The 72,089-nt window shown below is 40.4% G+C and overlaps 1 protein-coding gene across 1 annotated transcript; it reads right to left on the reverse strand.

The window, feature by feature from the left end:
* Positions 1-19,755: 19,755 nt before the first annotated feature.
* Positions 19,756-49,836, reverse strand: chp1 (calcineurin-like EF-hand protein 1). The gene is made up of 7 exons (XM_028821295.2): positions 49,479-49,836; positions 43,603-43,675; positions 33,650-33,730; positions 33,256-33,383; positions 24,264-24,325; positions 21,954-22,076; positions 19,756-21,604 (listed from the first exon to the last, which is right to left on the reverse strand). Exons 1-7 carry the CDS (start codon positions 49,543-49,545, stop codon positions 21,551-21,553), a joined length of 588 nt encoding a protein of 195 aa, XP_028677128.1. The 5' UTR covers positions 49,546-49,836; the 3' UTR covers positions 19,756-21,550.
* Positions 49,837-72,089: the final 22,253 nt, after the last annotated feature.

Genomic DNA, 72,089 nt, shown 5'->3' on the forward strand with positions numbered 1-72,089 from the left:
TCATTTGGACCTTGTCCTTACTTTCCTTTATTTGCCCAACCTTAAATGGAATCCTGGCTGGTCCCCAACACTTTATTTACAGCAGCAGCTTTGTCTCACTGGATGATCTTTGATCTCCAACTTAAAATATTTGTTCAGTGCTGTCATAACGTATAAAAAGATGCATCTGAATGTACACAGGAAGGATAAGTAATTCTGTTTTCCAGAATGCATGTCTATGCAGTTCCCAACATGCTTTATTTCGCTGTGTTTTAACTCTATGCTTTCCTATGCTACTGTATATAATTTGAGTTTGCTACTAATAAACTTTCAATTCTTGTAAGGTGTGACTAATTATTTGCCTACTATCACTGTAATCAATGCTGGAAAGATATAGTCCTTTTCTGTGAACACACACTGGAACACAGCCTCTGAGGTTCACCATTGGAGTATTCATATTTGGTGAGTATTTTTAATAGCTAGGCTTTTAATTAAATGTAACACACAAGAAGTTAAGTTCCCTAGTCTTTCAGGTTTCATTCTAAAATAAGGAAATGGGGCTTAGCCTCTGAGGTTGCATATGAACTATTTTTGTAACACACACTAAGTTTGCTATTTAGCCCCTGAGGTTTCATTATAATGCTAGTTAAACAGCGCTTAACCTCTAAGGTTACATTTAAAAACCACAACTACTGATCATAGTTGGTTTGTGTTTTTGGAGTTTATAACTTTACACAATATTTATAATATTAAGTCACATTAACTCAAATATACAGTAATCCATAACAGTTATAATCCACTTTCATAGAAAGGCACTCAATTTCTGTTTAACTAACAAACAGGAGGTGAAACGCAAGTGAAAAACTGTGCCAAGTTCATAACCAAAAAGTCAGTTCTATCTTTTGCCAAAGCTCAATTAAGAAACCAAAAAGCGTAGTGGAAAAAGAAGAGAAAAAAAACAAGTAACCAGGTGAAAACATCAAAAGCAAAGCACAGCGCATGATGGGCATTGTTACCCAAATCTTCCAGAGAACTTGGCGGTGACCTTTTATACCGTTGCACTTCTGACATCACAAACTGCGAGCTGCACTCTATTTACCATAGCGACGTCGTAACAATTGCACCATATGATTGCGCAAACCATAAAAAAATACAAAATGGTGTTGAAAAACCTACTATGTTTTCAATTTACTTTTTAAGTGCAAAATCACAGTTAGCCTATGTTAAAACTGACTAGGCAAAAATACATTTCCAAAACAGAATAAAATCAGGTAAATTTTAATACAAAACAAAATCATAACAATAATGAACTTATTTCATAAAGACAAAAGTAGACCAAGAGATCCAACTTCAAGTCAAGTTGGTGGACCATACTCCTATTCCATCGATACTTAGGAGAAACAGATGTAGTTAAATGAAAATAGTTAAATGTTTTCTTTTCTGCCTTCAGTTGATCTTTTGCAGATTATTGCAAATACAAGCAAACATACAAAACCATCTGTGATGTACGGTAATAATAATCTAGAGAGATAGATAGACCGATAGATACATAAATATAAAAGGCACTATATGATAGATAGATAGATAGATAGATAGATAGATAGATAGATAGATAGATAGATAGATAGATAGATAGATAGATAGATAGATAGATATGTAAGGCACTATATAACACATGTTGTGCACACATGGACACCCACAAGGCTCTGCATGGTTAATTGGGGAAGGGAGATTCCATAAGGCTGTAATTATTTGAGGTAAAGCTGTGGTTGGGAACAACCAATATATTCAGAAAAGCTATACATACAATAAATGATAAAGATAAACATCTAGCAATTCTTAATGAAGCAAAAGGCTTCAGTGAAAGCACCACTGTATACAAAAATAAATTACTTTAATTATGAAGGAAGGACGACTGATTGCTATGCCTCTTTTGCAAATGGTAGCTTGGGTTTTGACAAAACAGAAGGACACATCACTGTGGTCTCACTTGTACGTCACCCTCCTGGAAATATTATGGAAAAAGTTTCTGTTGGAGCACTTAGCCTAGTGTTATGAACACCTGGGAGGGAGAAGGTGTTTAGAGATTACTGTTAATGAATGGAAATTAAGTAGGAGAGGACAGGCACTATTTACAAATTAAAGGCAATTTTGTAGGGTGATGACTGGCAAAGAATTCAAATAATCAAGCAGAAAAATAAACGGACAAACCAAAAACAAGAATGCCAAAAAGAAAAGTCAAAAACAAAGATTTCAAGTCCTAGGGTCTAGTAACCCATGTCCTGCTTACAGAGGAATGAAAGAATTACGCACATCTGAATCTGTTCCACATAGAGCCGCAGTCAGGGCAGCTGATGGAACGGTCCTTATGGATGACACTGTAGTGGTGACCTGCTGGCCTGGCTACTTTGAGCAGTTGTTTAAAGCTGATCCTCTGGCTAAGACGTTGATATCTCTAGGTCTATGGTTCTACAGGCTGATCCTCCAATTAGCTGTGAACCACACAGTCTCACTGAGATTGCACAGGTGTGAAACAGCTGAGGGTAGGGAAGGCTGCAGGGATCTGTGGTATCTGTGGTGAACTTCTCCAGGCTGGTGGTAAGGCTGTCCTCCTGGGATTGCAAAAAATCTCTGCTTCCATTTGGGAGACGGGCGTCATCCCAACTGACTGGAAAACGGGACGTGTCATCCCTATCTGGAAAGGGAAGGGTGATCACATGGATTGTGGCAACTATGGTCCTTGCTAGAGTCATCCTCAATGGGATCCATGATCAACTGCTCACTTACCAGCAACCGGAGCAGTCTGGTTTTATGCCTAAGAAGTCTAACATTGACTGCATCCTGGCACTGAGGGTTCTCAAGGAAAGCAAAAGCAAATATCGGCAGAGTTTCTTTGCAGCCTTTGTTGATTTTCGCAAAGCATTTGACTCAGTTGATCGAGATGCCCTATGGGACATCCTGAGACTTTGCAGGATCCGCTCAAGGTTGCTGGATATCATGGCTGGCTTGTACACTGGTACTCTGAGTGTTGTGCAGAGTGGAGGCAGAACCTCTGTGTTTTTCCCATTTGATTCTGGGGTTCACCAGGGGTGTGTTCTTGCTCCTACTGTGTTCAGTGCTTGCATGGACTGGGTGTTGGGCAAGGATGTGGGGTCCAGCAGCTGTGGGGCATCTGTTATAGAAGAGAGATTCACTGATCTTGATTTTGCTGATGATGTTGTGATCTTCGTGGAGTCAATGGAAGTTCTGATCGGGGCTCTTGAGAGACTGAGCGAGGAGTCTGAGTGTCTGGGCTTGTGAGTGTCCTGATAAAAGCCAAGATCCTCACCTTTAATGACCTCTTGGGTACAGCCAACAGCAGTGTGTCTGTCTGTGGAGAGAGTGTAGACCTTGTCTTTACTTACCTCAGCAATGACATTCATGTCTCTGGTGACTCATCCTCAATATGGCTGGTAAGAAATAACAAAGCCCAGTATTTGAGATTTTTGAATGCAATTTTGAAGGCATTCATTATAAGCACATTGTCATTGGAGCAGGATATGTTATGTGATGTAGACGTTTAGAGTTAAAAACCTTCAAACCTTAAAATTCACCCAAATTTCATTACAAATTGGCCCATTCTGGGCAATAAAAGGAAAAGTAAAGTGCCAACAGTCAGCGCAGATTTGTTCAGCACAAATGCTCTTAACTGGTCCAGGTCATATCTTACTTGTAGACATTTTTCAGTAACTTTCAATTCCTCTTTTTCGTCTACTACTCCTGTTATATATGTGATGCACCTCAGGGATCCATTCTGAGTCCTATTTAATTTTATATACCTCCATCCAATAGGTGCTATTTTTAGGAAGTTTGCTTCTTTTCATTGTTCTGCTGATGTCACATAAGTCTATATTCCACTGTATACACTAAGATCTTGGATGGCTGACAATTTTCTCGGTCCTATAGCCAAAGCTCAAATTGGTTTTGAACTCCTTGACTCCTACGCTGACTTTTGCAAACCTCATGTTATTATGTATATCTTGGGGTTATTTTTGATAGTAACCTCTGCTTTGAAAAACAAATACATTCTGTGGTGAAGAGTTGCTTTTTTCAGCTTCGTCTTTTAGCCAAGGTTAAACCTTAGTTTATCTCCTAAGCATCTTGAGAAAGTTACTCATGTCTTTATCTTTTCTCGGCTTGATCACTGCAGCTCGTTGTATTCTATAATCAACAAATCCCTGATATGCAGGTTGCAGTTGGTTCAGAATGCTGCTGCCCATTTTAAGGTTGGGGTAAGAATGTTTGCCTTTGTATCTCCAATTTTAGCCTCTTTATACGGGCTACCTATTAATTTCAGAATTGATTTTAAAATTTTGCTGTTGGTTTTTTAGTACATGAGTACGCTCCCACTTATTTATCTGAATTGTATGTTATACACCAGCCATCCAGAGAGCTTAGATCTGCCAGTCAGTTGTCTCTTGTTGTCCCTTGGACTAAAGTGCAAAACTATGGGGGATAGGGCTTTGCAGCTGCAGAGCCTCGTCTGTGGAATTCTTTACCCAATTACATTAAGGAGTCCCCTTCAACTGAATTGTTTAAAATTAGATTGAAGACTCATTTCTATTCCAGCTTTCTGTGACCTTCAGTGATACTAATGGTTCCTTCCTCTTAGTCATTTGTTTTCAATTTACTGCTGGTTTGTATGGTGTTTTACTGTATTTTATTGTATTTATTTTATTTATGTTTTTTGTATATTTTATTGTAAAGCACTTTGGCTACAAGGTGGCACAGTGGGTAGTGCTGCTGACTCACAGTAAGGAGACCTGGGTTTGCTTCCCGGGTCATCCCTGTGTGGCGTTTGCATGTTCTCCCCGTGTCTGCGTCCAAAGACATGCAGGTTAGGTGCATTGGTGATCTGAAATTGTCCCTAGTGTGTGCTTGGTGTGTGTGTGTGTGTGTCCTGCGGTGGGCTGGTGCCCTGCCCGGGGTTTGTTTCCTGCCTTGCACCCTGTGTTGGCTGGGATTGGCTCCAGCAGACCCCCGTGACCCAGTAGTTAGGATATAGTGGGTTGGATAATGGATGGATGGATAAAATTGTTCATATTCAGTATCTGGTTTTGATTATGCTTGTTTTTATCAGACAAAGACAAAACCAAATAGTAAACTGTGTCATGTAGTGTAATAAGCTTCCACTAACATTAAACTCATATCCAAACTCGTTAAGTGTACAGTTCTGTATCATTGTGACACAAAAACTAAACTCCATAGTAGGTCTTTAACCATACCATAATTACTAAAACTAAAACTGAAGCTAATATACATATAAATAAAATAGAAACGACTTTGTAAAATAAAAACTAAAATAAAACTAAAATTGCATGATGAAGGAAAACTAAAACTAAACTGAATTTCCAAGTAAGGTCAGAAAAAATATAGAAATAAAAACTAATATAAAAAGGCAAAACTATAATAACCTTGGGCCAGGGATTGTGGCTGCCCCCATTACAGGTGTCTTAATTTTCATTTTATTATTTCAATCATTCTGGATATAAAGACAAAAGTATGGTAACGTTAAAAGCAACTTGGTATTTATTAAAGAACAATAATACAAGTAGAGGAAAATATAAAAGGGGATATAAATAGCAAAGTCTGGATATATGTAGTCTTTAGAAAAAGCTTACGAAAATGTCAAAGATGAATGTCCTAGGGCAGCATTTGACTTAGCAATAGATGTTATTCATGAGATGCTTTAGCTGACGATTAGATGAAAATGGCCGCAGGTCTCTCACCCTCTCCTGAAGTCGCTGCCTCTTCTTGTCTTAGAAAAGCCATACTTATTTTAAAATTCCATATGGGATTCAGGAATGTGCGATGTTACACAGATTTGATTGGCTGCCTGTCAATATGATGGATGTCCTCACTCAAACTCTTTGATTGGTGGGCGAGTTCAAAAAGCGCAGCTGCAAAAACACTTCCATTGCTGCACACTAGAGGGAGAAATCACCTTCAAAATACCCTGACTAGAATCCCAAAGGGCCGAGACAAATCTTGATAAAAATAAAAGGTTTATTTTAACAAAAGCCTGTGCAGGCATAAAGCTCTGAAGAGCACAAAGAGCTGCCTGAAAACAGAGAAAACAGATTCCCAATACAGTATCCAAAAAATCAAAGTAAAGACGGAGCAGAGGTTAAAAAAAAAGTCAGTTACACAGTCCCGACAAACAAATCCAAAGGAGAAGTCGAGAAACAGAGCACAGATTCGATATCTAGAAAATCAAAAGGTAATAGCAGAGACAAATATTCACAAGAACTATCTACTGCAGCACGTGCAATGAACCACCAGAAACCATGGGAGGCCCTCTCTTAAATAGGGTGGAGGGCCATTCCTGGCGGTGATGGGCAGTATTATGTCTGAAAGAGAGAGACACTCACAGCTGGTAAGTGCAAGTCCAAGACTACTTTTATTTCTTTGCTCCACACTCCTCAGACCAAAGCAATCAAAACTCAGACTGACATACAGCACATGGCCGCATGATCAAACCCTGCAAATCAATTATGACTCCGTGCACAAATACAGCAGGCCAGTGGCCCCTCCCATTGTGGGACCACCCACAAAGTACAAGGGACACAACTAAAATCTTTCCCCTTTCCAAACATAGAATTACAAAGATGAAATAAACATTAATACAAATAAACTGAATAAAATAATGTAAAACCAAGAAGAAATGGCACTTTGAACCCCAGCTAGGGGAGACATGTTGGATGAAACATGACACAATATAGCTCGAGGCATCGTTTTGGTCTTCTACTTTGTTTGAACAGATGTTTTTAAATGTGAGGTACAAAATCGGGAAGAGGATCCTTATATGTTAAGTTCATCCTATCCATCTGAGCAAAATATTTCTTTTAAGGTGATACAATTCAGAAAGAGAAGAAACTTTGACGTTAACTGTCTTTGTAAATTTAAGTTCCTTTGTTTGTTGGGCAAAAAAATAAATAGAAAATTTAAAACACATGACACTACAGGCACACTTACAGTTTTGGTCGTATCGGCTACAGAAATCCACAATAACAGTAATAAGATGTTACCTCCTTTTCATTGGCTGAGGAGTTGAATGCGTTCACTCGATTTAATCTTTTTACAACACAAATGAAGCTTCCAATTCCCTGAACCTCACATTTACTGGGACTGTATCACCGTAACTGCGAGCAAACAGAGAGCACATACAGGTGGTGGCAATGCATCATTCACTTTTTCTACAATTCTAAAATGGTAAAGTGTAATTTAGTTTTAAAAAAGTTTTCCCTTGCAACAGGATGTTTACTTTTAACACATGTAATATGTTCTCCGATTACACAACGTGTCCTAATAGGGATAATTATGGCAGACTTTTTGACCACAGACAGTTGACAAAAGCACAATTACTCTTTGCTGTTTCAGTGTCACGTATCCTCATTTCCACCCACCTTTACAACAAATGGATTCATGGATGAGTACACACACTCTACTACAGACTGGTCTGGCCATGCAAGACTAGGTGAGGAGGACACATTGTCCTCTAAGGTTTACAAATATTTATTAATATTTTAAAAGTGGTTATCATTAATTACAAAGCAAGTAAATTATTATTAATGCTTGGATGGACAGAACCATATTTTCCAAAGTAGATTGCTTCAAATCTGAATAGAGTATGGTTTGCAGCTTGGGAAAATTTGAATGCCGTTTTCTAGATGTCCAGCTTATATAATAGGACACACGTCCATGTTTCTGTCTCTGCATGTTCTTCTTGAAACAAAGGGATTTCTCTGGGTAGTCCAGTTGAATGGAGTTGGACTTGGCTCAGGTGACATGTCCCTCTCTAAGGAGACAGGAGTGGCAGCTTGGGATTACAGAACAGCCTTCCTTCCTAAATGCACTAAAGGAGAACTCCTTCAACTGAACGACCTTCTGTCTACAAAGGTGCCTCTTACACAACAGGCGCTCTTGCTCAGCTCGTCATTCAATTACATTTAACCTTCCATGAACAAATCCATGACATTGCACCAGTTGCCCCTGGTTAGGGCGAACTCTCGTCCTCCTTGTGGTGATAACAGATGAGGGAATCAAACTTGAGAATTACAGAGAGGCTCTCTCTATCACTGTACCAAAGCAGCTCTCCTTTAGTGCCGGTGGCAAAGGCAGCTCTTGTATTATTAGTCCCTGAGCATCACTGGCTTACACTCTGAGGGCGCCGGGGGTATGGGGGTTGGGGTGTGGGGGGGGGGGGTTTGGAGGGGTGATGTCACCCTGACCAGAACCAAACTGACAGGTTTACTTAAATATTACTTGACTTTTATTTGGCTTGTTTACACTTGTATTTTTATTTAGGTAATGTAATTTAATTTTATGAATGTATTGTACGTTTTATATACTAATACTCAGCAGAAAACTAACTAATCAGAAAATGTATTCTTTTTTTAAGCAGTTAAAAAATGTTTGAAGGGCATCAAAAGCGGCATAGTCCAGGCAATTCCTTGGAGCTCATCTTACGGAGAAGATAGAAGGCATCTTCCGTGGCACACGGCTTAGAAAATGCCTCCCGCTCTTTTGAAGTGGATGAAGACAATTGTCACCAAAAGCACCACTGCGTCATGCTTTTCCATGGCTTCTTCAGGTTTCATTGGGGACTGTACTCCTACATTAAAAATAAGTCAAACCTATTTGATAACAGGAACATTTCTGGATAGAGTATACCTTTAACTGGTACTTAAGGCATGATATTTGAACTGATTGGAGAAAAAAAAAAAACACAAAAAAACACACACACAACAATGTCACATTTTCATGGAGTACAATGGGACTTTGGAGCTGTGTCTTTTCCAGGTTCCCAAAAGTCAAGTAGCTACTGAATCGGCCAAGGTAGGATCCAGCATGAGCCAAACAAATTACAAAAGAAACTTCAGTCCAGTAAAGTTGGTTTTAAAAAGGTTTAGTGAAATTTTAAAAATAGGAACATAAAAATGCAGAAATGTATTACACATGTAGAATAAAAAGCAAAAAAGTTCCTCCTCGGTTTCATTACGATCTTAGCTTTCTCGTGTTAAACTTTCTAAACTTAATGGTTGTGTTATTTCTCAATGCTAAACTTACAAAGGCTTCACTTAGTACATTAAGTACGGACATTCTGTACATACGATTTGAAATTGTTTGCCCTTCGTGCCGCCTTACCAACAGCGGGGCAGATCATAAACTGAGGTACTCTATAGACAGAGGGACAAGAAATAATTAGAATATTCCATTTATAATTTAGCTTGTGGAAGTTAATAGAACCTCCCATTGACTACACGCTAATATATACAGTCATATGAAAAAGTTTGGGACCCCCTCTCAGCCTGCATAATAATTTACTTTCAACAAAAAAGATAAGAGTGGTACATCTTTAATTTCCTAGGAACATCTGAGTGCTGGGGTGTTTTCCAAACAAAAATTTTTAGTGAAGCAGTATTTAGTTGTATAAAATTAAAAAAAAAATGTGAAAAACTGGCTGTGCAAAAATGTGGGTCCCCTTGTAATTTTGCTGATTTGAATGCATGTAACTGCTCAATACTGATTACTTGCAACACCAAATTGGGTTGTATTTGCTCGTTAAACCTTGAACTTCATAGACAGGTGTGTCCAATCATGAGAAAAGGTATTTAAGGTGGTCAATTGCAAGTTGTGCTTCCCTTTGACTCTCCTCTGAAGAGTGACAGCATGGGATCCTCAAAGCAACTCTCAAAAGATCTGAAAACAAAGATTGTTCAGTACCATGGTTTAGGGTAGGGGTACTCAAACGGCGGACCGCGGTCCACAATCCGGACCGCCAAGACGTTTTTGGCGGACCGCGACTGTCTTCTGCGTAAGTCAAAAGTCCGAATATAAAAGCACCAAAATTATTGTTGTTTTATTATTTACTCTGTAGCAGGGTTGCCAACTGGCATTTTTTATGCCAAATAACTGAAATCTGGCATTTTTGAAAACTGTTTGGCATATAAAATTTGCGTTTGGTCTACTGGCATTTTTTGGTCTTTTTTACAATGCGAATTATCCACCAAAGTCAGAGCTCCGTTCGCATAAGATCGACGCCCTTAAGTCGTCGTTGGTAGCGAGTTCATCACTGATGACGAAAGCGACCACCACACAATCAAATGTTACAGAAGCTTCGCTACGCATTGTTTGGGTTCTTGGCAGACATAAGAAAGCATTTACTGATGCAGAGGTTGTTAAAGAATGCATGATGTCTGCTTCTTCGGTTCTGTTTAGCGACAAAAAGTGTGTTGAACTGATTCAGCAGATACCATTATCAGACAGTACTGCTAGTCGTCGTGCAGATGACCTTTCTGACAATAGATAGATAGATAGATAGATAGATAGATAGATAGATAGATAGATAGATACTTTATTAATCCCAATGGGAAATTCACATGTGGTCGGTGGTCAGTTAATATCAGATCTTAAACAGGCTGAATTGTTTGCTCTCGCGTGCGATGAATCCACTGATAAAACTGACATGTCTCAACTCTGTATGTTCACAAGATTTTGTGATGGCCATAATTTTGTTGAAGAGTTTCTGACATTACTACCGCTAGCAAAACAGACCCGCGGTGAGGACGTGTTTTCAGCATTATCGCAGTTTATGCACGCAGCTGGATTGGATGTAACAAAAATGGTTTCCCTTACAACAGACGGGGCACCAGCAATGACTGGTAAAGATAGAGGACTTGTCACTCATATGAAGGCACTTCAGCCCAACCTTGTTGCTTATCAATGCATCATTCATCAGTCTGCCCTCTGTTCAAAACTTTGTGACGAACTGGCGGAAGTGATGTCAACTCTTGTGAAATTAGTGAATTTTTTACGATGTAATTCGTCTCTGCAGCATCGTCTGTTTCGTTCTTTTCTTGAAGAGATGTCTGCAGAATTTGGAGATTTGCTGCTTCACAATGACGTCAGATGGTTAAGCAAGGGTCGTGTGTTGGAAAGGTTCTGGAATCTCCGTGAAGATGTAGCTGACTTCCTGCAGTCCTTGAATACAAAGAAGCTGCAGAATTTTTAACATTTATTCAAGACAGTGACAAGGTCGCACTACTGGCATTTCTTGTTGATATTATGGGACATATAAATACACTGAATTTGTCACTTCAGGGTGCAGACAAAACCGTTGTCGAATTGCAAGAAAAATGTTGTGCCTTTGAAACAAAACAGCATTTTCATCAATGACATGGAAGGTGGCAAGATGCTGCATTTCCCAAACCTGAAGAGCTACATGACAGCTGATCAACAGGCATGTTTTCAGTTGATTTCCACATTTCTACATCATTTGAAGGTCGAGTTTGATAAACGTTTTAAGGATTTCAAAAAAACTGAAGCCTGTGTTTTTGTTTGTTGCTGATCCTTTCATTGTCCAGCCTGACGGTGAATGGACTCAAACCTGTCACTGTTGCAAATGGAAGCAGTTGATTTGCAAGCTTCTCACGTTTTGAAAGCAAAATTGAACGAAGTCGGCATAACAATTTTTTTGGTCAAAGTTTGTTCCAGATTCTCAGTATCCTGCTGCAAAGAAACTGGCGATTTCCGTGCTCACTATGTTTGGTTCAACATATTCTTGTGAGTGTGCATTCTCCACTATGAACACTATCAAGACGAAACATAGAAGTGTATTTACCGACCAGAACCTCAGGAATGCAGTAAGAATTGCACTGACTGGTTACTCACCGAACTATGCTGCCATTATGAAATCGAAACAACAGTTCCACACTTCACACTGAGTGACAATCATTTATGTACTAACTGTTGTAATTGGTGTGTTAATTGCAAGTAGTCATGTGACTTTTTTGAATTGTTTTCCATGTTTTGTGCATGTCTTGGTCTTCTGTAAAAATTTTATCATTTGCGTTGAATCTATTACTAGCCTCCTACAGACCTACACCTACAGTCCTACAGACCTACACGGTAAACCTGGCTATAGCGGACCCCGATAGTTGGTGGCTAACTGAATGTGGACTGGCATTCAAAAACTTTGAGTACCCCTGGTTTAGGGGAAGGCTACAAAAAGCTCTCTCAGAGGTTTAAACTGTCAGTTTCAACTGTAAGGAATGTTATCAGGAAATGGAAGGCCACAGGCACAGTTGCTGTTAAACCCAGGTCCGGCAGGCCAAGAAAAATACAGGAGCGGCATATGCACAGGATTGTGAGAATGGTTACAGACAACCCACAGATCACCGCCAAAGACCTGCAAGAACATCTTGCTGCAGATGGTGTATCTGTACATCATTCTACAATTCAGCGCAATTTGCACAAAGAACATCTGTATGGCAGGGTGATGAGAAAGAAGCCCTTTCTGCACTCACGCCACAGAGTCGCTTATTGTATGCAAATGCTCATTTAGACAAGCCAGACTCATTTTGGAACAAAGTGCTTTGGACTGATGAGACAAAAATTGAATTATTTGGTCATAACAAAAAGCGCTTTGCAATGGCGGAAGAAGAACACTGCATTCCAAGAAAAACACCTGCTACCTACAGTCAAATTTGGTGGTGGTTCCATCATGCTGTGTGGCTAGTTGAGGGACTGGGGCCCTTGTTAAAGTCGGGGGTTGGATGAATTCAACCCAATATCAACAAATTCTTCAGGATAATGTTCAAGTGTCAGTCACAAAGTTGAAGTTATGCAGGGGCTGGATATACCAACAAGACAATGACCCAAAACACAGTTCTAAATCTACAAAAGGCATTCATGCAGAGGGAGAAGTACAATGTTCTGGAATGGCCGTCACAGTCCCCTGACTTGAATATCATCAAAAATCTATGGGATGATTTGAAGCAGGCTGTCCATGCTCGGCAGCCATCAAATTTAACTGAACTGGAGAGATTTTGTATGGAAGAATGGTCAAAAATACCTCCATCCAGAATCCAGACACTCAAAGGCTATAGGAGGTGTCTAGAGGCTGTTATATTTGCAAAACGAGGCTCAATTAAGTATTGATGTAATATCTCTGTTGGGGTGCCCAAATTTATGCACCTGTCTAATTTTGTTATGATGCATATTGCACCAAGAAAGTGTCAGAGCTAAGAAGCGAAATTACTAGAATAGATGAAGAACAAGCCAGGCGTCCAAGTGAGGCTCTTCATAGGAAAAGGCAGGCTCTGCATTCAGAACTCAACATCTTGACAACTAAAGAAACTGAACAACTCGTTTATAAATCAAGACATCATTACTATGAATACAGAGAGAAAGCTAAGAAGCTTTTAGCTCAAAAAATCCACAAGCAAGAATTTCGAAATGCAATCCCAGTAATCACCAACACGAATGGAGATGAAATCATTGACCATAAAAATATAATGCACACATTTAGAGACTACTATAAAACCTTATATTCTATTGAGTTTAAAGGAGACAACAAACAATCTAATGAATTTCTGGATACATTACAGATACCACAACAGATACTTTTAGTGCTGAGGAACTGGATAAACCTCTGACGCTATCAGAATTACTAGATGCTATAAAGTCACTTCAAGGCGGGAAATCAGCAGGCCCTGATGGCTACCCTGTAGACTTTTATAAGAAATTCTCCACTCAGCTAGCTCCCCTCTTATTGGAAACATTTACAGAAGCTAGAGATAATCAAATTCTACCTCAAACCTTTCGTCAAAGCATTAATCACCATCTTTCCTAAACAAAATAAGGACTTGTTACAATGTGCATCATACAGACCAATTTCACTTCTGAATAATGATGTTAAGATACTCTCAAAAAATAAAGATAGAAGGATGGAGAAAGTGCTGCCTTCAGTAATATCACAGGATCAAACTGGATTTATTAAAGGCCGACACTTATCTTCCAATCTTCGACGCCCGTTTAATGTAATATATTCACCAGCAAAGTCAAACACCCCAGAGATATTATTATCATTGGATGCAGAAAAAGCATTTGATACGATTGAATAGAACTACCTTTTCACTACATTAGAGAAATTTGGGTTTGGCCCGAATATTTGTGCATGGATCAAACTACTGTATACCAATCCAGAAGCTTCAGTTTGTATTAACAACATTTGTTCAGACTACTTTAAACTAGAGCGTGGTACCAGACAAGGATGTCCCTTGTCACCACTTCTGTTTGCAATCGCAATTGAACCAATGGCGGTCCACTGTTGAAATTCTTATCAGATAAAGGGGATTATCAGAGAAGGACTGGAACAGAAAATTTCTCTATATGCAGATGATATGGTTTTATATATATATATATCAGACCCAGAAAACACTTTCCCTGCAATTTTAACAGCAGTTACAGAATTTCAAAAGATCTCTGGTCTCAGAATTAATCTGAATAAAAGTATACTCTTTCCAGTGAATTCTCAAGCATATAATATTAGATTGGACACCCTACCTTTTACCATAGCAGATCAGTTTAAATACCTAGGGGTAAATATCACAAGTAAACATAAAGCTCTTTATCAACAAAATTTCGCCGTCTGTATGGAAAAACTTAAGCAAGACTTGCATAGATGATCAACCCTTCATCTCACTCTAGCTGGAAGAATTAACGTTGTTAAGATGAATATCCTTCCTAAGCTTCTTTTTTTTATTTCAAAACATTCCAATATACATCAATAAATCATCCATCCATCCATTTTCCAACCCGCTGAATCCAAACACAGGGTCACGGGGGTCTGCTGGAGCCAATCCCAGCCAACACAGGGCACAAGGCAGGGAACCAATCCTGGGCAGGGTGTCAATAAATCATTTTTTAAGCAATTAGATTCAACCATAACCTCATTTATTTGGAACTCAAAACATTCATGTATCCGAAGAGCGACCCTATAAAGACCCAAGGCAGAAGGTGGCATAGCTCTACCTAATTTTCAGTTTTATTACTGGGCAGCAAACATACAAGCTACAGTATAAAAACCTGGACACAAATAACTGAATATACACAGGCTTGGTCCGCAATAGAAGTAAAATCCTGCAGTACGTCTTTATATTCCCTGCTCTGCGCCCCAATAAATGCAAGTTATCGCAAATACAGTGGTGTGAAAAACTATTTGCCCCCTTCCTGATTTCTTATTCTTTTGCATGTTTGTCACACAAAATGTTTCTGATCATCAAACACATTTAACCATTAGTCAAATATAACACAAGTAAACACAAAATGCAGTTTGTAAATGGTGTTTTTTATTATTTAGGGAGAAAAAAAAATCCAAACCTACATGGCCCTGTGTGAAAAAGTAATTGCCCCCTGAACCTATTTCAATCAAGAAATCACTTAAATAGGAGCTGCCTGACACAGAGAAGTAGACCAAAAGCACCTCAAAAGCTAGACATCATGCCAAGATCCAAAGAAATTCAGGAACAAATGAGAACAGAAGTAATTGAGATCTATCAGTCTGGTAAAGGTTATAAAGCCATTTCTAAAGCTTTGGGACTCCAGCGAACCACAGTGAGAGCCATTATCCACAAATGGCAAAAACATGGAACAGTGGTGAACCTTCCCAGGAGTGGCCGGCCGACCAAAATTACCCCAAGAGCGCAGAGACGGCTCATCCGAGAGGTCACAAAAGACCCCAGGACAACGTCTAAAGAACTGCAGGCCTCACTTGCCTCAATTAAGGTCAGTGTTCACGACTCCACCATAAGAAAGAGACTGGGCAAAAACGGCCTACATGGCAGATTTCCAAGACGCAAACCACGGTTAAGCAAAAACGAACATTAGGGCTCGTCTCAATTTTGCTAAGAAACATCTCAATGATTGTCAAGACTTTTGGGAAAATACCTTGTGGACTGATGAGTCAAAAGTTGAACTTTTTGGAAGGCAAATGTCCCGTTACATCTGGCATAAAAGGAACACAGCATTTCAGAAAAAGAACATCATACCAACAGTAAAATATGGTGGTGGTAGTGTGATGGTCTGGGGTTGTTTTGCTGCTTCAGGACCTGGAAGGCTTGCTGTGATAGATGGAACCATGAATTCTACTGTCTACCAAAAAATCCTGAAGGAGAATGTCCGGCCATCTGTTCGTCAACTCAAGCTGAAGCGATCTTGGGTGCTGCAACAGGACAATGACCCAAAACACACCAGCAAATCCACCTCTGAATGGCTGAAGAAAAACTAAATGAAGACTTTGGAGTGGCCTAGTCAAAGTCCTGACCTGAATCCAATTGAGATGCTATGGCATGACCTTAAAAAGGCGGTTTATGCTAGAAAACCCTCAAATAAAGCTGAATTACAACAATTTTGCAAAGATGAGTGGGCCAAAATTCCTCCAGAGCGCTGTAAAAGACTCATTGCAAGTTCTTTCTTATGGTGGAGTCGTGAACACTGACCTTAATTGAGGCAAGTGAGGCCTGCAGTTCTTTAGACGTTGTCCTGGGGTCTTTTGTGACCTCTCGGATGAGTCGTCTCTGCGCTCTTGGGGTAATTTTGGTCGGCCGGCCACTCCTGGGAAGGTTCACCACTGTTCCATGTTTTTGCCATTTGTGGATAATGGCTCTCACTGTGGTTCGCTGGAGTCCCAAAGCTTTAGAAATGGCTTTATAACCTTTACCAGACTGATAGATCTCAATTACTTCTGTTCTCATTTGTTCCTGAATTTCTTTGGATCTTGGCATAATGTCTAGCTTTTGAGGTGCTTTTGGTCTACTTCTCTGTGTCAGGCAGCTCCTATTTAAGTGATTTCTTGATTGAAACAGGTGTGGCAGTAATCAGGCCTGGGGGTGGCTACGGAAATTGAACTCAGGTGTGATACACCACAGTTAGGTTATTTTTTAACAAGGGGGCAATTACTTTTTCACACAGGGCCATGTAGGTTTGGATTTTTTCTCTCCCTAAATAATAAAAACCATCATTTAAAAACTGCATTTTGTGTTTACTTGTGTTATATTTGACTAATGGTTAAATGTATTTGATGATCAGAAACATTGTGTGACAAACATGCAAAAGAATAAGAAATCAGGAAGGGGGCAAATAGTTTTTCACACCACTGTATACTAATAACCCAACTGTGCTTCATTCACTCAGAACATGGAACCAATTTAGAAAGCATTTTAAGATGGAAAATCTTTTATCTGTGGCACCTCTGCGGGAGAACCACCCCTTTCAACCCTCGCAAACAGATCTAGTTTTTAATATCTGGAAAAGATTTGGGATTAAATTGCTCCAAGATCTTTATATAGACAATATCTTTGCATCCTTTGAACAATTCCGTTCCAAATTCAACCTTCCAGCTACACACTTCTTTCACGATCTTCAAATTAGAAACTTTGTTAAACAGAACCTGGCTGATTTTCCTCATCTCGTACCCTCCACCATGCTGGAAAAAATACTGCTCAATTTCAAGGACTTAGACACCATTTCTGCAATATATAACATTTTATTAGAGTCCCTTCCTTTCAAAGATCCAAGAGGACAATGGGAAAAAAGATCTCTTAATTAATATATCAGAAAAGGAGTGGAAGGTAGCAATGCAGAGAATTCACTCGAGCTCCATATGCGCAAAACATAGAATTATTCAACTCAAAATTATATATCGAGCTCATCTGTCTCACTTAAAACTGTCCAAAATGTTTCCAGGGCAAGATGCAACCCGCGAACACTGCAACCAAGCTCCTGCCTCACTGGGTCACATGATTTGGGCCTGCACCAAATTAACATCATTTTGGACCAAAATTTTTAAGTGCCTTTTAGACACCCTTGGTGTCACAATCCCTCCTAACCCATTAACAGCTGTGTTTGGTGTTCTTTCAAATGGATTTGAAGTGGAGAAGGACAAGCAAACTGTGATTGCATTCACTACACTTTTGGCAAGCAGACTGATTTTGTTAAATTGGAAGAATCCTAACTGTCCCCTTATAAGTCAGTGGGAAACCGATGTTTTATATTATTTGAAATTGGAAAAAAATCAAATTCTCAGTTAGAGGATATGTACAGAACTTTTTCAAAACCTGGCAGGATCTAATCAATAATATTTTAGAAGAAGAAATAATTATCTTTTTCGTCTCCATTTATCTTTATTGACCTATTAAACTCAACAATTTAGGTAGGTTTACAAGCTTTAAGTATTACTCCTTTGGCCATTCTCTCCTTCTCAGGGGTGGGGTTTGATTTGTTTTCAATCCTATTTTTTGTAAAAATTTATCTATTTGTATGGAATGATTACAATAAAATTAATATAAAAAAACAAAAAAAAAAAACAAATAAAAAACCTCCATCTAGAATCCAGACACTCAAAGGCTATAGTAGGCGCCTAGAGGCTGTTATATTTGTAAAAGGAGGCTCAGCTAAGTATTGATGTAATATCTCTGTTGGGGTGCCCAAATTTATGCACCTGTCTAATTTTGTTATGATGCATATTGCATATTTTCTGTTAATCCAATAAACTTAACGTCACTACTGAAATACTACGGTTTCCATAAGGCATGTCATATTAAAAGGAAGTTGCTACTTTGAAAGCTCAGCCAATGATAAACAAAAATCCAAAGAATTAAGAGGGGTTCCCAAACTTTTTCATATGACTGTACATTTTAACTTAACTAAGAAAACACTTTCAATTTAACACAGAACTCACTGACGACAAAAAAAAAAAAAAAAAAAGTAGACTTCAGGGCCAATGCTAAACAGCAAACAACATTTACTGGGTATGTTAACGTACAAATTTTCTGAATTTGCTTGTGTTACATAATCATCATGTCAGTAGGACAGTTGTCTGCTCACAACATTCAAAACACGTGTAATTTTAACTAAAATATTGTGAAATTAATATTACTAGAAAATGGGAAGGATGCATGAAAGTGAACAGCGTTCAAAATGAGATTCAGCTTTTGATACTTTTAAAAGAACAAAAAACACAAATTGTAACCGGTTTAGGGGGAGTTACTCTAGATTTGTACTAATTTTAACTTTCCCAAAAAATTACTTTTCTGCTTAGATAACAACTGGCAAGTATTTTTTTCCTGTTGATTACATCAGCTTATCTGTTGACAGCCTTAAAACAACAATCAGATTTCCAGATCTGCACTTACATTCTCACATTACTTCATTTGAATGACTATTAATGAGTTGGAGGCAGTTGTGGCCCACTCCCATGACCGCCTGATGTGTGCTCTGACATACTCAGCGACTCCAACCAGCCTGTGACTCAACTCAACATAAACCAAACCAGTTTGATTTTCTCTCAAGTCGTGGGCGGGCTTGTGTGTGTACAAGACTTGATAACAAATGAGAGCCCATCCAGAAGTACAATGTATGTAATACAGCTATGGGGAAGAAGGAATGCAGACGTATTGAACTTTGAAAACAGAGGAGAAGCCCTGCAGTTCGCTGTTGCTCTCTACACGCACCACGACAGAATGATAAAAAGAAAGAATGGGCAGGACTGCGGCTGAACCTGCCGCACTTGTAAACCCACTGTACGGGCATAGGCTCCATCAGGCAGCATGTTATTGGCTGCCAGAAAATGGGGCAAACTCACAATACTTTAGGATCAGTTACATTTTTAGTAGCTTTAATGGTGGAGCTCTGACATCTTAAAATCTTTAAATTAGGAGTAGGATGAAGTGGCACACTAGTAAGTGTTGCTTTACACCAGGGGTCCTCAATCACAGTCCTTACACAGGCACACACAAACCAAGACTAATACATGAATTAACATGAAAAGATTGAGTTGCAAATTTACAAAATTTATTTATTTATTTTTTTAATTTACCTCATTATCCAGAATTTTATATTAGTGTCCCAGAGAAGCATAACATTTGTCAACACAAAGAAACTGAAACATGAAACTTACTTGTAAGATGGTCATTTTATTGCAAGAAATTGAATTATAATAAAATTTAAAATTCATTTTTGTCATTGGTACATTTCAAAAAATAAACTTAAAGACAGTTTCTGAGAAACATTTTGAATTTAAGTAATACATTAAAATTTTAAATTTTATCTCCACTGATTATTGAATTCAATGGTGAAACACAAACACTTAATTGCCTTTCCCAAATAAAGATTGTTACTTCTGTAATTCTATTGTTTTCATAAAGGGGTCACTAACCTCAAATGAGATACCATTTAACTTTCACGCTCCTCCTTAAATAGCTAATCCATCTGCATGTATTTTCTTAAATGCCTGGGCAGCACATATTCTTAAACAATGGACTGCTGTTCAAAGAAGCACATTTTATTAGCAGTAGGACATTTCATTTTAAATATCCCAGTAGCTCATTTCTGTGAGCAGAACACAAACTAAATGCTGAAAGGTTAAACTAAATCCATCACCAAAAGAGCCCACTCCTCTTCTAGAAAGAGTGAAAATATTTTACAGAATGAACACTCAATCTCTCCTATTGTGCAAAAAAAATCATAATCACTGTAAAAATAATGGCATGGAACTGAAGAAATACAAATAAAGGAAAAGAACACCAACAGATCAGATTTGGTAGCCAAACCTTAGTTCCCAAAAGCACAAATGAATTGATTCCTGGGTTTTGGATGAAGACAGAGTCCTAAAATCTTCTCTATTTGTCCATTTTTAATTTAACATCTGCGAAGTAGCAGATGGCTTCTTCTGTAGGAAGTCATTGCAATGGATTTCTCTCTAAAATGAACATAAATGCACAAAAAAAAGAGAAATATAAAGCTGAACATATTGGTCTCTTATCTCGGTAGATTGCCACCTTTGATTGATACAAGATAAACGAAGAGTACACAGCATTGAACATGACAAGTTCATTAGGAACAGTTAGATCTGACATAAAGACAAGTTACTTGATGGGAGTCATCCCAGCAACCTCACTTTTAATATTTGTGTTCCCTTGTTTCTCATACACACAAGGCTCCAAATTCCATAAAACTGGTTTCCAAAAAACGTCCTAAAAAGAACTGATGATCCCGGTGAATACGATGAGCAGTAAATGCATTTTTTTTTTTCCTTTCCAGTTACTGATTGTTTTATTTATTTCTATTTAACTCAAATACACATCTCATGTTCATCTTAAATTATTGAAAAGGTGTAGCCATTAAACAATTAGTGATAACATTATAAAAATCATAATGCCTCTGTGAATGGCAGAGGCTTCTTAAAAACATGAGGAAAAACAAGTGAACATTATGGCAGAATGTGGCTTTTATTTCTTTTCCAATTGTTTTCCTTAATTCATCATAAATTTGATTCTAAGATGGTTTAATGAAGTTTTGTACACTGCAGAGCAATGTTCTTCTTTTAGTACAACAAAGCAGCAATGGTAAATTTAACTTTGTCCTATATTTAAACTTCTACATAGTAGAATTATTACAAAAAAAAAAAATCAAAGACTTTAAATAATCAGTTTATACAACTCTGTGTACAGACTGACTGGCAACTATGAAAACGAAGAGCAGAAAATTGAGATTACAGGCAGCAGATGACATCCTACACAAGCTTTGTCATTTTGTTTCCATAGTGACATCCTAAGGCACATCTTACCCAATCAACAAATAACTAAATGTAGTTTAAAGATTTAAAATAAAAAATGACAAGACGCTTCTGGCTATATTGATTTGCACATCCTGTGTTGTCGTACATCAAACGCAGATTCACTTTCTTCTGCTAGTGAAGGAATCGAATGCTCATTTTCTGCTCAACATCCACCTTTTCCAAGACCTGAAACGTAAATAAATACAACAGTAAGCACACCATATTAAACACTATGAATCAATGCACCATTAGCATAGGCAGGCAGTACGGTGTAGTGGTTAAGGCTTTGGACTTCAAACCCTTGAGTTGTGGGTTCAAATCCCACTACGGACACTGTGCAACCCTGAGTAAAATCACTTCATCTGTCTGTTCCAACTGGAAATGCAACAAAATATACCCAATTGTATTTCCAATGTTGAAAGATTCCAAATAGTATTAGTCAAAAATGCAGTATCATTTGAAAAGACCTCTCTGCATGGTAGTGTTAAGGCAATAAGGAGATTTGAAAAACAATTTTATATTTACACAAACACACCTTGACAAACTCTGGAAATGAAATGGCACTGTCTCCATCTTGGTCTGCTTCCTGAATTGTCCGGTCAGCTATGCTACCCAACTGCTCATCTGAGATGTTCACTCCCACCATCATGCGGAGGACCTGCCAGCAAAAGAAAAAACAGAAAATGTACCTTTTGTTTTTACATGCGTCTGTTGGCCAAAGCAGTGCCCACCATCATATAAAGTTAGTGACTACACTGCATATGATAAAAATGTTCTGTTAGTTTTCAAAATAACTAGTTATCTAAAATGTTATACACTTCAAATTAAAGTGAATCATGTACTTAAATAATTTAATAAGTATATTTACGGCAAACCAGCAACATGTTTGAGCCAACAGACTCCTTAATGCACTGTGTATTAAATAAACTGCTGTGAATCATCCTATATTTAAACACACGTCTATGAGTCACAGAGCTTTGATGAACTGAAGAAAAATCCCAAAAGTAATCCGCAACTCCAACCACAAAAAAAGGATATAAAAAAAAGCAAGCCGCTTCACAGCAAATTTAACAAGCACATTTAAAATGTTTGCTCGTATAGAACCTGCTTATTTTGTTCCCGCTCTTGACAATAGAAATGAAATCAAAACAGTAATTTAATGCAATCCAAAAACAGACTTTTAAAGTCAAAGAAATAAGGACTAAAAAACTTTAATTATGTCTGTGGTTGTTACCCCCCCCCCCCCCCTTTTGGTGAATACAAAAGCACAAACTACAGAAAACTTTACAGGCTTTGTCCTTGATATACTCACAAGATATCTGTATATGACATGCAAAATTAAGGCAGGAGAGATGGCTTCTGGGTAAATTACACTACAGTAGGCCTCTAAAATGGAGTATCCTAGCTTTACTAACAAGGTCAAAGTGTGCCCTGTCTGCACATAACACAGGAGAGGAAGGCTAGTATCTTTGAAAGCTCTCATCTTCTTTTCAACCCTCCCTGCCCAATTCCCAATGAAATAGCTAGCCACCCAGCAGTTCTGCAGTTCTACTCAGTGCATGCATTCAAGTACAATATGGAAAAAGGCCCTTGTGTCAAAATAATCCTAGTTTGAAGTATAGCATACCCATTATAGTAATAAAGCCAGCCTAAAAGCCTTTCATTAACTCCTATAATACTGCAGAATGCCAAGGAGGTGGTGGGCAGCCACCTGGCTGAGATCTACAGGATTGTATCCATGTCTGGCTTTGTTCATTAAAACTGACCATGGACCACCCTAGTGATTTACTTTCTCCTGGGATGTTGCAGTCACTAGTTTTTGTTTTGCTCCCCTTTGTCGTCATCTGGCCAGAGCTCAAGTACCTGTATAGTATTAATGGATATACGCAGTTGGATTCCATTTATGTTCACCAATCTGAAGATGCTCGTTTTACTCTGTTCAAACTAATCTGTAATTTTACACATGTGGACCTCGTAATTTGAAAAATTTGTAATTGGTACTTTATGATGTGCACTACACAACAATAAAATGCACCAAATTAAGTACGCTCTGGAAAACTCCTACAAGAAAACTTCAATAGATTTTGCTTGGAGCCATTTTGTCTAGACTTGGCTTTTACACAAGCCTGTTAATAAAGCATTATTTAATGCATACCGACAACCCATACACAAGCAGTGAATCCCAAATAATAAATGGAGTACTATTCTTTTATTAAATAAGGTAAAAGACTTTAAAACAGTATGATCTATTAAGTGAACCATAATCAACAGGAATTCCACAGATATAATACTTTACACATTTCCAGAATAAAAAAATAATAAAAAAAAAAAAAACACCAGAGAAGCCCTGAACATTTCATGTTTTGCTTTAATAACACAGAGTAAGAAAAAGAAAACGAAAGACTCTTTAGAGAGTGTCTGCCAAAACTGCTGCTCACAGAAATATGTCAAGATCAACAGGGCTTTACTGGATTGTGGTAAGACATTCTAGCAGTCTTTTGTACTTTAAACAAATCTATTACTTTTCTCCATCCTCAATCTGAAATGTGATGTATTGCTAGTTTTGCAACTACACTCCAGCTCCCCTGCAACTCTGCCCAGGATGAAGATGGATGGATGGATGGATATTTCAACAGTGATAAATATACAGTATCTCAGACTACAGTTCTTAACTCAGACAGACAGCAATATTTGATGCTGGTATTTTGAATTTCATTCTACAGCTATTTCAGATTGGAATATATAACCAGATCAAAAATAAATAAATACACATGCTACAAAGTCCAAGTTTTTATTTAAACAAAAGCAACAAAAGAAAAAAACACTAATTTTTTTAGAATCCTACCTGTAGGAGCTCTTCGCGGGATATCTTATCATCTTTGTCCAGATCATACAGTCGGAATGCGACTAAAAAAAAAATGTACATTTTTATTATATATTCATACACACAGACAGGTATAACATTTTCAAATATTAATATGACAATATTAATGATTTTTAGAGAGACTAAAGACACTTCCAACTGTTTGTAATATATCTGCAAGTACTCTGATATGGCATGTTTGTGCCAATATTTAATAACCGCTCTGTTGCTTGTTTAAATCATGGTATTTACAAACAATGAACAATGCTTCAATGAATCTGGATTTATATTGTGAAAAAAAGAACATATTTGAGAATTACTTTTTGAATACTCTAAAAAGGTGTGTTCAATGATAACTAACATCCTACTCGGGCCTTTCTGGTGGTCAAGTGGAAGTGAACACGGGCACCAATGATGTGGTGATGTAAGGCATTGCTCAAAGTGCACATTCAAGGTTTAATTGTTCCATAATCTGCTTTTGCTGTATCAAAATAAAAAAGGCAGAGCGGTTCTTTCTTAGGAGACTGTGTTCCATAATGTCGGTAGTGACATCAGTGACATCCTTCACATCTTCAATAACTCTGATGGTCAGTGCAATTTTCTGCACTGTGGTTTGCTCGACTGGTAATATAACTAAGGTCCACCAGATCAGCAAGTTCAGTTATGGAACACACTCTGGACTCCCTGGAGGTCATAGTAAAAGGAGGGAATTAAAACAAAACTGGGTGCCATTATGTACAATGCTGCACATCCTCTCTGTGACACAAAAGCACAGAGGACTCACAGCCAACAAAATATTCCATAGAAGTGTATCAAGAAACACTACGGGGGCTTCTTTATACCAACATGGGATTAATAAAGTATCTATCTATCTATCTAACAGCAGTAGGCCTACATAATCTCTCACTCTGACTGGGACTCCCAAGTCAGAAATTTTCTTTTTGAAGTTTTCTTCCATTTATTTATTTATTTTTTTACACCACCTAATCAAAGCACCATGATGTCCCTACATTGATGGATTAAAGGCCAGAAGTCCACGTGACCGTCATCATCAAGTCCTTCCATGAGAACCCTGAATACAATAAGGAATGATCATTTATGTTAGGTAGAATGTCTAGAGGGGGCTGGGCGGTCTCGTGGCCTCGGAACCCCTGCAGATTTTATTTTCTCTCCAGCCGTCTGGAGTTTTTTTTGTTTTTTCTGTCCTCCCTGGCCATCGGATCTTACTTTTATTCTATGTTAATTAGTGTTCTCTTATTTTAATTCTTATGTGTCTTTTTGTTTTCTCTTTCTTCCTCATGTAAGGCACTTTGAGCTACATTATTTGTATGAAAATGTGCTATATAAATAAATGTTGTTGTTTAGTTATTCTGGTGTGTGTTCAGACTATAGTATGTCTGTGTGTATTGCGACGGATGGCCGATATATTAAAAGGACTTGGAGAGCAAATGTGCACAGGTCACTGCCTCCCCCGAAGTGCTAGATGGCAATCCCCCTGGGCTGCAGCGGCACCTCAGATTCCTGAAGGACTTCATGGGAATTTGCTGCAGCCCTGTTGGGTTCTGTGGATGCCGCCATTGAGAGCTGTGGAGGTTGCAGAGCCCTGCTACACTGGGCTTTCACAACACCTAGCAGTAATTCCAGATCGGGCTAACGAGCCACCCCCAGCAGCAGCATAAAAGGAGCCGCCTCACTTCACATGGAGAGCCAGAGCAGGGAGGAAGAGGACGAAGTTTGCCAGAGGAGTGAAGGTGGAAGAGAGAGAGTCAAGGAAGAAGAGAAAAGGAAAGAAAGTCCTGTGGGCTCTATATTATACTGTGCTGCTTGTGGGGACGGGTTGGGGAAGCGTTCCCACTGTAAGTAAAATGTGTGCTGTGCAACTCTTGTGCCTGGGTCTGGTGTGTTTGGGGGCAGCTGGAGTGCCCTGGTGTTCACAGTATTTATTTATCTATTTATTTAAAGACCTTCTATAAAAAAAGCTAATGTTCCCCTAGGGTACAAATGAAGTTTTGTCTAGTCTAACATTCTGAATATAGCATCCAAAAATATTAACTGCCCCAGCACCGTGTACCTTTTTACACTTACATTATTCATATCAATAACTATTGTCACACACGTGCGAGTAGGAGGCAGCTAAAGGGTCTGAGTAAGTGTAATAAAACATCCGACTAGGGGCCGTCAGAGTGCGTTGATCGTCTTTCTCAGTTCCCTACAGACCTTTCCCAGGAAATCCTGCAAGGTTCCGGCGCCTCAGAAGACGTCACTCCCGAAGCCGGCCCCTTTGCTGACGTCACTCCCGAAGCCGGCCATTTTGATGACATCAGTTCCTCTCCTCTGGGTGGGGGAGGGAGATGTGTGTTTGGGGGTCAGGAAGGACTCAGTACAGGCTCTGCTCCTTAAATACAACACCGGGCTTATAACTTACCAAATGGAGAGTGTGAAAGGGACACAGGCGTAGGCTGGTTTCTGGGGATGAAACAAAAAGAGCTTATTATGCTCTCTCGGAGGAGAGAACTGAGCCGCCCATTGGGGCCGAGGTCCCAGATAAATATGGACTATCCCCAGTCCAGCAGGCAAAACTATTAAACTGGGAACTTGATCCAGAGAGATCAATCCAGGAGCAGGCTATGAACCTCTGGGAGCAGGTGGCTGTATGGCTAAGGCCATTTGAATTAACCACCTGCCAAACATTACAGCAGGTAGCCTGCTTTATATTCTTAAAAAGCCTCCCTAAAAACTTTGCCCAGCCAGACTGGGGAGACTTTCATTCTATGGAAGAGCTTATACATCTCATGAAATCACCTGAGAGTCTCAAAATCTGGGAGAGCAGAACAATCCTCTAGTGTATTTCCCAGAGATTACGTCCTACAGAATAAGTCTCTTCCACATAAATCGGAGCCTGTTTCCGAGTTCCCGGGCCGCCAGGCGTACGACCTACCCGGGAACGAGGCGGGATGTAGGTGGAGGGGGGGGTGGGGGGGGGGGGGGGGGAGACGGTTTGTGTGCTCTTGCCAACCCCCTGACATTTTCGAATATGGGATCAGTAGTCATTAATTGCTATAAAATCAATGCCCTGTTTGATTCTGGCAGCAACATTTTCATTGTTGATTGCCGATATGTTTTACCGTGACAAAGAATTAAAAATAAGACCAGTATTAAATGTATTCACGGAGACACCCGGATGTACAACACCGCCCTATGTTTCGGGATTCAGGGAGGATCTCTAAAAAAATTTCCCATGGCGGTTCATCCTAATCCTCCCTTTCCAGCGATTCTGGGGCGGGACTGGTCAGAAAATAAATGCAGTAAACTATTGACTACTCCCGATAAAAAAAACTTAGGCCTCGTTATAGATGGGGATAACTCGTCTCAAGCTGTCTCCATGCCGTGTACACAGCCGGCGGAGAGAGATACGGCAGCCCTTGAGGAGGGCGGGGAGATTCCTGGACTGTCGCAGGCAAATACGTCATCCACCCGCGCCTTGACGAGCCGGGAGGAATCCCCTCCCCTTGAGGTCAGACCAGATCCTCTCTCCAACATTCACTTTCAATTTAAACAAATACCGGCTTCTTTTAAAAGGGAGCAGTGGAATGATGACTCCCTAAAATTTGCAAAAAATGCAGTAGTCAACGGCCAACACACACACCAGCCCATGCCACATGGACCTCACTTTAATAGAAAATGATCTATTACTGTATATCGGGTCGCGGAACATGGGGCGGTGGTTCGGAAACTGTTGTCAATCCCACGAACCTACAGTCGACAGGTTTGTGGTTAGCTCACGCCCACCTCCTTTAGGCTCCGAAAAAACTTTAGAGCAGATTAAGCTCAGATTATATTGGCCGGGAATTAAATGCAAAAACAACAAACCTCCTCGTTCTTGTCCAGAATGTCAATTACAGCAAATTCCTAGGAGGGACCGTGCTCCTCTCGTTCCCCTTCCCTTAATTGATGTCCCCTTTGAACGAATCGGGGTAGATATTGTAGGACCCTTGGAGCCCTCAGCCCGAGGAGAAATATATATTAGTCCTCGTGGATTATGCAACCCGATATCCGGAAGCTGTTCCCTTGCGCTCAGCTACATCTAAAGCAATTGCACAGGAACTAGTATTTGCGTGTGTCAGTATTCCTAAAGAAGTCCTAACGGACCAAGGAACACCTTTTACCTCGCAGACATTCATGGAAACGGCCAAGTTACTGAAAATAAAGCACTTAAAGACCGCGGCATATCACCCTCAAACCGACGGTCTAGTGGAGAGATTTAATCAGACTCTCAAACAGATGCTTCGCAAGGTGGTCAGCGGGGAATGGGAGGAATTGGGATCAACTCCTCCGCCACGTTCTCTTTGCCTATCGGGAAGTCCCATAAGCCTCTACGGGGTTCTCACTTTTTGAATTATTATATGGGCGACAACCCTGGGGTATACTGGATATTTTGAAAGAAGGTTGGGAAGGAGAGGCTCTTCCCTCTACAAATATTTTGGAATATACAGTAATCCCTCGCGATATATGGCGCTTCGCCTATCGCGGCTTCACTCTATCGTGGATTTTATATGTAAGCATATTTAAATATATATCGCAGATTTTTTGCTGGTTCGCGGATTTCTGCGGACAATGGGTCTTTTAATTTCTGGTACATGCTTCCTCAGTTGGTTTGCCCAGTTGATTTCATACAAGGGACGCTATTGGCAGATGGCTGAGAAGCTACCCAACCAGAGCGCATATTACGTATTAAATAAAACTCCTCAAATATATTGTAAGCACGGGGGCTGTTCGCACCCCTAGAGGATATGACCGCTCCTCAATAAACGCTGAAAGATTACCTTCACATTGCTCTCTTTCTTGCTGGGCTTGCAAATGGCTGATTTGTCAAGCGATATGCTTCCTGCACTGTGCTTCGCATACTTAAAAGATCAAACAGCACATGTTGATTTTTGATTGTTTGCTTTCTCGCTCTGACATTCTCTGAGGGGGTGTGAGCAGGGGGGATGTTCGCACACCTAGATGATACGGATGCTCGTCTAAAAATGCTTTCACGTTGCTCCCTTCTGTGCAGCTGCTTCGTGAAGTGACATGCTGCACGGTGCTTCACATACTTAAAAGCTCGAAGGGCACGTATTGATTTTTGATTGTTTGTTTTTATCTCTCTCTCTTTCTCTGCTCCTGACGGAGGGGGTGTGAGCTGCTGCCTTCAACTGCTTTGTGCCGCGGTGCTTCGCATACTTAAAAGGCAAACAGCCCTATTGATTTTTGACGGTTTGCTTTTTTTTTTTCTCTCTCTCTCTCTCTCTCTGACGCGCACTCCTTTGAAGAGGAAGATATGTTTGCATTCTTTTAATTGTGAGACGGAACTATCATCTCTGTCTTGTCATGGAGCACAGTTTAAACTTTTGAAAAAGAGACAAATGTTTGCTTGCAGTGTTTGAATAAAGTTCCTGTCTCTCTACAACTTCCTGTGTTTCTGTGCAAATCTGTGACCCAAGCATGACAATATAAAAATAGCCATATAAACATATGGTTTCTACTTCGCGGATTTTCACCTTTCGCGGGGGGTTCTGGAACGCAACCCCCGCGATCGAGGAGGGATTACTGTATCGCACAATTACGTGATGGACTTGGGAAAATCCGACCTATTCTAAAAAGTCATATGGAAGAGGCACAAGCAGCACAGGACCGTTATGATCGTGGCACGACACTCCGAGAATTCCATCCAGGGGAATCGGGTCATGGTATTAGTTCCCACCTCCCATTCTAAATTGCTTGCTCATTGGCAAGGCCCTTATGAAATTAAGGAGAGAAAAGGATTGGTCAACTATTTGGTGAAACAACCCAATTGTAGACCAACTGAGGGGTTTTATCATGTGAACTTGCTGAAGCCATGGAAGGAGAGGGAACCAGATCCCTCCTCTGCTCAGCCCTGCTCATTCTTTGCTCACCTAGACACCGTTAATTTCGGCGAGGAATTAACTTCTAGACAAAGATGGGAGCTGGAATCAGCTATCCTGTCCGTCTCAGAGGTGGGGAGTGAAAAACACGGAAGGACCTCTCCGATTGTGCACGACAGTGAATGAACTGGGAGTTATAGTCCGGGAGCGCCCCTATAGACTTCCTGAGGCAAAGAGAGCAGAAGTGGAGCTGGAAATCAAGTGGATGCTGGAATAGGAGTGATAGAGGAAAGTTATAGTCCCTGGTCCAGTCCAATTGTCTTGGTTAGTAAGCCTGACGGCAGTTGGAGGTACTGGCAGATTCCTTTAACGGATTTCACGAAGGTCAAGACAGCATTTAGCACTCCTAGCGGACACTGACAATATCGTGTCCTTCCATTCGGGTTACATGGGGCTCCTGCAACTTTCCAGCGTCCGGTGGACAAAGTGCTCTAACACCATAATGCGTATAGTGCTACCTATCTGGATGACATCGTCATCTATTCCAGCACATGGAAGGAACAGGTACAGCAGGTCACTGCGGTATTTACGGACACTAGGAGAAGCCGGGCTTCATATTAATCCCAAGAAATGTTTCTTTGGATTGAAAGAGGCTAAATATTTGGGCTACCTAGTGGGTCGGGGTACTATTCAAAAATAGATGCCATTGTAAAATGGTCCTATCCGCGAACCAAGAGGCGGGTCCAAGCCTTTCTCGGGTTGGCCGGGTACTACCGTCGGTTCGTACCTCGGTTTTCAGAGAGAGCGGCGCCCTTGACTGATCTAACAAAGAAGAGGGATCCTAATCATGTGGTATGGACTGACAAGGCGGACGCTGCATTCAGTGACTTAAAACAGGCTCTTATTTAGCATCAACATTAAAAGCTCCTAATTTTTCTCTCCCTTTTATTCTCCAGACGGACACCCCGTGTTGAACACCCCGTCATGTACCTGAGCCGGAAACTGTTGGATCGGGAGACCAGGTATGCAGCGGTGGAAAGGGAAGCTCTTGCGATTAAATGGGCGATTAGGCAGTTGAGGTACTACCTCTTGGGCCGGGAGTCCACTCTGGTGACGGATCATGCTCCCTTACAGTGGATGGCCCTTCACAAGGAGTCGATTCCACGGGTCACTAGGTGGTTTCTTGACCTTCAACATTACAAGTTTTTGCTAATTCATTGTAAGGGTTCTCTCCATTCCAACGCTGATGCTCTCTCTCTCGTGCCCACGACCCTCGGTGCAGGACACCCAACCAGATGGGTCTGGGCTGAGATGGGGGGGGGGGGGGGGCCTTGTCATACACGTGCGAGTAGGAGGCAGCTAAAGGGTCCGAGTAAGTGTAATAAAACATCCGACCAGGGGGCGGCGGAGTGTGCGGACTATCTTTCTCAGTTCCCTACAGACCTTTCCCGGGAAATCCTGCAAGGTTCCGGCGCCTCAGAAGACGTCACTTCCGAAGCTGGCCCCTTTGACATCCGTTTCTCTCCAGATCTTTTAAAGCCTCCATCTTGGGCTACTATAGTCCGTTCTGTTTTGGACTGATATGCACATTGTGCTTCCAATTTAAAACCCTTTTGCAGCTGGGGAAAAACAATATATGGGTGGCTGCCCCAAACCTTTATGATGTCTTCGACTCTTAATTGTCACACTATGTTGCTCAACTTTTTTCAATGGCATGTGATAGAATAAGATTACCGTTCCTCTCCGTAGGATAAAAATGCAACTTTAAGAGGCTGGGCTCAGGATAACCCTCACATTTGAAAAACCTTCTGCAGTACCACTAAAATCAGCAGCACAAAGCAAAAGAAGGAGCAATAAATAAATAAACAAGAAAACAGAAAATTCTACTGCCTCTTCAGGCTACTGCCTAATCACTTCTGGGGTAAATGATGTCCTCCTATTTGTTCCCTGTGCCAATTTTGTTCTATTCAAAATGAAGTGGACAGCCCCCTACATTTCCTTCAGAAACTAAATACTATCTGTAAGCAAAGAGGTTGCCCCACTCTGGCGTTCTTTGACACCTGCTAGACTGCCTTCACACACTGGCCACTTCTTTGCCATGCCACCCTTCTTCAAGACACCCCTTTCCACACACCTCTATGGGAAATCTTATGCACTTAAAAGTATATAATGCCTGCTTCATGCAGGACAGCATTAGTTATCCATAGTAGAATATGCCGTACTCTGTTATACAGCCTTACACCACCAAAACATCCCTGGAATTGAAGCTCTGTGTAGAGTTTGATTCGATGGGAAGAGGAACAACCGGTAATGATTAAGTGGAGTTGTTTAATAGAAAGCATTAGGATTGCAATCTGAAACAAAATCATTAACGGAAAGGATGAGTGTGCACGAAGAAGTGGTCAAGAGTCAGTGAATTTAGAATTTAGACTAGATCAAATGAGAAAGCATATGAAGATAAAGCTGGGCAAAAACATAGATGTAACAGATTTACCCAAAAATTACAGGGAGGCCTGTGGTTAGGTACTGTATGTTAATGGTCATTAAGGGTGACTGTTAGCATAGTATGCATACACAATCAATTCTTAAAAGCCAGGAATCTCCTAGGATCAGAACTTGTGTTACAGGTAGGGAGAAAAAAAAAAAAAAAAAAAAAACAATGAATAATTTTCAATTTTAAAAGTAGTTCCAATTGTGGTAATGTATGCTAAATTGTTAATTTAATTGTTATAAAGAACAATGCTAAAACTTTTAAATGTGAATAACAAATGTAAGAAAACAGCATCAGTAAACTTTGTGAGGAATATTTTGTAACCCCGCATCACTGTTAAGCTAAACACAAAAGAAAAAAACGTTGGGACTCTGAAGACCTGCTTTAAGAGGTGAGACAAAGTATTCCTCAAAAGAAGTATTCACCTCCACCAAGAAATGATCAGGTCTAAAAATCAACATTTGCAATATGTAAGACAAAATGTATTTCTAATAATTATTAATTATTCTAGTGCAACATTACTTTAACTGCAGTTGAGAGATGCACCGAGGTCAAAATGAAGAACTCAGCTATGTATTAGATTTCATTGTGTACTTACACAGCAGCTTATTATTTCTGCTATTAAGAGGCTCAGAACTACTGGGGTCTTTGCCCTTCTCATTGTCTTCAATTGGTCGAAAGTGTGCCAAGGTCCTCATGAATGCACGAAAATTGACCTGGTCCTCACTGTCAAAAATAAAGTAATCCATATTAAGACAAGACAGTGAAAAGTTAAATGCATCAGTGATCCAAATTGATACTTCATCAGTAGGACCATTAAATCACCTTTAAGAAAAGTTAACTCAGAAGGATCCATCTGTTCTACCAGATTACATGAAATAAATGCATAAGTAATTAAAAACAAAGGTCAACAAAATACTTAAGACTTCTGCAACACAACACATTTCTTGCTAAATAATCTGACAAAATAAACTGGTCCATGAACCGCTTACCCATCAGAAAAAAAAGCATTGATAATTCGGTCTCCGAGTGGATTAATAGCAAGCTCTGGTATCCTCTGGAAATCTTCACGGCTATAATCAAAAGGAAAGCAAACGCAAGTTATTTTAAATACTACATTATAATGCTACCTTATACACTGGGGGGGGGGGGGGGGGGAGGTTTTGGGGGTGTACAAAATAAAAAAAAAAAAAACGCAAAATTCAAAATTCTGTGAAATTACAATAAATTTTGTTTTTGAAGGAAGAAAAATGAATGTCTTCCAAATATGGATTATAAAAGGCAATCTAAAGAATTAATACTAAACAAACAAGTAAGACAAGTCCAATTTTAACTATTAAACAAACAGCCTAATGCCAAGATTTAAGAATATACTGCAAACAGAAAAAATAATGTTAACCAAGGATTATGACCAGAATATCAGAGTCAAGGAAAAAAGGTCCACCCCAACCTCTTGGCTCTCAGACAAATTTTAAAAAACCACTACAGTGGACATTAACATCTGCGATTGCTAACTGATGATCCTAGACATATTTAAGACAAACTGTGCTGGGGATAGCCAACTGCCAAAGCCCATATCACATTAGACGACTTCCAGCGATTTTCAGTCAGAGCCTTCATTTACATAAAAATGGATGTGTATTAACAAATGAAATGAAGATGACCAGACAAAACATGGAATATCCTGGGTATATACGGTCTGCAATGAAATAAAAGTCAAAGTAAATTTAAGAATCAGTATGTGTTTTTTTTTTTTTTTTAATTTTATTTGCATTTTCCATAGTGTCCCAACTTTTTCTGATTTGGGTTTGTACTAAAACACAAAAACAAACAAACAAACAAACAAAAGGGCCAAGATTGCAGCTGAATGTATAACAGCTATTAGCATTTATACGATTTTCAGTCATATAATTTGGCATGCTGCAGCAACAAAAGATCAGCGACTGCAATCGGCAAACCTGCATACACCACAACATCAAGTCACATATTGTGACATCAGCTTAATTTGGCCAAATTCCAGATTTTATAGGCCGACACTTTAATATATCAATATTTCGGAGTAAAAAAATCCCACAACAGAAAAACTAAAACACCCCAATCTCTACTTGACTGATTCAAATGAAATTTGGGGATGTTATAGAAAGAAAAAAAACCCCAAAAAAATAGCCAAATGGTAGGTTTGTTTTTTTTTTTTTTTTTAATTGTTAATATTTGTTAATAATACCAAGTAAACTTTGCTAAAGTGCTGTGCAGCGCTGAGACACCTGAAGACAAAGAGCAGAAGCAGTTTAGTGACCCATTTGCAGATGAAAGATTAAAAAAAAAAAAAACAGATCCAGTACCAACAGTTTTAGAATGCTAGACATGACACAAGTCACAGGAGCAAAAACAGTCTCCTGAGCACTGTGTGGTTTGCTAAGTATAATGTCTGCTGTGTGGTCACTTTTCAAATGTCAAGGACACCAAAACGGCAGCATACAACACTTGTTCTGTAACATTTTAATGTGGGATGGCCAAAAAAATTATAATGCAACAAATTTTCTTCATCAGCTAAAATGGCACAACTTGTTCAAGTACACAGATGACTCAAAACCCCAACTGATGTGAACTGTTCCACAGCCTGGAGCTCCTTTACTGGCTAAGATGATATTTCAGTCAAAATAAACTGATAGAAAAATTCATGTGATATTAATGGCTACAATACACCCCACTTTCAAATGTCCTTTCTTAGTTGTTTTAATTGATTCGGACTACTACGATTGTTAGTGGGAATACCCAGTAATTTGGAAAAAGTCAAAAAGGTCTAAAATGGACCTAATTTATATGGTTTCTGCTCATTTAAACCCTAAATTTATTCAAAAACACATTCAGAATTTCAATATAAATGAAGTGCAGGAAAAAAAAAACAAACTAAATAAAATGTTGATACTAGGGCTGCGACTAATGATTATTTTGGTAGTCGACTAATCATTCACTTTTTTTCAATTAGTTGATTAGTCACGATTATTTCATGCCTGACTATTTTGAAGCCTGCGACCTGTGGTTGCACATCCTGTTCTGGGCTCCAGTGCATGTCTTACCTCATCTGCTCACGTCTGTCCACCTGTGAATGTCACCCTGATGTCTCTGCATTAACACGATTAAATTAATAATAATCAAATTAAAATAACCAGTGAAACATATGAATTTGAAAATAATCAGATGTTTTTATATTAGTGTGACCATCACAGTGTTAAAAAAAAAAAAAAATACATTAAACAATACAAACTAAAGTGTACGTAGTCTTTAAACAAAAAAAGTGCATTTAACTTAACCAAAAAATACATTGTTAAAACAGAAACCTTTTTCATATTTTAGTAATAAATGACAAAATGTAGACAAACTATATAATGTGTAAAGCCTGAAGTGCAAAGATCAAATAAACACTTTCACAAAAGGTTCAAGGATGATACAATAGCTTCCGTGGCACAGCGGTAGGAATTGTTGACTTGTAATCAAGAGTCCCCCCGGTTCGATCCTGACTGCCTCGTGTATTTACCGTTTTGAGTAGAGAGTTGCTTTTATTGTTAACATTATACAATAAACACATATATTTGATTTGTGTCTGTAACAGCCACTGTAAATATATAATATATAAGTCCTCCTCCTCCTCCTCCCCCCCCCCCCCTTTAATTCTCTCGGTTACAATCACGATACATACTACCGCTTCTCACCACCCCCAGCGATCTGACGCCGTTACTTTTTATCTGAAACTGGAAATAACTGTAGATGTGAGTGGGGTTTTGGGACAGTGAAACTAGAAATTCTCTGATCTGGATGGATAAAAGCTGACACACAAACGCTGGTTAATCTGCCTTCTTCGTATCTCATTGTCCTTTGATTTTTTTAATTCAATTTTATTGAGTGTTCATGCTTATGCTGAATTAGTATGCGCCTTATGGCCTGTGATGTCAAAGCCACACTGACAAAAAAAAAAAACACATTAGGTATATATGATATTTGGAATTATTCATTTAATGACCATATAGTACATTTCGGAAAACAGTGTGGTACAGATGCAATATTATTCATATTCATTCGTGTACCTTCTTGCAGTTGTAATCAATGACCACTTTTTTTTTTTCCCCATTCGACTTTGCCCAGTCTGCACAGGACTCCAGGACATGCAGAGGAAAGAAAGAATGTTCCTCTGCAAGGTGAGCTATGAACACTCTTCTCAGTGGACCCTGTATATGCCTTGCACAGTACATGTGCTTTGATCGCCACCAGGCCAAGCGTGTTCTAACACAAGCAACCGGCCACCTGTGTGCTCCTGCTAGCACTGAATAAGCTCACACCTTCTGGTGTCAGCACGCAGCACCGGCGAAAAAAAAGAAAGACAAATATAGGTGACATTTTGAAGAAATCATTGTATGACCTGAATAGTACCAATCAGAAAACATCATTGCACTAATACAATATTATTTGAAAATGAATAGATCGGGTGTAAATTTGTTACTTGTAAAAGTTAGCTTTTTTCACTTTTATTTTCTCAGTCTCGTTCACACTCTCCCTCCCCTCCTGATCTGACCCTAAATAAATAACAGCGCCAACATAAATTCTCAAGAGACGGCGGCATCACAGCTCCAGGATGCTTGCGTTTCAGATGCTCATGCATCGCGGTAGTGCTGCCGTGAAAAGAAAGCTCCGCTGTACATAATCTGCATTAAACTTTTTTTTTCCTTTGTCGGTGAACTGCTCCCACACTTTAGAAAGTTTCTGTCTCAATTCCCCCCCCACCCCCCATCTCCTTCCTCCTCCTCTATCTGACTCGCCATTGCAACCACGTTTATTTTCCTCTACATTCTTCTCCTCAGACATTCTTTCTTCGTTGGTAGGACTGTGTGCAGTCTTGACAAACAATAACAAACGATACTGCCCCCAGACGTTCATGTAGTGCATTGCAGTTAAAAAACAATAGTTCTTTGTGACTGGAGCCTCTATTGAAGGTTCGGTTTATGACGCATCGACAATAAAAAATCCATGTCGACATTTTTTTTTGTAGTCGACGTCGTCGATTACTCATTGAAGCCCTAGTTGATACCAGTATCGGAATCAGCAGATATGACATTGGAAAGTTCATACTGGTGGATTTCTAGAATGTTGTTTTTGAGTGGTCTGTTTAAACAAAACTTAAAGGCAGGTCTTCTAAGTTTTGTTTACACAAGCATTATGAAAAACAAACCAAGGATGCTAAAAAATGCAAAAGTCTTGAAAAAAAAAAACCCTTTCATCTCCTGCTGGGTGGGTTGGGGGGCACTCTCATTTAGCACTTTTAGACACTGGATGTTCAACCATGGTGTATTAAAAAGGGCCTCTGGGGGTCTTTTTGCTCACTGCTATCAGGCAATTCAGTGTTCCCATCCCATGTATTTATTTACTTGATTGATGGATGGATGGGCTGTATTATTTGTCCTGTGAGTCTGTATCCTTGTTTTTTGTTTCTACTGCTTTATGCATTTCAATTTCCTCATAGGATTAATAAAACTGATCTAATCTAAAACCAAACATAAGTGGGGCTATAGGGTGAAAGTTACTTTTCATCATCAGCAAATGTATTTTGATTCAAATGCATTTGCCATCTTACATTAGCTTAACAAAGACTCTTCCAATAAGGACGTTAGACTTTAAACACTGTTCTTACATTCCAAGCTGAAATAAGGACACTTTTTTCCTGGCTACCATGCTTTACAGTTATTTACCCGACATGCATACGTGGTTGATGTATTTGATATTTCAAGATAGCGGTGGCACAACTTTAAAGGGGCCAATTAAAGGTTAGCTCTCCTTGAGCTATACAATTACTTTAAGGCCATAAACCACTCTCAAAACTACTCATTTAAATGCAAAAACCATGTAATTATGTCAAATAGAATTAAAAGCAGCAATAACTGGCATGTTAAGCATTACACCCCGGGACCAAATAGCTTAACTATTAAATAAGAAATACAATTACTATACTGTATATTTTATTTAAACACAGGACAGAGAGATGAACACTATGCATAAAACAGCATCATAACAAGGACCATACAGTAATTGTTGTTTTATTCATATGGTTAGAAAACACAATCTGTTCAAAAAAGAATTAAAACACTGCTCTCAGAAGTTGCGAAAGCATCGCTCTTGCCTGTTATGCTGCCAGAATGCATCTTGGCAGCAATAATCAGAAAAAGTTTGAAAAAAGCAAATGATCAAATATTTTTTCAGTTGTCATCTGCCGGTTCACCATTTACAAATGTATCTTTAAAAAGAAAAATAGTTTTTAAATTTTTCATGGAAGCAAAAACTGTTGGGCAAAAAAGGGTTTCTCTATCAAATTCTCTGAACTCAATTCTTCTAGTAGGTGGCTGCTAGCTGAGCTGGCTGAGTCACCCACACACACTCCAGAGTCCCTCTAGAGCAGGGGTCCTCAATCACAGTCCTAGAGGGCCGCAGTGGTTGTAGATTTTTGTTCTAACCGGTTTCTTAATTAGAAAGCAATTCTTGTCATTAATTTAATTTCTATCGCTTGTTCGCGCTTTAACTCTGCTGTGTCAGGTCATTCTCATATCCTAGATTTTCATCCCCTTTCCAAGAATATCATCCAAATGATTTGAAGGTTAAAGTGGATGAATAATTCTCAGTCCTTCACTTTTTTCTCTTCACTTTCCTTCCAAGTATTTAATTAAACCCAATAGTGCATGAGAAATACACACTGGTATAAATGGTAACAAGCGAAATGGAGAAATGCTGGTCTCTTGTCATTTGCATATTATTGCTAATTAGGAGCATTTAAAAACCAAGAATACAGCTGTTTAAGACTAAAATAAGCAACAAGAGTTCAAAATCTTAACAAGCGAGACAACTAAAGCGAAGCAGAAGGGTTACTTGAGCAATAAGTGCTTTTTATTAAGCAGTTGGGTCGGAGCAAAAACCTGCAGCCACAGCAGCCCTCCAGGACCATGATTGTGGACCCCTGTTCTAGAGTCACCCTTAAACACAACATGTAGAAATGAGAAGAAAGTGGGGAACCCTGAGAAAGTCCATGCAGACACAGGATGAATGTGTCAAACCCGCAGAGACACACACCAGGCTGGATTCTCCAGATAGTGTAAGGATGCTAATCCACTGTCACTCTGAACGCAAGATTCTCTGTAAAATTAACAGCATTTATAAAACAAAAAACTGCCAAACTCGCACACACAGCTTATGTCCTAAAAACAGACAAACCCCAAAAGTTCCAAAAGACTTTATAGTTACCAGCCATAAGAATCCGGTAATTTCTTTACAATGAACAAAAACAAGTTAGTGAACATGGCAACTGTTCTGTCCAACAGAGAGTGAGGAAGGTCATGTGCAGATTAAATGGCACGTATGCTAGCTTTAATGATACATTAGCACTGGTAATGCTCCCGTACCTCTTAATCACCTTAGCTAAATTACACCATTAGGTTTGCTGAACTAAACATAAATGGGAAAAACCAGGTTACCACAGCAGCAGCAGCCGCCAATAGGGCTTAGGGACTTGCAACAGGGAAGCACTGGACACCAAGGCTGCTTCGAATTTTTTGTTCATATATTGTCCATTTCTCAGGTCAGGGAAAACTATCCTGAAATGGCATGACATGGCTTTGACTGAATCAAAACATGATTTTATTTAAGTTGGGATGATGGTCTTGGTGGAAATATGGCTCGCAAAAATTTCAAAAGGTCTTTTCATATGGAGTTTTTTTTTTTTTTTTTAAAATTACCTAGAACCATGCGCCACCCAGTAGTCGTTTTAAAATTACATAAAGATGGCTATACAAAACATCTCTGTATATATTGTGTGTTCATGTAGCACAGCATGGGTAGATCAAATTACAAAGGGTACTGATGAGATATGGGAGAAGGACACAAGTATTTACTGACTGAAAATCTATGCAAAACAAAAAGTGTGAGAGAACAAAATGTTATCAGTCAGCTCTGTTTGCAGACTTGCAAACCTAGAACAATGCATCTTATTTATATTTGTCTACCAATCTTTGTTCTCAAATACCTTTCCTCAAAACAATTCTAAGAACAAACAAACAAAAAAAAAAAAATAAATAAAGACTCCTAGCAATTGGTCAGAAGTTTCACAATGAAATCCCTTTGAAGTGAAAACTGGGCTTTGCAAAGACGATAGCTCTATCGATAGATCAAACACTTTATTAATCCCCAAGGGGAAATTCACATACTCCAGCAGCAGCAGCAGCATACTGATAAAACAATATTAAATTAAAGAGTGATAAAAAAAAAACAGTGCAAGTTAAAAAGTGCAAGGTGGAGAGTGCGATGCATTTATAACAGTCAATAACTTTGTATAATGTTAACGTTTACCTCCCCGGGTGGAATTGAGTCGCATAGTGTGGGGGAGGAACAATCTCAGTCTGTCAGTGGAGCATGACAGTGACAGCAAATAAGCAATTGCAAATATATTTGGTATATTAATTTGTATAACTAATTTGTTCCATGCTATATACTGTATACTTTACCTGTGTAAATCTTTGTATTATGATTTGAGGAGACATAAAAGTAAGAATTTCATTGTACCGTGTACACATCACAACAAACATGCAGCAAAATGCCAAGTTGTAACCACCCCTAAAAACAAATCTTTTTCAACATCTCATATGTGTGAAATCATCACCAGACTTAAAACCAGAGTAATGACAAAATGACACATAGGGACTTTACAAATGAAGTAATGTTGAGCTAAAGACACTGAAAACTTTCAAAAACAAAACCTTCCAAAAACAGCAAAAAGAGTAAATACCAAGCAACTTATAGTCAGAAAAAGCTAAAAAATAAATAAGTTACCTGGAGAGTAAAGCTACAGAAGTAGGTCTGGAACTACTACAACCTTATTTTGCTGACTCGTACTAGATTTGGAGCAAGGACATGTCTAATCTAAAAAGAATACCAGCAATTTTTAATTAGACAGTTTGCTTAGGTGGTTTGTATGAATTTAATTAATAAATCAAGTGTTTGTTCTTCCTGGAAAATCTGTGTGTGGGAGATTGATGAAGAGTAGTGTAAATGTACTTTAACCTTCTGATGCAAAAAAAAAAAAAAAAGTGAAAGCAGTACCAGCACACTAACCACCTGGAGATAAACTTAGAACAGCTAATTTCATAAGAAACGGGGAGGGCATATCTTGGTTTTAATACTCAGAATTTGAACATGGAGCTACTGGCACATTTAAAAAAAAAAAGAAAAAAAGATTAATTTGGCTGACACTATTATTACATCTACTGCCATGATGGGGAATGTGGATAATGTGTGCTTAGCAGTATAAGGTGACAAATAGAAACGATTCCCTTTATTTTTGTATGACATTCATCACCGAGTGCAGGCTCAGAGTGCTGTAACAGTTTCTCATGAAAAATAAATTACAAACTTTACAAGTTACCAACTGAAGACAAAGGTTTGTTTAAACAAAGCAGTTTCAAACTCATCAACATAAATGGAACCTAACCGGGACTGTCCTATAACATTATCGTTGAACAGTGGCCAAAATGATGAATGACAAAACCTCCAGTTAGCAGCATCCTGAGACAAAATAAATCTATGGGGGTCTTCCATTGTTTATAAAAGAGACAAAGTCAAAGGCCATTTTCAGACTTCTATGGTTTCATTTAAAAATGAAAACTATCTTTGTCCGTACCTGCGTTTTCACATTGCCTATGAAAGTATCCCAACTGCCACTTTGTGAACAATTAATAAATAAATTCCAGGGCTTGAAATTGAAAGAGGCGGGGGAAGATTACCCCCTTAAAATGAACACAAAGGGGGGAAATTTCAGACTCCATTGAAAGTATGCTGGAAGTGGACAAATAAATTCAACTACGTGATATAGATTTGTAGACATACCAGACTACTATAGATATTTAAAATTTAGACTACTAATAAACCTATAAACTACTAATAACCTCTAAAGTCATTAAAATTATTAACATTTTAAACTATAGCTTTTAGATGGATTGATAATCGTGCATTGTGTATTTTGAATTGACGGAAGCACTCAGTGTATGCCCACCTGCTAAGAATGTAAGGTGTGCCAAGAGAGATAGGAAAAACAAATATGGTATGAGCAAGCAAAATGTAACACAAAAGACATTCATTCAAAGTGGGCATAATCACACTCAATTATAGGATTACTGAAAGAATGAAAGTGACTTGCAAAGCGAATACAGTACAACACAAACGTAAAGAGGACATTCTTAATGGTAACCCGATTCGTAAGGTTTCCTGCATTTTGTTGTTTCTCAGACCTCCTACAGTTGTACTTTCATCCAACTACCTCAAAACCCCAAACGGCATACTTAAAGTAGTTTATTGTGCCATTGTAACATTTAAAAACAAGCAGCCTGCACCAATACCTGGAAAAGTGGCCGGAAATATACGAATGAGGACAGAAATAAATAAACCAGTTTATCCACTTCTGAGCCATGGGAAGCAGGATGCCTACCTTGGCAGTCCAAGCAAGGCAGGAGCAAATGCCAGTTTTCTGGCTGGGCAAACATGTGCATATGACTACTTGATAAGCAATTACTACAAAGTTAAAAATTAAAAGACTCCCTAAAATAAACTTACATGCAAATAGAAAGAGAAAGAAAACTCTGGTGTTACACTTAAAATGGAGACAAGGCGAGGATCTAGATGTTTCTACGCAGAAACCCTACCACTACACATTTTTTTCATTCACCGGAAACAGTTTTGGTGTATTGTGCTTCACACTTTTCTCATTTCACCAAACATTTTGCCAAAATGCTTAATGAAAATAAAAATGACAATTAAAACACAAAATTCCTTATTTCACTGCACCTTTGAATAAACCTTTGTATAAAGCAAACACACTTTTAAAAGCTTCTTAAAAATAGGAATATGAAATCTCACCTACCTTAGAGTGCCATTTTCGCCTTTGTCCAAACTGGTGAACCTGCTGTAGAGCCGTGTAATTTGGCTGTGAGAAACTGAAAAAAGAAATAAAAATGTAATGCAACAATCCTATAAGAAAAGGAATCTAATCACCAGGCTGACTACACTTAAAAAATTATGTTCCAATACACAATATGGAAAAAGCTCTATTATTGTAGTATTAAATAAAAAGAAATGTAAAACAGATATTTATGAATTTGCACACATTTACACAAAATTCATGCAATCATCCAACCTGTAATGTCAGTGCATAATTGACACCCAAAAAAACTGCTTCCTCCTCATCCTAACTTCCTGTCTACAACAGAACAAGAAGCAGAGACGAGAGCAGCTCTGGTTATGTTTCACCTGAAAAAAAATAGCATCATGCATCAAAAAGTACAAATAAGATGACATGTGAATTAAAACCGGCATGGGTTCTTCTTTGCAAATGGTCTTAATTCACAAAAGCATCCACTCGCTACTCTTGGTGTATTTTAAGAGTAAACATGAATGTTTTGCTTCACTAATCTGATCAAAAGCGAGAAGCAGTAATAGGAAATGCTCACTCAATCAAACACATTTTCACAAATGGGCAATTCAGTCCAAGGGTTACTTAAGAAACCTGCCTGAGCCCCAAAGGTAGAAACACAAAGCTTGGTTGTTAAATAAATGTACAACACAAACCAGAAAAAGAATTGGCTTGTTGGGTTTTCTTGCAAGTATATCATATACACCAATAAAACACCAACTTACAATCACTACCCATACACCACAGACTCGAGTCACCAACTAATTAAACAGCTAAAGCCCCTGAATGTACAGGCATAATATCTAACTGCTGATTTGATGCCTGGGCCCAGCTGTAAATATGTGCTTCAATAACTCGAATATTCACACAACCCGATTTCTAAAATGCCAAGTTAACCCATTCTGAAGAGGGAAATCAGGTTATTGGCCTCTGAGAAACCCGATTACCTGAGGCAGATTTCTCTGTGAAAACCCCGATTATGTGGCCATGTAAACCCTTAACCAGATTACTGTTGAGCATTTTGTAATCTGCACATGTCTGTTGCACTCTGTCAGCCTGTGTATGTACAGGGATTTGCTTCATGGACACTTTCAGTAGCCATGAGTAGAAGCTTCCACAAAACATATGTACAATCCATCTCAAAATTATGTTGATAAGCTGAACGTACAGTGCTAACCTCAGCTTAACAGCAGCAGGGTAACATTTAAAAAGTAGCATGCATTATATAGTCCAATTATTTTTTCCAATTAACCAGTAACCTAACTTAATATTTATCTTGTTTAAGTAAAAACACTTGCGTTATAATTATTCTACAAGCACTACGTGTAAGGCAAGAAGCACACATACCGGTATTCCCATCCTATGCAGCAATAACATCATCACAGGCATCATGATTATTTTTAATTCACAGTGGCTGATGATGAGGTTTTACTTCCGTGCAGTTTAATTACGTTGGAGTGTTTTGACATATGAAGACTCCAGAAGATCACTTGTGCATGAAATTGTGGGTTTCTAAGAAAACATGTTTCTGCCTTAACCAAGATATTCACCTAAACCAGATTAAGTGTGCGCATGTAAATACATTCAACTTATGGACAGCAGGTTCAAAAAAATGAGTTGATGGATGGTTCTAGAAAATGGAATAGTGCAAATGTTCTATTGAATGCTAGAATAGATACAGCAGGGTCAGAAAAAGAGATGAATGTCCTGCACTGGCATAAAGTTCTTTTGACTAATTTTAACTGCCATCAGTAGAAAAACTGGTCTTTCAGGGCTAAAATTGCAGTGCTAAATCAATTAGGTTTCCACTGCTTCAGCATACGAATATAAAAACTTGGATGTCTTGTGTGAAGAGTCTGCCTGTGCCCCCTGCACTGATGTGGATTTGCTGAGACTCTAAAGCATCCTAATAATTGATTGTCGACTTTTAAAATGTGGGTGTGAAGCAGCATTCTGTCTAGACTTAGCTCTTGTTTTCAGCTTAGGTGACATGCAAAACCCAACTGGACAAAACTCGTTGTGAAAAAAGATTACTGCAGTGTAACACTAGAGAGCACAACAAGAGGTCACAATGAAAAGATATTAAAAAATACAGAATGAATTTGGATTGACAACGTTTATTCTGGTGACAGACAGTGTATGTGAGCTACATGCTGGTGAGACATTGAAGTAAATGTTTCACCATAATCTACATGCAGGAGAATACAACTACTACTTCTACTATAGTACTCAAGTTAAAAAAAAGTAGCTGTAATGAAAAAAAAAAAGTATGGCCTTCCCAGATCCGAGTCTGACACCCCTGCTCCACTTCAAAACTACTTACAGGCGGTATAACAACTGGACCAAAGGGGACCAAAAATCTGAACTCATCATCATCCAAAACAGTTCAGAAAAATCCATGTTTTTTTCACCTTAATATACTATTATATTATATTATAAGGACTCATCTCGGGCAAGGAGGGTGAGCTAGCATACAGGGACGAGGTGGAGCAACTGTCAGAGTGGTGCACAGTCAATAACCTGCTCCTCAACAAAAAAAACCAAAGGAGCTTGTTATTGACTTTAGGAAAAACAAAACTGACATCCAGCCACTCATCATTGGCGGGGCCTGTGTGGAGAGGGTCCCGGTGTTCAGGTTTCTGGGTATGGAGCTGGAGGATGACCTGACCTGACCTGGAGCGCCAACCCCAAGGAGCTGCTAAAGAAGGCGCAGCAGAGACTGTATTTTCTGAGAATTCTCAGAAAGAACCACCTCCCAAAAAATCTACTCCTTGCTTTTTATCATTGTTCCATCGAGAGTGTGCTCACGTACAGACTGTGTGTGGTACGGCAGCTGCACTTCCTCAGAAAAGAAAGCGCTCCACAGGGTCGTCAGGATAGCGGAGAGAACAATTGGTTGTACCCTCCCCACTCTGGAACAAATCTACACATCCCGAAGCCGCAAAAAAGCAATAGACATTTCACAGGATTCATCACATCCCGGTCATTGCCTCTTCCAGCTTTTGCCATCGGGCAAGAGATACAGAGCTATGAAAACTAGGACAAACCGCCTTAAAAACAGCTTTTATCCAAAAGCAATCATGGCCCTGAACTCAGAATAAAACTGCTCCATATCACTCTCCCAATGTGCAATATAGACCTTAAGTCAACAAGTGCAATTTGTATATTTATTACTATTCGTTTTTTTTTTTTATTTTCTCTCTTCTTGTCTTTTTAACTCTTATTCCTCACACTGAGTCGATTGCACCTTCAATTTCGTTGTTCCTTTGTAAAAGTGACAATGACAATAAAAATCTATCTATCTAATCCTGCACAATGTGACTGCAAATCAGTGTTTAACACAAAACCATTTAATGCTTTCCTTAGTGTTGCTGCATCTTAAAACAATGAGCACTTGCCTTATAGAAGGAAAGGCGAAACAAACGACACCACAGACAAAATAAAACCTCCAGCTGCCATTTCCATCTTTCATATTATATTGAGATGTTTCATAAATGTATAATGCAAAATGGCCAGCGGTGGGTCAGTTATGGTCTTGCACAGTTTTACCTTTAGAGGAGTGAAGACTTTTATTTTCATCACTTAGACTTGAATATTTATATTCATGGCTAATCCATTCATTTAGCATTTTGATTGTATGCAGTGTTCCAAGTCAGGTAAGGTTGCACTATAAAACTGAAAATTTAGTGAGTACACCAAGAACACAACAGACAAACAGGAAAAACGTTAAACTACATGATGTATTCTCATGCAAAATCCTACCAAAGTCATATCCCTCATAAGTTCTCCCGAAGCATTTCAAATCTGCTCTACGCATGGCCGAGTACTGTATAATAAAGGTCAAAAATGACGCAACAGGCTTCCCAAAGGTTGTGAAATCTTTTGTGCAAGATTTCCTTGAGACACACATTTTGTAACTATATTCGGCCAGCCATGTTAACATGGTCTCTTTTTTTTTTTTTTTTTCATCTGACAAAGACTCTTTCAAAGTTACTCAGTTACAGATTAACCTCATTATTGTCTCCCTCAATAATTTACTGGCACATTGTGTGCCCTTGGTTATATTTGGTTAGTAACTTTAGTTCAAGTGATCAGTCTTTGTCCCAGCAAGACCAAATACACCATGCAAAACTGCTAGATGTGTTACATTTCAGATGTTGCAGCTTGATTATCATATAAAAGTAAGAATTTCACTACATGATAATATTGACCGCACTACACATCGGCCTTAATTAATATTAAATGGATCAAACAGGAGTCCGAAATTTTTTTTGCCTTTTGTAGATATTAATACTTTGTCAGACAAGCCTGATTTTTTTCTTACATCACATCAGTTCCATCTGCAACACCACCCACACAACTCAAAATTAAAACAGAAGACATATTTAACACAACACCATCACAAAGCAAATTATTTAATATACATTTGAACTGGAGTTAGGCTCCATATTTATAAGCATTGACTGATGCCTACAGGAGCTCCCCAGTCTAACACTACTAAATCATGGAAACCTATGCCTTCAATTCGATGGTAACAACATATACTCAGCGTTCGGGACTTGGGAAGGATCAGAGACGGTGTTTGCCAGCCAATATATGTTTCTATGACAGGCTGATTCATAAAGTTTCTCTAGGGGATGGCTGATAATCTTGGAACAGATCCTTTATCTGGTGGAACAGGTAATGGACAAACACTTGCACATGCAGTGTTGCAATAATATAAAACACTCATAATCACAGGTGTAAAAAAAAATGTCTTCCCATTCCAAAAGACCTAAGGCGACACAGAAAATAAATCCTTTGCTTTGTCCTTTTGCTGACAAATTTGGTGTGATCTTTCCAGGATAACAGGTGATCTATCCTTACACCCAAATATTTATATAAGCCTTCCTACTTAATTGTTATTATAGATAACAATAGACACTTTGATATACTCTGATTTTTTTTTTTTTTTGGATATGATATACTTTGTTAATCCCAGAGGATGGCAAATCAAATACAATCTCTTCCACTTCTTTTTGTGTTAATCTCAATAGCATTATTATCGCTAGCCCACCCCCAAAACTACAGTAGTTGTTCACATCACATCACCATTCAGTACAAACAGGCTGTGATAGTGAGGATGCTGCCTCCTGCCTTCAGGGTCCTGGGTTCAAAGGCCAAACCCTGTTCTTATCCTTGCAGTGGGTGTAGGTTTCCCTTTCATACCAACAAAGCTACATTAGTCTTGTCTGTGTAAGGACGATTATAGACAAACAAAATTTGCGTCCCGTCCTAGTCTGGTTCCAGTCTTGTGTTCAGGTATATACTGCCCAGGACGCTCACAGACAGAATAACCAATTTTATAATTGCATCAAAGAAATATTAATAACCGGTACAAAGCTAAAGGTTCACACAAACGTCTACACTGCTCGAGGGGCGCTGCTTAACGCCTAACCCTCCGATCTGCCCCCCACATCATGGGAAATGACAGTTTCCAATCGGGGATTAATAAGGTATACCAAAATCAAAGAAAACAATCAAAAAGTAAACGTTTATATGCTCACATCGCCGCCATGTTACTGATCTGGCTCAAAGCAAACAAGCTAATTAAGGTGACTTACTCTTCCCTTTTCACCTCAATGTATTCCAAAAGTATACAGCCGTTTCTAACTGTATGTGTTATTGTCTGCATTTAAAAATCTCCTCACCGACCACAGAAGTTACGAAGTTAAATAAACAAAGTCTGAACGACCACTGAAAACATGTGAAATGAGCACCGAGGACAGCCCCGGGTTGCACACTGCCTGTCGTCGGCGCCTAGGCCGGCAAGCCGCTGGTCTACTTACAGCCGGTTTCCTTTTTAATCTCCTCGATCTCCTCGTCCCTCAGCAGCGTCGAAGCTCGGGAGCCCATAATGCGTCCGCTTCTCAATTGAGTCTGTTCTGACCGCCTCCCTCGGGGTGTCCGCTAGCGAAAGCCCGAGGACACACAATCAATGTGGCGCCTTCATACAAACACAAACCTTAAATACAAGTTCGACCTTCTTGACGTGCTGTTAAAATTAAAACGTAGTATAAGATGTATCTTCTTAAAAGACACAACAGGCTCGATCCCGTTTATTTTGCTAAATTGATTCAGTGGTGACACTGGCGAGGGATGCGTCACCCTTTATAAACTGACACTCTTCCTGGGTTGTGACACCGGTGGGCGGAGCCCGATACGCAAGCGTGCAAATTAGGGGGCGGGCATTGTGAGGCTTCTTGGCTGCTTACAATACGAAAATCTGCTGTACTGCACTATGCAAGCTTTCGAGGCAACTCAGGCCCCTTCTTCAGGCAAGAAGAAGGGGCCTGAGTTGCCTCGAAAGCTTGCATATTGTAATCTTTCTAGTTAGCCAATAAAAGGTGTCATTTTGCTTGGCTTTTCTCTACATTCATAATGGCTAACACGGTACAACACCCTAGTACTACTGTACTGCACTGTAAGGCAGAGGAATTCTCAAATTTTAATTAGTTTTTAATTTTTAGTGTCAGTCACCAGCTAGTAGTATCTAACACGGCACTTCAGGCTGCTCCACATGAGCTCCAGCCGCCTATTTACTCGGTCCCTGTAATACAATTTTTTAGGGTACAATTAAGTTCACTTGCGCCTTAGTAGTTGCTGACAGAGCAGGTGCTACACCAGGTTCCGGGACATCCAATCGGCGGACTACGATCCTGTCTAAAATTAACCAAAGTAGTTATTACGCGACTAGCTTGAGCCAACAGCTGATGCCTCTGCCTGGGATCAACACACGGGCCCCGAGACTATGAATTGGAATTAGTGGGCTAAGGAGAAGAACAGAAGCCCCCTGAATATACAGTATCAATCGAACTCGTAACATATGCTGCTCGAGATACAGTGCAGCATATTGTGTAACGAACGGATGGGACGCAAGACCCCTTGTGCTTGAGCTACTGTAGTGCCCTGCGAGGAAAGAAAACACGCCAGACAACTTTTTCGCAATGCAGGCAAAAACTACTAACCTTTTTATTAAACGTGATTAAACTATATACAACTGTTGCTCTGCAGTGGGCTGGCACCCTACCCGGGATTTGTTCCTGCCTTGCGCCCTGTGCTGGCTGGGATTGGCTCCAGCAGACCCTGCGACCTTATGTTAGGTTATAGTGGGTTGGAAAATGACTGACTGACAACTGTTGCCTATTCACTCCTCACCTCGCCTCCTTCCACACTGCAGTGCGTGTGAATTGCGCTTTTATAAAGGCGCGGCCCTCACCCCCACCCCATAATTCACATGCACGGGCAACGTTAACTTTGTTGAAGCACGCATTATGCTCCCTGTCGGAGTGTGGTTAGGCAGGGTTGTGACCAGATCTAGAGAAGTAACATCTGCATGCCTGGTAGGTACAGGTGTGTTAGGGGAAGCAGGGCCAGGTCACCAACAGGTGCCAGAAAAGTGTCAAAAACCTCAGAGGAATCCCAAGTGTGCAGGCTTGGGGCGATCCACCGAGACCATCTGCTGTTTGCTACCGATGTCAAGCATGAATGTTTTGTCTCCGCGTTCTAGGATTGGAAAAGGGCCATCATAAGGTGGTTTCAGTGGGCCGCGATGTGCCTCGTGCTGGACAAACGCAAACTTTGCTGATTGTAGGTGGCATGGGAACCAGGAGTGAGGAGAGCCATGCTGGGCAGGAGGCTGGAAGGTGACTGCTGTGTCCGGGAGCAGAGATTGGTGTCGGGATGCAGTCCAGGGGACAGAACTCTGAGGGATAAAATCCCAGGGCACACAGAGAGGCTGGCCAAACACCAGTTCAGTGGACGAGACCTGCAGATCTTCTTTCGGAGCTGTACATAACCCCAACAGCACCCACGGCAGACGGTCAACCCAGGTGTCATTGGTAAGGGAGGTCTTGAGGGCTGACTTTAGCAACCAGTGAAATCGCTCACAAAGGCCATTAGCTTAGGGGTGGTAGGCAGTGGTATGGAGCAGGGTCGTTTCAAGGTCTTGTGCCATTGCAGCCCAGATCTGTGAAGTGAATTGTACACCTCGGTCAGATGTGATGTTGGATGGCATGCTGAACCCTGCAACCCAAGTGTTGATAAAAGCTCTCACTACTTCTGCTGCAGTCGTGGACATCAAAGAAACTGTGTCAGGCCATCTGGTGGTCCTGTCAACCACAGTGAGCAGGTGTGTAAAACCGTGAGAAGGCAGAAGGGGACCAACCAGGTCCATGTGAACATGGTCAAAATGGCAAGCAGGCACCGGGAAAGGTGTCAATGGGGCTTTAAAATGGCAATGTATTTTAGCCTTCTGATATGCAATACAAGTTGCTGCCTCGCTACAAACATCTTTCTTGAGACCCTGCCAAACAAATTTGCTTGCCACCAAACATTGGGATGCCTTTCGCCCTGGATATGAGAGGCTGTGTATGATGTTAGAGATGTGCCGTTTCCAGTTGCTGGGGACAACTGAGCATGGGAAACCTTTTCTGGTGTCACACAGGAGCTTAGTAGCGCAGCCGTCCAACTGCAGGGCAGTTTCTTCCAAGTGAAGAGCTTGGACCTCTGGGTCCTCATCTTGGTCAGCCACCACATTGTTCTTACCCTCGACATGCTGGACGTCTGTTGTGAACTCTGATATGTAAGCCAGGTGTTGTTGCTGTCAGGCAGACCACGGCTCAGCGACCTTGGACCTTGGAGAGTAAGTGGTTTGTGCTCGACAAATTCAGTGAATGGCCAGCCTTCAAGCAAGAAGCGAAAATGTCGAATGGCCAAGTACAAACTCAGTAGTTCCAGGTCAAAAGTGCTATACTTGTGTTTATTGGGCCTTTTGGCTACTTTAACAGCCCTATTATAGACCAATAAAAATTAATGCCTGCCCCATATAAGATTACTGATAAAGTAGTCGGAAATAAAATGGAACTGACTTATATGAAAATACCAACTAGTCTGGGTTCATGTGAGGAAGACCCTGTCAAAGGAATCTCATCATTATCATCACTGATTTAACAGTGCTTAGTTTCAGGAGGATGACCTCTTCTCAAGCGCAAGTGGTATGGCTGCTGATTTTAACACAAACTGAATATTTATCAACATATTGTCATACATTACAACCACCAAAAACAGGACTGAAAAATAACTCAACTTCATATATTTGATGTGGAAAGTCGAAACATACGTCAATATCCATAAATTTCCAATATTTGATCACCAGACAGAGTAGTAAATAATATTGTAGATAAATAATCGACATGATTCATGATAGTGATGAGATCGTTAATGATAACAACTACTCCAAAGTAGTGAGATGCACAAGTTCACACACACACACCCTATAAATTTCATCAGAAAAAATTCAATCAATGAGTCGCACATGCACACACCTGAGCAAACGTTTGGAGAGAACACAGCACAATTTAAAGGCCTGCCCGAACAATCTGGAAACACGCTAGTATTGGCAAGCACAAAGAGACTCCAAAAAGAAATACTTTTCCAAAAAAGACAGAAATTGCACTGAGCATATCATGGCAAATTACATATGAAGACTGAGTTTCTGTAAACATTCTAAACTGCTGAGTCGAGTTTGCCACTCGTTTCATTTTTTTCACAAGCGCGCCATCTGCTGGGGATTGGGGTGCCCTTAAGGCAGAGAAGCCACGGATCAGAAGGAACGTGCATCTAAAAATGTTGCTGAGAATACAAGCTAATGTCCACTTTCCATTATTTGGATGAAGATGGAGTACAAATCTGTCTGGTTACGACTAGGCACAAGCTGAGAAACACATTTCAGTGAGATGCCAGTTCATCTACCAGACACAAACCTTCACCCACTCAGGAAGGGCTACATTAAGTGCTCTCACTTAACTTCACAAGCAGGTCTTGGCCTGTGTAAGAAAACTGGGGGATACCACATGAACATGATATGATTGGTAAACCCCACAAAATCTGTGTAACCTACAGAAATACGGTATGTTATACTGTAGTTTCTCACAAGTGAAAACAGTAAATATTATGTGAACACATACACCTACTGTTTAATTTAAGCTCCTCAGACAATTAATTAGCTTTTGACAACAACAAAGGATATAAAGGATGTAGCTCAAAGTGCTTTATAAAATGTCAAAAAGTAGTTACATGCAAAAAATAGTATACAAAAATAAATAATGCACATTTACATAAGATCCACCTTAATAGAAGGATAAGTGTCTGTATGTCTGTCTGTGTGTTTGTCTCTGTCATTCCCCAAGATGGTGCATTACAAATATGTGTAGTAATGAAATGTGTCACACATGTGCATTTGGTGAACAACTTAGATAATTAATTAATATTAATTATTATTTAATTATGTATATAATTAATATAATTCATTATTAATTAATTAGCTTAGATAATGACAATATTACACCAGGCCACCTGACAATGTTAGGCAATAACGGTATCTCTTCTTCTTTCCCCTCTGCAAAAAGGATGATTGACATACCGACATCCATAATGTCACTTCCGGGGTCAACCCACCTGTATCTGCCTCTTCCTCCCAGAAATCATCATAACCGGAACTACAAACATATTGGGGCAGACTCGACCTATTCACTGGGACTAGTCTTGCAGCATTAACACATGTTTTTTTGCAACTTTTGCACTGTTCATAATATAAAGGGTTTGCCTACGATTGCGACATAATGTTTATGAGTATCTTTGTCTTTTCTTACAAATGCATGGAATTTGGCATTCCAACAAAAGGCACACCACAAACATTAACGCTGCTTTTTTGAATCCCATACCAAGTCGCATATAACAGATGGTCATATTGCATTATGCACTGCATATGTTAACACTGATTTCTATGTTGATTATTTAGATTTCAATCTGTTGTAGACTAATAGCACAGCTAGTAAATACTGTATATAAATTAGAGAAATAGATTACTTAAATGCAGTTTTTTTTTAAGTCTCTAAATGACAGTCTGATGATAAAATCAATTAGCCAGAGTAGGGGGGAAAAAATTCAGTTAAGTTGGAGGAAAAACAAATTCTGTAAGGGTTTGAGGTAGGCCAAAGACCAGCCAGCCCCCACTGGACAACAAAAATGTTATTAAGTTGTTTTTTTTTATTTTTTTTTTAGGCTAAATCTTAGAGGATCCATTGTAGTGGGTCTCATGACAGGTTGGGGTATCCACTTTCATTCAAATATTCAAACATCACTGGTGGTTTTACACCACCACAGAAGAACTGGTAAAGAAAACCAAGAAAAGTAAATACTAATAAAGATTGCAGGATTGTTGAAGGGTATGATAATTCTCTGCATATCTAGTTGAGTTAAGGGTAGAACTAAACTGAAGTTACAAAAAGGCCAAAATAAATTAATATGTTTTTTTTTTTAAGTGTTCCACGGTATTAGCCTGGCGTATCTCTATTGGTAAAGTATTACAAATTTTAGGTGCATAACAGCAAAAGGCCCGTCTCACCAGCTCTTGAAATTATAAGCAGACCACCATTAGAAGATCTAATGTTACAACTTGGAGTGTAGGAAGATGGACACTCCAAAATATAGGAGGGAGCAAAGATTACGTAAGGCTTTATTCTCCATTAGTAGTATTTTAAATTAAATTCTAAAGGACACAGGTAACCAATGTAACGACGCTAAGACTGGTATGATGTGCTCAGATTTTCCTTTTCTGGCTAAGATTCTGGCTGCTGCATTCTGGACTAACTGCAACCGATGGATGACATTCTTAGGTAGACCAGTTAGGAGTGCATTACAGTAATCTCGTTGACTAAAATCAAAAGTCTGAATTAATTTTTCAGCATCTTGCAGTGTTGTAATAGGTCTGACTTTTGTAATATTCCTTAAAATGGAAAAATGCAGCCCTAGTAATCTGCTTAATTTGCGATTTAATGTTTAGGTCAGAGTCCGTAATCACACCTAAATTCTTTACTTCCACCTTGACTTTTAATTCTAAGGGGTCAAGTTTATTTGTAATACCCTCGCTATTTCCATTTTTATTAACAACTAAGATTTCAATTTGTTTCTTTATTTATTTTGAGGAAATCACTACTCATCCATTCACAAGACAGACACTGGGTTAGGAAGGCCAGAGTGTTAGGGTCATCAGGTGCTATAAATAAGTAAAGCTGCATGTCATCTGCAATGCTCTGGTAGTTCCTTATGCTTCAATATAATCTGGGGTGGACTGCAGGGGGCATTCCAGAGGCCCAACCACCAGACACAATTCAATCAAACACAATTTCAAAGGTAAAATAGGGTTGATTTATAATCATACCTTAATACAGTAAAAGACAATCCAACATAATATAACTGAGAAAACAAATACCTCTGTCTCCTTCCAGTACAACCTCTGTGAGCCTCATCCACCTCCTTCTGATTCTGACCCTGAGGTAGCTGAGTACTGTACCTTCTTTTATGCTGGACCCAGGAGTATTTCCAGAGCTATGACACTCCCTAAATGAAGCACTGCTGGGTCATACAGAAGTTCTCCATAATAGAGATATTCAGTCTTCACAGTGCCCCCTGCACCACCTAGAGATTCTGATAGGGTTGCCCTTCCACACTACAATCCAAGCCCCAGGCAACCCTGCAGATGTCCAAAATGGGTCCCCATTAGAAGAGTGCTGCCACCACTGGCACTGGGGCATGAAGTGCTCATTAAATCCCTTCATCCCCGTCCATCAATAATTTGTTTCTTTTGACTGAGGTAGAAATTGATAATCCTTCCAGCCAGATTGTGCCTCCCTTCTTGTTGTCTTTCCATTATGGACTCCCAGCCGGGTAGGAAATTATCCTCAATCCCAATTGGAATGCCAGTCCATCCACTCCCACATTTAGAATGGCCTAACGGGAGCGTGGAGACTGAAAATAACTGCGGGCGCAGAGTAGACCCTTGTTGTACACCATATACAATATCATGGACCTCTGAAGTATAATTGCCACAACTAACAAAGAATTTTCTACCTGTTAAGTACAACTGAAACCAATTTAAGATGTCACTGGAGAGGCCCACTCACTGACTAAGACGATTTCTTAAGAACACTGTGGTCTATGGTGTCAAATGCTCAGGTCTAACAGAACAAAAGCAGATACACGGCCCCTGTCTGCATTAACACACAAACCATTTACTACATGAAGCAGCACAATTTCTGTATTGTGACTTGTTCTAAAACCTGACTGAAACTTATTGAGAATGAATGTTTATTCAAGTAATTGTTTAATTGCTGAAAAAGTACTTTATCTAGAATGTTACTCAAAAAAGGCAGATTAGAAATTGGTCTAAAGTTGACAGTCAGGAAAGACCCCATATCTAATGATGAGTTCACTATGTCAAGTACACCATCAATAAGCACATCAGAGACCTCAAGAACACAAGTGGAGGGTTTAGGCTAAGAAATTATTCTGCACAGTTCAGACAGACCTACTGTATTTCAGTGAAGGAATGTTATTCTCTAAAAGAGCCTGCTGAGGTTTGACAGCTCATAATTCCTCCGTGAAACCAAAGGACAGCTGCAATTCTGTCTGGAATTGACACCACCAGTTTGCAGATGTACGTAGACAGTATCAGTTTTTATCCAGTCTTCCACCACTCAATTCTGCTGTTTGGCCAGATTGGTTGGATGGCTCCATTGTATTTTACTCAATGCTCTAAACAGCCTCAGGGATTTTCTGTGGGATTTAAAGCTTGGGATTTTTTGGGCCAGCTGAGATAAGAGAAGACTTGGGTGGCTATTCTGTGTTCAGTGTAGCCCTTCTGATTCTAGTGCATCATCATCTCAACCAGAGGACTCATTTCCTTGTAACTGAAACACCCTTAGAACATCGAAGAGGTGTCTTTTGCATGACCAGCACCTTGCACACAGTCCTCATAGAAGGCTTCATTTGGTTTATGATGTGCCCATCACCTCACATCATTTGAGTCCAAGCAGAAACATGACTCATCGGACCAGGTAATGCATTTCCAGGCATCAACAGTCCAGTTATGGTGGCTCTGCACCAACTGTAACCGTGCAACTCTGTGAATGGCTGCCAGCAAGGGACTCTTCTGGGTAGCCTCTGCTCCAGATATCCAATGAACACAGTTCCCTTCTGAGCGTTTATTCAAAAATGGCGTGCTATGAGCCTGCATTGACTTTCTGCAGCAATTCCTGCCTGGTGGCAAAGCAGTTTGCTGTCACAAAGTGTGACACCTGGTGATGGTCCTTATCTGTGAGCCCCATCTTTTGACCACAGTTCTCGTGAGGAATAGCGGTTGACTGCAATGTATGCCACTGCTGAGAGACCTGTTAGACTTTTACACTGTTAAACACAAGCAAACTCAGCAACTTTCTGCACACACCACATCTGTCGAGAGACCCATTTACACAGAGCGAACCAAACACATGTGGCACGCCACAACTCCTTGTCACTGTAGGCAAACCATAGCACACGACACAGCTATGTCTAGGACGGTATTCATACTGGTTACCCTCTGTTGGTGTCTGAAATATTTGTTTCTTTTTTTAAATTTACATTGTAATCTTTTTAGTTAGCCAATTAAAGATGTCATTTTGCTTGGCTTTTCTCTACATACAACACCCTAGTACTACAAAAAGTTCTAAAATCCATTTAGGTTTTGTCATTCTGGGGTATTGAGTATTGCTTGATGTGAGGTCAAAATGATTTTAAACGAATTTAGCACAAGGCTGCAACATAAAATGAAGGGATATGAATACTTTCTGAAAGCACTGAGTGTGCCACTGCAAGAGTTGCAAATGCAGTTACCCAACTTCTGCAAAACAGCCAGTCTGTAATACAGTTATTAGGTATATATCACCCTCTAGTGGTTAGAAGAAAGAATGCAAATGCTGACTCTAAGAGATGCTGAACGCTGGCCAGTAAGAAAAGCAAAACAGAAGGCAAATGATTTCCCGAATAATTATTTAGAGGTAGCTGAAAATACATTTTTCCCAAATAAAAAATAAATTTACAATTCTGACTCATTCATCCATCTATCCACCCATTTTTTTAATATGCTAATTTCACACAGGGTGTTAAGTAGCCTGTTCAAGTTAGGAACCAGAACTGGAGGTGACACCAGTCCATCTTGGAGGTCAGTTTGGTTTGTCAGAATTGATTTTCATACATTATACTCGCCACCGATGGGCTTAGAGAAGTTTACTGTTATATAAAAACATGCCATATGCACTTCAGAAGAGGTAATCCACCTTTAGCTAAGCATGTTCAGGCCTGGCCAGTACTTGGATCGGAGACCAGACAGGAAAAGTTTGGGTTGGGTGAAGCCAACAGGGGGCACTTACCCTGTAGTCTGAATGTGGATTCCAATGCTATGACGGGGACACTATGCTGTAAAAATGGCACCGTCGTTCAGATGAGACGTAACACTGAGGTTTTGATTCTCTTTGGTTATAAAGTATCTATCTATCTATCTATCTATCTATCTATCTATCTATCTATCTATCTATCTATCTATCTATCTATCTATCTATCTATCTATCTATCTATCTATCTATCTATCTATCTATCTATCTATCTATCTATCTATCTATCTATCTATCTATCTATCTATCTATCTATCTATCTATCTAAAAGATCCCTGGGCATCCTCCATAAAGAGCAGGGTGTAGCCCTCCATGGCCTAGTCAACTTGGCCACCTAAACGTCCCCTGACTGGTTAACTGTCTCTCACCTCTTAGCATACTGGCACAAAAATGGTGGCCTTCGCATCATCCAGGTGGGTGCTACACATTAGTGGTGCTTGAAGTGGCACCTCATTCACTGTGAAAAGAGCTTTGAGTAGAGAGAAAAGCGCTATATAAATGGAAAGAATTACTGTATTATTATTATTATTATTATTATGATTATTACTATTATTATATTTAAATTTTAAATAGCAGTTTATCTTTCTAAAGCATACTTCCATTTATAAAATCAGCATTCAGCATAACATTGCCAACACTGTATGAATAAAATAATACAAAGTTGTTACAGGTTTATTGCACTGGCTTTAATTTTTTTTCTTTTCAGATATTTACTTTGTTGGTTTTTTTTTTTGTGAATTTGTTCACCGTTGTGAATTATATTGGTGAATATGTGTTTTTTTTCTTCCTTTCTGAAATACATTATTTGTTAATTGATATTGTCGCACATAGGATCCGAGGATCACCATTCTGATTCATTCTTGGTAAGCAATACCACCCAAGGATGAGAAGGGGTGGGGCACTGTCGTTAATGGTATAGTCTCTTTCTGTTCCCACAGCACAGAGGAGAGGGCCACACACTCCGCCTCTTCCTGCTGGAGGACTATATATTCCAGGCGCTCCGGGAAAGTGGCATCTCATTTGGACTAAAGCTTAGATGGAAACCGAGCTGAACTTCAGACCTGACACCAGATTAGAAAAGGCATAGCAGTCCTGCATTTTGCACGTTTGTGGCATCATTGTTTAATAACGTTGCTTTGAAACAAAATAATGCACAATGTCATGAAATAGCAACAAAAGCAGCTCCCACGTAATAAAGTGGCCTTGATTGCCATTGACACGTTCTCCTAAAGGAAGTTCTCTCTCTGGATCGTCCTTTTGGGCGGCCAGCCTTTTAAAGCCCAAAGGACTGTGAGGGGCAGAGCCAATTGTCTGCACTGGCCGTTTACTCTGGGCACTGGAGAAAGAACATGACAAAGCTGGGTGGTAATACAATATGTGTATACTGTATAAACATAAGTTGTGACAATTTAATTCTTGGAGTGAACATGTATTTAATTCTAAGACTCGGTCAATAGCGAAGGAGTAGGGTGTAGTTATCAATTATGGTGGTATGTTTCAAATGCCTAAAGTCTTGTTTATCAGTCTGCCAAGTGGCACTGTGCTGAGTTGATCGAGTACTTCTTTTTGATGTTTATTCTACAATTGTGTCTGTGACTTTCCTTCAAGCCAAAAAACACATGTAAAGTTATACCAAACATCAAGTCATGATGATTACGTTTTTTGACATTAATGGGCTTGTTAATAAAGAGCTTCCAAGTAAATAGACTGAAAATAGGCAACATTACACCATACTGAGGTGTCTGCGGGAAAGTGTTGGTGAAAAAAACATCTGGAGAAATGGCGCACCTAAAACTGCTCCTGTGAGCACCACTGCACCATGAGAGCACACATGCAGACACCACGTTGCCACTCAAAGATATTTGGACCCAAAACACTGTGCTTGTTACTGTGTAAAGTCCACTTCACACACTAGTTGAATTACTCAGCATTGCCCGGGTTTATTAATTAAATGGGTTAAGGAAAGCAAGCAAAATTTTCTGTGTTTTTAAAGGGTGACCCTCTTGATATTACTAGCTATCCCATCTGTCACCCACACTGCAGTTCTATTGATGTCTCTGCTCTTGTGAATCAAGAATTTGTATTTTTGTGTGTGATTGGATTTCAGAATTGCAGTAACTCCTGGCTGGGTTGTAACCACCAACACTGTCATGTCTGACTCATCCTCTTGGTTCAAGGTGGACAGTTCAGAATCAGAATCAGAATCAGAATCAGAATCAGAATCAGAATCAGCTTTATTGGCCAAGTATATTTACACATACAAGGAATTGGACTCCGGTTTTACCTAGTATTGTCCCTGATGCTGTGAGATTGACTTAAGTGTTCATGAGAGTGATGGCCTGAGGAAAGAAACTGTTCACATGTCTGGTAGTTTTGGCGTACAGTGCTCTGTAGCGCCTACCAGAGGGAAGAAGTTGAAAAAGGTTGTAACCAGGGTGTGATGGGTCTGCAATGATGTTTTCTGCCCGTTTCCTGACTCGAGATCTGTATAAGTCTTGAATGGAGGGCAGATTAACACAAATGATTTTTTCTGCAATCCTGACTGTCCGTTGAAGTCTGTTCCTGTCCTGTTTTGTGGCTGAGCCAAACCAGACTGTGATAGATGAACAGAGAACAGACTGGATTACTGCAGAGTAAAATTGGATGAGCAGCTCCTGAGGCAGGTTGAACTTCCTGAGCTGGCGCAGGAAGTACAACCTCTGCTGGGCCTTTTTAACAATTGTGTTTATGTTTAGTTCCCACTTTAGGTCCTGGGAAATTGTGGATCCCAGAAACCTAAAGTTTTCCACAGCAGACACAATGCTGTTGAGTAGTGTGAGAGGGAGCAGCACTGGGGGGCTCCTCCTGAAGTCCACTGTCATCTCCACAGTTTTAAGCTTGTTCAGCTCCAGGTTGTTTTGACCGCACCAGAGGGCCAGCTGTTCGACCTCTCGTCTGTATACAGACTCGTCACTGTCCTTGATGAGGCCAATGACTGTCATATCATCTGCGAACTTCAGGATTTTAACAGACGGGTCTCTTGAGGTGCAGTCATTTGTGTAGAGGGAGAAGAGCAGAGGAGAGAGGACACATCCCTGGGGGGCGCCAGTGCTGACTGTTCGTGTGCTGGATGTGATTTTTCCCAGTCTCACTTGCTGCTTCCTATCTGTCAGGAAGTTTTTGATCCACTGGGAGATGGGAGCTGGTACAGTGAGCCAAGTGAGTTTGGTGTGGAGGACTTCTGGAATGATAGTATTGAACGCTGAGCTGAAGTACACAAACAGGATCCTAGCATATGTCCCTGGAGAGTCGAGATGTTGCAGGATGTAGTGCAGTCCCATGTTCATTGCATCATCCACTGACCTGTTTGCTCGGTAAGCAAACTGTAGGGGGTCAAGCAGGGGGTCTGTAATGTCCTTCAGGTAGGTCAACACCAGTCTTTCAAAGGATTTCATGACCACAGACGTCAGGGCGACTGGCCTGCACTTCCACTTTTGATCAAACCTCACCCAACATGCCACTTGCAAAAGCGCACAGTAACCTTTTTTATATTACAGTAGATAGAAGCAGCACACAGCGTTGGCTTGTTTGTTTGGATGTGTCACTTGCTCTGAGCCAGCAGGTGGCATTGCTGTGCAAACTGTAGTACACAGGAAAAAAAACACTGGGACTCCAAACCTCCCACAAGGGTCAAAATTGTGGGTTCCAAAGTAGTTTATCTTGTCCATACAGTTCTAGAGAGTAACTATTTAAAATTTGCTCCAGATCTGTCTAAGGATTGTATAGGGAACAGACAGACAGACAATATATTTTATATATTGTCATGCATGTATGCCAGTCTCTCTAAGGTATATGCTACCACCCTGGGTTGAGAAGGAACACTGTTGCGAATCATGCCCTCTCGTATTACTTCCATAGCATTGAGAAGACACCCGCTGAGGGCACCTGACTCTCGATGGAAGGAGGAGCAGAGGATGGCACAGGATGTAGCTCCAGCGCAAATGACTTACTCAAAGAAAAGAAAGCTTAGAGACCGATATCGGCTACTTTTGTTTACAATTATTTCACTGCCTCTATGCCATTGAGTACTTGCACTTTTCCATTAATTTCTTGTTTGAAGCAAATGGGGATGACCAGGTTGGCGCCTCAGCATTTAGTGAATGAGACTTATGATTCTTCCCCTCTCTCAACACTGTATATATACTCCTCTTCTTCTTTGTCCTAGCAGCTATCCTGCATCTGCACACAGTCTGCTTTCTGGCATGCGTGTTTCCACTTGGCACAGTCCACTGTGTCCTTGGGGTCTATGTTGGCGTGCTTCATATCATCTTTAATTCGATCCATCACCCAGTGCTTCAATCTGCCTCCTGGTTGTTGACTGTGTGGGATGAGATGCAGAGTGCATCACTGAGACGATGCGCAAGAGCAGGCTCTGATGGTATGGCCTTGTCATCCTTAGCGCCAAAGACTTAGTAGCACAAAATGAATGCAGGTTCAAGTTTTGGGTAGAGTGTTGCCGTCCAAGGAGAGGATCAACCCAGGTATTGAATTTATGTAGCGTTCTTAATATTGTGGCCATTGACTCTGATAGTGCCATCTGTCTGTTTGCCACACTCAAGATACTCCATCTTCTGAAGGTTTAGGCACATTCTGTTTGCACCGAGTTTGGCTGCCCACCACTGCATCTGGTGATCAAGGCTGGTGCGAGCCTTGTCGACAAGAAATACATCGTTGGCATAAAAGAGGTTCCAGAAGTGAGGGAGTTGGATTATCAAGTACAATTTCTGCTTATTGAAATACGTGTTGATGACAGCAAGATTGAGAGCCTTGGTGATATTGAGGATTCGTGTGCCTTCATCATTTCGATGTACCAAATCCATATCCCCATGTACAGCATCGTATCTGTTTCTTGATGATCTGATGTGGCCATTAAGCTCTCCACCAACAAAAAGGTGTTCATCTACTGGAACCATTTGGACATGCATGTTGAAAGATGCCCAGAAATTGTCTTTTTCATTGTTGGGGTACCGTACTTGTGGGGCGTAGGTGCACATGATCTGTAAAGATGGGGAAGCATCTATTTTGATTGACATGAGGTGATCATTGATTCGGAAGACTTCCACAACAAGGTCGTGCATACAATCACTGACTACGATGCTGATGCCTTTGGATTTGGCTGTTTGACAGTGATAGAACAGCTTGTAACCATTGCTGATGTGTTGGTCCTTACTACCTTTCCTGCGTGTTTCTTGAATGCAGGCGATATCAACATGTTGGCGAATGAGGATGTCAGCCAACTACTGGTGATGGCCAGTGAAGGTGCCAATGTTGAGGCTTTCAAGCTGCAGCCGGGATGACATTGGACTAGCTTCTTTGGCCCAGTCCAAAGTGTCAGGTGCCACTGGAACGAGATAATCAATGTGATTCACTTCACGTTTTATTTGTGATGTTGTTTAATGCTGTTACTGATCGTGTACATATATATATTGTGGAGACTGGCTCGGACACAGACAGGCAGACACGCTCATGTCACCCAACACACGTTTATTTACACTATTATTTACAATTATTGTGCCACAAACCCCAATCTTCCCCAAAATCCAGGCCAACCACTCTGCCTCTTCGGACCTCCTCCTTCTCTCTTTCTATCACCTTGTCCTGCTTCCACCCGACGCTAGCCTCGAATGAAGGGCGGCGGCCCCTTTTATCCGTACCCGGATGTGCTCCAGGTGTGCACCGGCAATCCCTCGGACACGCCCCAGTGTGGCGGAAATGCCGGCTGTCCTCCCGGAAGCACTCCAGGTGTTCCCTCTCTTCTTCCCCCCAGCAATTCCTGGTGTGGCGGAAGTACTGGGGTCCAGGGTCCTTCAGGCAGGGGGACGCCCCCTGGCGGTGACCACGGGCCCCTACAGGGTTGGGCTTCCAAGCCCTGTACCTGTGGCCCCCAATACAACCAGGGCGGACGCCCCCTCGTGGTCTGGAGAAGGAATGAGCCCTCCTCCTGTCTTCCTGGGCGTCCAGGCCGGGCATGAGCCCCGTCCGGGTGCCACTATATATATATATATATATATATATATATATATATATATATATATACGGTATATATATATATATACAGTGGTGTGAAAAACTATTTGCCCCCTTCCTGATTTCTTATTCTTTTGCATGTTTGTCACACAAAATGTTTCTGATCATCAAACACATTTAACCATTAGTCAAATATAACACAAGTAAACACAAAATGCAGTTTTTAAATGATGGTGTTTATTATTTAGGGAGAAAAAAAATCCAAACCTACATGGCCCTGTGTGAAAAAGTAATTGCCCCCTTGTTAAAAAATAACCTAACTGTGGTGTATCACACCTGAGTTCAATTTCTGTAGCCACCCCCAGGCCTGATTACTGCCACACCTGTTTCAATCAAGAAATCACTTAAATAGGAGCTGCCTGACACAGAGAAGTAGACCAAAAGCACCTCAAAAGCTAGACATCATGCCAAGATCCAAAGAAATTCAGGAACAAATGAGAACAGAAGTAATTGAGATCTATCAGTCTGGTAAAGGTTATGAAGCCATTTCTAAAGCTTTGGGACTCCAGCGAACCACAGTGAGAGCCATTATCCACAAATGGCAAAAACATGGAACAGTGGTGAACCTTCCCAGGAGTGGCCGGCTGACCAAAATTACCCCAAGAGCGCAGAGACAACTCATCTGAGATGTCACAAAAGACCCCAGGACAACGTCTAAAGAACTGCAGGCCTCACTTGCCTCAATTAAGGTCAGTGTTCACGACTCCACCATAAGAAAGAGACTGGGCAAAAACGGCCTGCATGGCAGATTTCCAAGACGCAAACCACTGTTAAGCAAAAAGAACATTAGGGCTCGTCTCAATTTTGCTAAGAAACATCTCAATGATTGCCAAGACTTTTGGGAAAATACCTTGTGGACTGATGAGTCAAAAGTTGAACTTTTTGGAAGGCAAATGTCCCGTTACATCTGGCATAAAAGGAACACAGCATTTCAGAAAAAGAATATCATACCAACAGTAAAATATGGTGGTGGTAGTGTGATGGTCTGGGGTTGTTTTGCTGCTTCAGGACCTGGAAGGCTTGCTGTGATAGATGGAACCATGAATTCTACTGTCTACCAAAAAATCCTGAAGGAGAATGTCCGGCCATCTGTTCGTCAACTCAAGCTGAAGCGATCTTGGGTGCTGCAACAGGACAATGACCCAAAACACACCAGCAAATCCACCTCTGAATGGCTGAAGAAAAACAAAATGAAGACTTTGGAGTGGCCTAGTCAAAGTCCTGACCTGAATCCAATTGAGATGCTATGGCATGACCTTAAAAAGGCGGTTCATGCTGGAAAACCCTCAAATAAAGCTGAATTACAACAATTTTGCAAAGATGAGTGGGCCAAAATTCCTCCAGAGCGCTGTAAAAGACTCATTGCAAGTTATCGCAAACGCTTGATTGCAGTTATTGCTGCTAAGGGTGGCCCAACCAGTTATTAGATTCAGGGGGCAATTACTTTTTCACACAGGGCCATGTAGGTTTGGATTTTTTTTTCTCCCTAAATAATAAAAACCACCATTTACAAACTGCATTTTGTGTTTACTTGTGTTATATTTGACTAATGGTTAAATGTGTTTGATGATCAGAAACATTTTGTGTGACAAACATGCAAAAGAATAAGAAATCAGGAAGGGGGCAAATAGTTTTTCACACCACTGTATATATATATATATATATATATATATATATATATATATATATATATATATATATATATATATATAGTCACACATGTGCGAATAGGAGGCAGCTAAAAGGCTTCAGTAATGCTAATACTACATCAGACCAGGGGGCAGCAGGGTGTACTGACTGTCTTTCTCAGTTCCTTGCAGGTCAGTCTTGGGAAATCCCACCTACTTCCGGCACCAGAGATGACATCACTTCTAGTTCCGGACCCGATGACATCATTTCCTCTATGGGCCTTTACAGCCGCCAGCTTACCTCCAGTCTGACAGTTCTGATTTGGACTTGATCTTGTGAACACCTTTGTTCAAATATTTAACGTTTTGCAGCCAGGTTATAATATACGGGTGGCTGACCCAAACCTTTATGATGTCTAGAGTGGTCGACTTATCACAGTGGCATAGTCAGCAGGATGATGGTTCCCTGAAGAAACCGGGACAGGACCTAAGAAGTAACCAGGTGGGAAAGTACTGGGGCCGAGTTTCTGGGGGGGGGGGTGGTAGTTTGTCCAGGGGTCCGGAGTAACTTAGTAAGGGTTCCACTTCATACATATAAAACCGGACTAGTATTTGCCCAAAGGAAGAATATGAATGAGAGATAAAGACGTGCGCTGGTTCCTATGGCGGAAATGAAGAGGGCTCAATATGTTGTCTCGGATGAGAGGGCTAAGCCGCCCATGGGAGTTGAGGTCCCAGGTAAATATGGGCTTTCCCCAGGCCAGCAGGTAGAAACCCTAAAAAACTGGGAGTTAGAACAGGTAGAAGCTCTCTGAGAACAGACAGCAGAATGGCTAAGGCCATTTGAGCTTACTGCCTTTCAAATAGTACAACAGGTAGTCTGCCTGTTTTTGTTGAAAGGCCTCCTCAAACACTTTGCCCAGCCAGTCTGGGGAGATTTCCACACCATTGAAGAGTTGCCTCTTAGAAACACCAAAGGCAGCCTCACAATCTGAGGAAACAGAACAGTCCTTGGATGGATTCCGTAGGGATTACGTCGCACCCACCAGGTCTCGTTCATATAAACCGGACCCTCTAACTGAGTTCCCAGATGCAACGGTGGACGACCTGCCCGGGGACACAGACGGTAGCATGTGGATGGGCAGAGGAGGTTTGTGCGCACTTGTTAACCCACTATCACTAATGCATACAGGAGAAGTACTTGTAAATGGACTCACTGTAAAAGCACTCTTTGACTCCGGCAACAACATTTCCATTGTCGCTTGCTGATATGTATTACCACGACAGTGGATGAAAGTAAAGACCAGTGTTAGATGTATACATGGCGAGGTCCGTAATTACAAAACCGCCCTATGTTTCATCAGCTATGTAGGAGCACTGAAAAAGATCCCCGTGGCAGTCCCCCCAAATCCACCTGTTGCTGTGAGTCTAGGGCGAGACTGGTCTGATAGTAAAAGCAGTGTACTAATTACTGCTCCTGACCAAGACTTAAGCCTAGTGATAGACAGGGGCAACGTGACTCAAACTGTCTCCACACTTAGAACCCTCCGCCCGAGGACATAAATATATATTAGTCCTTGTGGATTATGCTACTCGATATCCCGAGGCTGTTCCCCTGCGCTCAGCCACGTCGAAGGTAATCACACGGGAACTTGTAGGTACATGTTGCACGTGTCGGCATCTGTAAAAGAAGTCCTTACAGACCAAGGGAAGCCGTTCACCTCGGAGACGTTCAGGGAAGTTGCCAAGTTACTTAAAATAAAGCACTTAAAAAATGCGGTGTATTATCCTCAAACCGATGGTCTAGTGGAGAGGTTCAGTCAAACTCTCAAGCAAATGCTTCGCAAGGTGGTGAGCAAGGATATTGGATATTTTGAAAGAAGGATGGGAAGGAGAGGCACTTCGCTGTACAAATATATTAGAGTACATTGCGCAGTTATGCGATCGATTTGAGAAAATTTGACTTCTTTTAAAAAGTCACTTGGAGAAGGTACAAGCAGCGCAGGCCCAGTATTATGACCATGGTACAACTCTCCAAGAGTTCCGTCTGGGGCGTCGTGTCATGGTTTTGGTTCCCACCTCCCACTCAAAATTACTTGCCCATAGGCAAGGACCTTATGAAATTAAGTAGAGGAAAGGGGTCGTCAACTATTTGTTGAAACAGCCCAATCGTCGGCTGAGCAAGGGGATATATCACGTAAACCTGCTGAAGTCATGGAAGAAGAGGGACCTGGATCCCACCCGCTCAGACCCACTCATTCTTTGTTCATACCACCAACCTTAATTTCGGACCCAATTTAAGTTCCAGGCAGAGGCAGGAGCTGGAAACAGCCATCCTGTCTGTCCCAGAGGTGGTGACTGAAAGACCCGGAAGGACCACTCTGATTGCACACAACATAGTGACTGAGTCTGGAGTTATCGTTAGAGAGAAGCCCTATTGACTTCCCGAGGCAAAGAAAGCAGAATAAATAATAATTTACTTTTTAGTGAGGCAGTATTTAGTTGTATGAAATTAAATCAAATATGAAAAACTGGCTGAGCAAAAATTTGGGTCCCCTTGTAATTTTGCTCTGCGGTGGGTTGGCACCCTGTCCGGGATTGGTTCCTGCCTTGTGCCCTGTGTTGGCTGGGATTGGCTCCAGCAGACCCCCGTGACCCTGTGTTCAGATTCAGCGGGTTGGAAACTGGATGGATGGATGGATGTAATCTTGCTGATTTGAATGCATGTAACTGCTCAGTACTGATTACTTGCAACACCAAAGTGGTTGGATTAACTCGTTAAGCCTTGAACTTCATAGACAGGTGTGTCCAATCATGAGAAAAGGTATTTAAGGTGGTCAATTGCAAGTTGTGCTTCCTTTTGAGTCTCCTCTGAAGACTGACAGCATGGGATCCTCAAAGCAGCTCTCAAAAGATCTGAAAACAGGGAAAGGCTACAAAAAGCCATCTCAGAGGTTTAAACTGTCAGTTTCAACTGTAAGGAATGTAATCAGAAAATGGAAGGCCACAGACACAATTGCTGTTAAACCCAGGTCTGGCAGGCCAAGAAAAATACATGAGCGGCATATGCGCAGGATTGTGAGAATGGTTACAGACAACCCACTGATCACCTCCAAAGACCTGCAAGAACATCTTGCTGCAGATGGTGTATCTGTACATCGTTCTATAATTCAGCACAAAAAACATCTGTATGGCAGGGTAATGAGAAAGAAGCCCTTTCTGCACTCACGCCACAAACAGTGTCGCTTGTTGTATGCAAATGCTCATTTAGACAAGCCAGATTCGAGGGTCAGATGAATTCAGCCCAATATCAACAAATTCTTCAGGCTAATGTTCAAGCATCAGTCACAAAGATGAAGTTACGCAGGGGTTGTATATTCCAACAAGACAATGGCCCAAAACACAGTTCGAAATCTACAAAGGCATTCATGCAGAGGGAGAAGTACAATGTTCTGGAATGGCTGTCACAGTCCTCTGACTTGAATATCATCGAAAATCTATGGGATGATTTGAAGCAGGCTGTCCATGCTCGGCAGCCATCAAATTTAACTGAACTGGAGAGATTTTGTATGGAAGAATGGTCAAAAATACCTCCATCCAGAATCCAGACACTCATCAAAGGCTATAGGAGGCGTCTAGAGGCTGTTATATTTGGAGGCTCAACTAAGTACAGTAATCCCTCTTCCATCGCGGGGGTTGCGTTCCAGAACCCCCCGCGAAAGGTGAAAATCCGCGAAGTAGAAACCATATGGTTAAAAATATGGTTATTTTTATATTGTCATGCTTGGGTCACAGATTTGCACAGAAACACAGGAGGTTGTAGAGAGACAGGAACTTTATTCAAACACTGCAAACAAACATTTGTCTCTTTTTCAAAAGTTTAAACTGTGCTCCATGACAAGACAGAGATGACAGTTCCGTCTCACAATTAAAAGAATGCAAACATATCTTCCTCTTCAAAGGAGTGCGCGTCAGGAGCAGAGAATGTCAGAGAGAGAGAGAGAAAAAAGCAAACAAAAATCAATAGGGCTGTTTGGCTTTTAAGTATGCGAAGCACCGCCGTATAAAGCAGCTGCAAGGAAGAGAACAAAGTGAAGGTAGTCTTTCAGCATTAATTTTTTTAGAGGAGTGTCCGTATCTTCTAGGCCAGTATGCGAACAGCCCCTGTGCTAACACCCCCTCCGTCAGGAGCAGAGAATATCAGAGAGAGTGAGAGAGACAGAGAAAAACAAACAATCAAAAATCAATACGTGCCGTTCAAGCTTTGAAGTATGCGAAGCACTGTGCGGGAAGCATGTCGCTTGACAAAGCCGGAAGGGAGCAATGTGAAGATAATCTTTCAGCATTTTTAGACGAGCGTCCATATCATTTAGGGGTGCAAACAGCCCCCTGCTCACACCCCCTCCGTCAGGAGCAGAGAATGTCAGAGCAAGAGAAAGAGAGAGAGAGAGAAAAGCAAACAATCAAAAATCAATACGTGCTGTTTGATCTTTTAAGTATGCGAAGCACCGTGCAGGAAGCATATCGATTGACAAAGCAGCCACATGTAAGCCCAGCAAGGATGGCAGCAATGTGAAGGTAGTCTTTCAGCGTTTTTTGAGGAGCAGCTGTATCCTCTAGGGGCGCGAACAGCCCCCGTGCTCACAATATATTTCAGGAGTTTTATTTAATACGTAATACGGGCTCTGGTTGGGTAGGTTCTCAGCCATCTGCCAATAGCGTCCCTTATATGAAATCAACTGGGCAAACCAACCGAGGAAGCATGTACCAGAAATTAAAAGACCCATTGTCCACAGAAATCTGAGAACCAGCAAAAAATTTATATATATATTTATATATAAATATATATATTTATATATATATTTAAAAATGGTTACATATAAAATCCGCGATAGAGTGAAGCCGCGAAAGTCGAAGCGCGATATAGCGAGGGATTACTGTATTGATGTAATATCTCTGTTGGGGTGCCCAAATTTATGCACCTGTCTAATTTTGTTATGATGCATATTGCACATTTTCTGTTAATCCAATAAACTTAATGTCACTGCTGAAATACTACTGTTTCCATAAGGCATTGTGGGATATGGCCGGCCTTTCATCCCGGCCAATACCCCCAGGCCGCCAGGAGGAGCCCTGCCTGCAACATAGAGGTGCCCCGAGTTCCAGCAGGGCATCATGGACAGTGGAGTTTTTCATCACGGCCCTGCTGGATACCATGGGGGCCTCCAGGGGATGCTGCAGGAAGGCCCAGAGACTTTGGTTTCGCCTATAACCCGGAAGTACGTCTTAGTCACGGTGACAGAGGGAATGACGTACTTCCGGGATAAAGAAGAAGAGTTTTTACCTGACCCGAAAGTGCTGGATAATCACATGGACTAAGGGCTGTAGAAGCACTTCCGGGTCAAGGACTATAAAGGACTGTGAGAGATCCCAGACG

The sequence above is a fragment of the Erpetoichthys calabaricus genome, chromosome 16 (assembly GCF_900747795.2).
Source record: "Erpetoichthys calabaricus chromosome 16, fErpCal1.3, whole genome shotgun sequence".
Classification (NCBI taxonomy): Eukaryota; Metazoa; Chordata; class Cladistia; order Polypteriformes; family Polypteridae; genus Erpetoichthys; species Erpetoichthys calabaricus.

Bases quoted from the DNA above. Each gene is read 5' to 3' on its own strand.
- chp1 (XM_028821295.2), bottom strand. From the start codon at position 49,545: ATGGGCTCCCGAGCTTCGACGCTGCTGAGGGACGAGGAGATCGAGGAG. The intron at 33,384-33,649 runs GTAAGCGGTTCA...TATTTTTGACAG, and splicing joins AATGCTTTTTTTTCTGATGG to TGAGGACCAGGTCAATTTTC. The intron at 22,077-24,263 runs GTAGGATTCTAA...TTTTGCTGGCAG, and splicing joins CCCGCGAAGAGCTCCTACAG to GTCCTCCGCATGATGGTGGG.